The sequence below is a fragment of the Urocitellus parryii genome, chromosome 11 (genome assembly GCF_045843805.1).
Source record: "Urocitellus parryii isolate mUroPar1 chromosome 11, mUroPar1.hap1, whole genome shotgun sequence".
Taxonomy (NCBI): domain Eukaryota; kingdom Metazoa; phylum Chordata; class Mammalia; order Rodentia; family Sciuridae; genus Urocitellus; species Urocitellus parryii.
This window is the reverse complement of record NC_135541.1, coordinates 98,635,797-98,707,885: the sequence shown is the minus strand read 5'-3', so window position 1 is coordinate 98,707,885 and position 72,089 is coordinate 98,635,797. Positions and strand designations below refer to the sequence as shown.

General features: G+C 34.7%; 2 pseudogenes; both read right to left on the bottom strand.

The window, feature by feature from the left end:
• Window positions 1-17,060: 17,060 nt before the first annotated feature.
• Window positions 17,061-22,174, bottom strand: LOC144249345 (protein lin-7 homolog C-like; annotated as a pseudogene).
• Window positions 22,175-27,855: 5,681 nt separating this feature from the next.
• Window positions 27,856-63,978, bottom strand: LOC144249344 (leucine-rich repeat-containing G-protein coupled receptor 4-like; annotated as a pseudogene).
• Window positions 63,979-72,089: the final 8,111 nt, after the last annotated feature.

Below are 72,089 nucleotides of genomic sequence, written 5' to 3'. Positions count from 1 at the left end.
CAAACTACTTTATATACAAACAAAGATATGAAAAATTGTGGTATATATGTGTAATAAGAATTATGATGCCAAAAAGTATATGTATAAAGACATGAATTGCCGTGAACATACTTTATACAAAGATACGAAAAATTGTGCTCTATATGTGTAATAAGAATTGTAATATATTCTGCTGTCATGTATTTAAAAAAAATAAAAATCAATTTTAAAAAAGTAAAAAAAAGAAGACTACAAATAATGATAAATGATGAGGAGGATGTAAAGGAAAAGGTACCCTCACACATTATTGGTAGGACTGCAAATTAAGCCAACCACTCTGGAAAGCAGTGTGGAGATTCCTCCAGAGACTAGGAATGGAACAACCACAGGACCCAGCTACCCCCACTTCTTGATATTTATCATGAAGAACTAAAATCAGCACGCATTAGAGATACATGATACATGCAATGTTCATAGAAGCACAATTCATGATAGCCAAGTTATGAAACCCACCTAGATACCACTCAACCGATGACTGGATAAAAAAGAAAATGCAGTATGAATACACAATAGCATTCTACTCAGCCATAAAGAAGAATGAAAGCATGGCGTTTGCCAGCAAACACATGGATCTGGAGAATATTATGCTAAGTGACATAAGCCAGACTCAGGAAGTCAAGGGTAGAATGTTTTCTCCCATATTTGGAAGCTAAAGAGAAATAAAAAAATATTTGAAAAAGGTGATCTCATGAAAATAGAAAGGGGAACAGTGGATTAGATGAAGGAGACTTAGAGAGGAGGGGGACAAGAAAGGGGGAAGACCAGAGAATGAAATTGACCAAATTATGCCATGTGCATGTGTAAATATATCACAATAAATTCTACTTTTATGCATAACTATAATGTGCCAATTTAAAAATAAATTAATAGGAGGAAGACCAACATGGTAGAGGAAGGGGATCAGGGAGAGGGAGGAGGGCATGGAAGGTGGGTAGTACTGGGGATTAAAATATAGCAAGTTATGTCATATGCATTTCTAAATATGTCAAAATGAACCCCACAATTATGTAAAACTATAATGCACTAATAAAAACAAAAAATAAAAGGGATGAATGCATAATGTATATGCCAGAAAATGTATACTTGGTTTTATACATAGTAAATACCCCTTTCTACATGCTTAAAAAATTAGGAAGATATATATTGAGTTAAAAGGCATAATTCAATATTCTGGTTTAGTATATAATCCTTTTAATAGTTCAGTTGAAAATATTTTAAGGGGCATAAACATCTCTGTGATTCAGAAGCAAATAACACCTTGGTCTTTTTCATTCTCAAGTGATGAGATTAATACTGCACCTAAAACAAATAAGAAATTAAAACCACAGCCCAGCTGATATGTATTAGATCATTTTTCTTAGTAATTCACTTCTTAGAAATAATTTTAATTGCTGCCTTATTGAATAGATATACTGTTTAAACTGCAATCCAGTAGTCACAATGTTACAACTATTTTTTAATGTCCATTGTTTTTAGACTTTAATTACTCTCCATTTTATTACAACAAAGATACTTGTTTGGCTGGGGCTGTAGCTCAGTGGCAAAGCATTTGCCTAGCATGAGTGAGGCAGTGGGTTCGATCCTCAGCACCACATAAAAATTAACAAATAAAATAAAAGCAACTATTACAAAACAAATTGTTTAAAAAAATGCTCATGAACTCAAATACAAACAATATCATTTTTATCCCCACTTTGTGTAATGTTTCCATCTTTATCATGAGAGTAGTAGATTCACTATGAAATCTGAATCGGACTAGACATACACTTCATTCACTAGAAAATTGTACTTGTGAGACTCAAATTGGGAGTCAGTGGGAAATGGATTTCATGAGTTCCTTTTGAAAGTTACCATACTTAGTACCATACTTAGCAGCTATATGAAATTCTTGACAAAGGATATTTAAGACAGTCCTATACTTTATATGTCAAGTGGAAAAGTCCTATCTTTATGCAGAGAGAGCACATTTGGCATGAGTACAACCATATTATGATCCAGCTTCTCTAATACCAGGCAACAGGGATAAAAACAGGCCAAGCAGCAATCAGCCTTTCAGTGAAAAGTCATATCACAAGGGAGGGGGGCGGTTCCAGAAGACACTATCCAGGCAGTCCAAGGGATTCATTCAGACAGCCCAGTCCTAGAGAGTACTTTGAAGAAGTCTGATGTAGGAGTCACAGCCACCAAATGTTCCTGGAAAGAATGGGGGAACGATCCCAGTGCCAAGTGCATTTGTCATTCAGAAATGTGGGCTAATTTGATCCATGGGTAAATGTACCATTAATTATCACTAACTCTTTAATTTTTTTATCCTCTTGATATTCAGTCTACATGCTTTTAGGTAAAAGCATCAATTTAAGGTTACTTATTTGAGTCATTCTATTGTTCCATGATGACTTTAAATGCATCTTGGATGATTTTTTTTAAAATAAGTATTTAATTTTCAAACAATCTTGAATTTATGGAGAAGACAGAGCTATATGAATATATATCATCACCTCTGAATAACATGCATTTCCAAAACAAAGACAGTTCCCACTTAACCATAATTTGACTGTCATCTTGGATACAAGTCCAACTTTTAATCCTCCAATCTTGTTCAAGTTTCACCAGTTCCCAATAATGTCCTTTACAGAACAAGCATCCAGTGTGGTATCATGGGTAGCATTTAGTTGTTAAGCTTTCTTAGGCTCCTGTAATCAGAAAGCCTCCCTCCACACCCTTCTCAGCCTGTGACAATGTGCTGAAGGTCACATAGCACTGTCTCCCTGAAGGCCCACCCTTGCCACTCTGTGGTACCTTCTGCACCCTGCAGAAGGTGTCTGAACCCAGCACCAGGGTCCTCGGTCACTCCTTACCCAGTGTGAATGCCTCTCTGCTCAGCTTCATTGAATACGTTGGTGACAGAGTCGTTCAAAAAGAGGAGAGAAGAAGAGGAAAAATGAGTAATTTGGGTTTCTTCATGGTCAAATTCACTTTTCGGAAGTGATTATTATTTACATGGACTGCTTATGCTCCATAAAGTCTGTCTGTATGGAGTTTGGAGGAAAAGAAGAAAGACAATATGGACTTTATCTTTTACTGTGCCCCATTGGACACTAAATTGAACAGTCTGTTACTTATCTAGATTATTTTTCTTAACGGTATTACTGAAAGGTCCAAATTGAAGCATCTGCTGAAATAATTACCCACCTACAGTATGAGGTACTCTTCCTAACACATATCACTAAATCTGTTATCGTTTGGATGTGAGGTGTCCCCGAAAGCTCATGTGTGGACAATACAAGAAGGTTTAGAGGAGACATGATTGGGTTACGAGAACCTTGAACTAATCAGTGAATTGATCCCCTGATGGGATTGACTGGGTCATGACTGAAGGCAGGCAGGGTGTGGCTTTAGGGTACATATTTTACATCTGGTGAGTGGAGTCTCTCTCTGCTTCCTGACCATCATGTGAACTACTATCCTCTACCACACTCTTCTGCCATAATGCTCTGCCTCACCTCAAGCCCTGAGGAATGGAGCCAGCTGTCTATGGACCAAGACCTCTGAAACCTTGAGCCACCAAATAAACTTTTCCTCCTCTAATTGTTCTTGCCAGGTCTTTTAGTCACAGCAGCAAAAAAAGCTGACTAAGACAGTATCACTTTATGAATGAATCACCTTCCTAAACCACAAACTCTGTGCTAGGTTTGCCCTTCTTCTCCCAACCAAGCTGGTGAACCTGAAAAAACAACAACTACATAGGAAAAAAAGAAACAATTAAAAGTAAAAGTGTGTGTATCTAAGCAATGAATAAATGAGTCCACTGAAAAGCCACACAGGAGGCTGTTAACTCAGCGTTTTACCAGTTACAGGCACTTCCATAAAATCCATTCAACCATCTGATTACACACCCCTGAGATCAGTGCCCAGAGCTGCACTGTTCTCTGCATTCTTCCCACTGTTTTGGGTGCTGGGTGGGAGCCATCAGTGACCTTTGATCCATGCTTAGACAGGAGAGAAAATGACAAGACAAGAAAACAACTTTAATATGAATGCTGAGAAAAAATCAGACTCATTATTAGGCACCAATTTTGATTAACGTAAGGTCCAATAGAAGTCAGATCCTCCTGCACAGCCACCTCCACAGTGTCCTGGTGTTCAGAGGGAACTGGGAACAAAACTAGGGTGATTGTAACCTGCAGAGGTGTGTTCATGTCCTTGGTAGCAAGTGAGAAAACCAACAAGAGACGAAAGGACATGAAGACAAGGCAGAACTCTGGGGGTCTGTCCTCAAAATATCATAACCATGGTTGAGTTCAGGGGGGAAACAGGTGACTCATTCAGAGATTTTACAGTATCAGGAACTATCCTAAAATGAAAAGAATGCAATCCATTCTAGATATTTCATCTCCAGAAACATGGAGAGTATACAGGAAAAATACAGGAAAAGAAAGAGAAGAAGGAAGAAGAAAGCAAGCCCATCATCATTGAAGTTAAGAAAATAATCCCCTTCAGGCAGAATCCTTCCAACATGGTAATTCCCCTTTCACTTGCCAGGTAAACTAATATTCAAGTGAAAAATCCAGAAAGCCTAAAAGGCCAGATCTTGGCTGGCTGTTCTGGGGACCTCACTTCATGCCCTGGTTGCCCTGGTGGTGCTGATTCCAGCTGTAATAACCTGAGTGAGTCCAGGGCCTGCAGGAGGAGCCTCGCACGAGTCTTCACTGTTATCTTCTTGGTATTCAAGATGTTTTCATTTTTGTTAGTTACATAGTTTTATCTAGAACAATTATTCTTTGTAAAAGGCAATTTAAAAAGAATGAAAATGCTTTGAATATGAAAATCTTAAAACTCTCAACAAAAGGAGAATGAAAAAAACTCTAGTCCTGGGGTTTCCAGTGTCGGCCAGGGACCGGCCAGACCAAGATGAGTGAGGAGCTCGTTTTGAACATTCGCACGTGGGTTCCTCAAAGCTCATCTCGGTGCCCCCTCCTCTTCCAAGAAGGATGCTCACGGTGAAAGGGAACAGCCCGACTCCTGTTGACTCTGAATCAAAACATTGGATTCCAAGCAAAATACCATCAACAACTAATCCTGCAGGCTGAATGCCATCGGCCCGAGAACAAAACCACAGGCAAGCTGGTGCGAGGTTCTCCTCTGGACACCACTGCTGGACTTTCCTCCAGGGGAGACTTTTGAAGCCCGCTAGTGAGTGGCAAGAGCGGCCTCTAGTGGCTGATGTTATTGCTGCAGTCTACCGGCCCAGGGCTGGGTTGCTTTACTCCCCGTTCTGTAAAGAGTTCATTTCTCGTTTCTGGATTTGTTTAAGCAAAGCAGCGGTTTCCATTACAGGACCTAAAGAGTTTGATTTGACCTAAACATCCCTGCATCCCTTCTCTGTTGACAAAGACTTATCACGAAATCAAATTAAAGCTGAATCTGAAACACCGTACAACGTGTGACCAAAGGATCAGGAACTCCTTCCTAGAGGAGCAGGAGAGCGTGGCCATGCAGGGTGCTCAGGCCACCTATGCCAGTGTGTGCCCTGGTATGAGGTTTCAGAGCAGGAAAACACTGAGCTGCGACAAACTTCATGTGGGTGGCTCAGGCGAACCGCTGAAAGCTACCTCTGGCTTTCCTGCAGCAATCTAAATTTCTGAGCATAGCCACTAGCACTGATCCGCTCGTTTCAAAAGAGGTTTTGGTAGGAGAAGCTGGAGACTCAGACTGGGGAGATTCCAGCGAAAGAAAAATCAAAGAAAATTAAAGTGATTTTACTACAAGGAGGAAGATATTTTTAAAATGCTAATCTCATGGCTGCCTTAAATTAATCAAGAAAGGAAATATCCTTTAGGAAGAGATTTAATCCGAGCAAATACTTTTAACATATTTTAATGTATGATAAAATATAGGTGCATTGGGTTCTGCTGAAGTATTCGGAATATTAGCATCGTATTCAAATATAGCCCGCTCTTTAATAAAGGCTTCCAATGTCAAATTTAAAAATGTAAAATATTAGCATCCAGAGAAGTGCAATTTTCAAGATCACTTAAACGACTAAGTTTTGTCTGTAAGCAACAACTTTCTACTATGAGAAATGAAGTTCCCTAGCAAGGCACGGCCCTCGAGCTAGCAGCGGCAGATTATTAAATTTTTGTTCTAAAATTTAGCTTCACCTACAGGTGCTCCATCCCTGTAGCGCATGAGTTAATGAGCACCTTAACTCTGAAGCTGCCAACGTCTGCAAAACAGTACGCTGCTAACATCTAAATTGATGCAATATGATGTAATGTCTGCCAAATTATTTCCCTCTTAGACTTAATTCCTGAGGTGCTACAAGCCTAAATAAATAAATAAATAAATAAATAAATGACAGCATTTGTAGGCTAATCCCTTATTGCCACTTTCCTCTCAGTTTTATAAAAAAAGTTCTCAATGTACATTCAAATATATAGATAAAAAGTCAAATATTCGTCATATATTTTAAACTCCCTCCACAAGATGAAAGTCTATTGTAAATAAAAATTCTATTTTCAGGTTGCAATTGACCAGGTTTCCTTAAAAGTTCTTTATTTTCAGGAGCATGCCCTGCAAGTTCAAGTCCAAATATCACCAATAATGAAAATACAAAGTTTTCCAGGTAGCCTCGCCCAAGTAGCAAAGCATTCGCTGAACTTACGTGGATTCCCCGCTTCTGCCGAGCTCCAGGTCTGCGGAGGCAGCAGCAGCAGCACCTGGAAGAAGGTGCGGGCGGCGGAAGCCATGCTCGCTGCGCTCGGTGCCCTCGGCTGCGAGGGCGAAGGCGGCTCAGGTCGCCTGCGCTCACGCCCTGCGCTGCCCGGGCTCCAGAGCTCCGCGGCTCTGGGTTTCCCACTCGCCCCGCGCAGCCGACTGGTGCGGGAGGAGCCGCCTGTCCCGCTGCAGCGCTCGCAGGACGACGGCCTTCGGGCGCCTCCACCGCTCTGCGCTGGGCTGTGCCTCCTAGCCATAGTGGCAGGCGCGCCCCGGAGGTGGCAGGCGCTCCCGGGAGGTGGCAGGGGCACCGCGCGCCTGGGAGGAGTCGGCAGCCCGGCCCACGCCCCCGCGCCACCCTCCAAGGCCACACACCTGAGGCTCCTCCCCACTGGGGCGCAGAGCCCCCGCCTCGCCCGCACTCCTCTGGCTGCAGGTGCTCAGAGCCTATGCTATCACTGGGCGGTTCATCTAAAGAAGAGAGCAGGGAACACAGAGGAAATCAGTTCCTGTTCTGCTCAAAAGACGAAGCAGAGTGAACTCTCTCCGCAGCGTGACTCCTGTACACTTGGGCTTCGCTGGGATTCAGACTAGAATGGAAGCTCAGTGCGGGATGGATACTGAATTCATTTAACATTTGCTATTTTGTTCATCATATGTTTTCATTTGGGGGTTTTGTTGGGGGGGGTTCATTTTATTATTTTAATGTTGCATTAAAACATTATTTATCTTGATTACTGTTACTTAAAATTTGCACCAGAGACCAATGCTTACTCCCCTCACCCTAGCTCTGGCCTTTCTAGACGTCTAACTGTAAATGTAGTTCCAGCCTTCTCTGCAAAGGAGCAGCCCCCTCATGGGTGGTGAGGAGGGGTTCCCTGCAGGAGCAACTCATCCTGAGCGTCACGTGTGCCAGGGCAGGGACAGGAGGGACCAGGATCCTCCCCTTCCGGGGCTTCCTAAACTCACAGCCCAGGCAGAAGGTGGGCACACTCCCTGGAAGTACCACCGCGAGGTTCCAGAAATAAGTTATTAAATGTTTAGAAGGTGTCTCAAAGGAATGAAAGCTGTGTGTACTTTTTGGTCTTCTTTTCATAAAATTATCTTTCAAATCACTCCTGAAAGCCTTTTTCTTCATTAAAATGAACTCAAATGTCATAAACGTACAGAAGAATCTTAAGAAGTCATTCACAAATTATTAATTAGATTTGCTTAAATTACTTTTGCACAAGAACTATGAAAATTACACTTCTTTCATTACAGAAAAAAATATAAGTGTAAAATCTTTTTATTGGTCCACTAATGCATTATGCACAGTAGTGGGGTTATTTTGACGTCGTACGTGTATGGAGTATAATTTGCTTCATTACAATCCTCAGTACTTCTACTCTCACTGCCCTGCTCCTTCCCCCTGCTTCCTTTACTCTGCTGGTCTTCTCCCTATTTGTGTTTTTAATTCATGCTCCATAGATACACACAGAGGTGGAATGCACTGTGGCATATTCATGTATGTACACAGAATGATTCGTCAATTTCACTCTGCAGTTCCTCCCTGCTTCTGACTCTCCCCTCCCCCTGCTTCCCCCTTCCTCTCCTCCACTCATCCCCCTTCTATTATAAATGTGAAATCTTCATTGACAGATTAATTGCCTGGAGTGAGATAAAAACAGAAATTGGAAGTCATCTTGTAAATCGGACCCAGAATGAAACAACAAAATATCAACCTGCAATTTTTGCTTTTCTTCTTCACAAACACACATAACCCTGTGCGCGAGGTTGTGCGTCTTTTATTTCAATGTAATTTTGCCACGTGCTGTATTCTCATTCTGCAATTCATTCCAATTGGAGCTGGAATCCATCATATCCTTCAACTTTCAGTTCTAAAAATTAGAATGAGAATACTAAAAATGTCAGTTTTCTTGCCACTCTAACAGCACTTTCAGTCCTAAGTGGGCGCTGCAGGGCAGGAGAGCCCTAGCCTAACAGGCACATAGGCAAAGAGTTCCATCCCCAGCACAGGAAGGGGGAAAAGTCCGACTGTCTACTCTTACAAGGATGCCACATCTCTAAGAATACTTTTTTCTTATATTTTTCCTAAGCAACCTAATGTGATATTAATTCAGTTTTTAAAATTACACTACTGCATTTGTCAAGGTAGAAAGCAGACTCCACTCTGACGTTTTAAGTCAGTTTTCCCTTACTATTACAAAAATACCAGAGACAGTTAACTTCTAACGAGGAAAAGGTTGGTTTTGACTCATAGTTCTAGAGGGTCCAGTCCAAGATCAGGCAGTTTGGGTCTCTGGCAGCACTCAGGGATGGATGGGGAGGAAGAGCAAAGAGTTTCTACCCACTGAGACTCAAATATAAAGCTCATTTTATTGAAATGTATTGTTATGGTTTGGCTTTGGAATGTTCCCCCAAAGGCTCACGTATTGAAGGCTTGATTCCTAGTGCATCAATATTCAGAGATGGGACTTTTGGAAAATTTTCATGAGGGCTCTGACCTCATCAGTGTATTAATCCCTTGATGGGTTCATAGCTGAAGGACTATTAGGAGGTAGTGGAAACTGTACAAGGTGGAATCCATTTGAATGGAGTGAGTCCTTGGGGTGTGCCTTTGGGAATATCCTGTCCCTGGCTCTTTTCTCTAGCTTTCTTTGCTGCCCAGTGGCCATGTGGTGAACAGCTTTCCTCTGTCACATCCTTTCACAATGTTGTTCTGTACAAAGAAATTAAGCGAACCATGGACTGAAACCTCTATTATGGACTGAAATCTCTATCATGAGCCAAATAAATCTTTCATCCTTTTCCTCAGGTATTTTGTTACAGCAATGAAAAGCTGATGTGAATGAAATCATTGCTGGTAAATTTCTTCTTACAACTTTCTTTTTTGTTGTCTCTTCAGTTAGTTTCTTCTGACATCCTTAAATAATTATTAAACATTTTTAAAACCAGATATTAGTGAGTGCATAATTTTCAGCTATTGGGCTGGGGATGTACGTTTGGGGTACAGCACTTGCCTAGCATATGTGAGGCCGTGAGTTTGACTGCCAGCACCACAAAATTGTGTGTGTGTGTGTGTGTGTGTGTGTGTGTGTGTATATATATATATATATATATATATATATATATATATATATATATATATGATTTGGAGTTTTTTTATTATAAAAGACTAAAATAACCTTCATTGTTGTCCTCCATAAATTGTACATGACATTTTAATGGAATGAGGTGATAAGATTGACAAAGGTATTATCTTTTGTATTTAGGTTCTTGCTAGGACATTTATTTTAATATCAGAATCAGTTGACAAATCTGTATCATATGCATGAATGTTTTGGTTTCCAATGTAAGTTCTTGATATATCCATAAGCTTATAGAAAGTAGGCCAATTCAACAAGCTATAATGAATCTTCATACTATGTTTCAGGCACTATATATCCAAGTGATGGACATATAGCTATGATCCTTCTTGCTGTTGCAGAACTTAAATTCTAATGGAGAAAGTGAAATTAAAAATGTTAAAAATATCTTAACCATATTAACAAAATGATGAGGAACCCAAATTTAGAGGAAGTGAACAGAAGGTTTAATGGAAGTGGTGACTTCTGCTGACAACTGAGTGAGCGGTGAGAGTTGAAGAACCAGAGGGAAAGTTTTCCAGTAAGGGGAACTGGTGTGGAGGATAACAAATGGGGCAATAAAATGAGAATGTAGAGGAAGTAGGAAATGGATTATGCAGAACCTTTAAGTCATGGCAAGGTATTTTGATTTTATCCTAAGTACAAGGAAGTTTTAAGGAGCGAGCAATGTAATTAGTTCTGGTTGAATTAATGCTTTGCATAAAGTATATGGATCATAAGAAGCCTGCACAAAACTTTACTGGGTTTAATACTTCTGGCCAAAAACAGTCTCATCACAGTCCAACTGGGGCCACAGCTGCTGCAGAAATTCCTCTCCTCAGTGTTTAAGAAGACATTGCCAGAGCCTAGAGTTGAGATGAGAGCTATTAATAGCTGACATAAAGTGAGGAAAAAGCTACATTGTGTGAGGCTGAGCCTAGGTTAGACAAGCTCAGGAGTCCCAGACAAGTCCCAGGAGGAACAAGCTAACAGCTACACAGGTGTGTAGCATCCTCCTTACTCTCAAAGATCAGGAATCTCATCCTTCCTTAGTCAAGACTAATTCCATGGGAACCTTTTAATTGAACATGGAAGGAACCACATTTTATTCCAGTACCCATTTTTGATAGTGGTGCCACCAAAAGGTGGATTATCACATATTCATTTTTTAGAGATGCATTAACAAAGTACTACAAAGTAGGTATCTAAAAGAAAGCTATTGTCTCACAGTTCCAGAGGCTATAATTCCAAGATCTAGAAATCAGCAATCGTTCTGAGAGATGCGATGGGCATCTGCTCCACATCACTCCCCTTTTTCCTGGTGATTTGTTGGCAAGCTTTAGCATCCCTTGACATGTAGAGAAGCATCTTTAAGGATTCTTCATGGTCTCTCTATGTTATCTCTGTGTCCAAATTCTCTTTATTTAGTAAGGACACCAGCCATATTGGATTAGGGTTCGCTCTAAATAATTCTCCTCCCCACCTTAAACAAATGTAGCAATCTTTCCTTTTGCTCTTGATTTTTAAAAAAATTATTGGCTCTTTTTAGTTATACATGACAATAGAATCTATTTTGATATAATTATAGAAGCATGGAATATAACTCATTCTAGTTAGGACCCCATTCTTGTGAAGGTACATGATGGTGGGATTCACTGATATTTTCATATATATATATATATATATATATATATATATATATATATATATATATATATAATATCAGATTCATCTGTTTTTCCTTCCTATCCCTGTCTTCCTTCCCTTCATTCCTAATTTGCTGAACTTCTATACCCTTTTTCCCCTTATTGTAGTTTAGCTTCTACATATCAGAGAAAACATTTGCCTTTTGGGAACTGGCTTATTTAACTTAGCATGATAATCTCCAGATCTGTCCATTTACTGTCAAATGATTCAAGTAACAATGAATGTTGTCAAGAATGTCAGGAAAGAGATACATTAATATATTGCTGGTGGGACTGCAAATTGCTGCAACTGCTTTGAAAAAGCAGTATGAAGACTCATCAAAAAACAAAAACAAAAACCTAGGAATAGAACCACCATTTGACCCAGTCATCCCATTCCTTAGTATATATACAAAGGATTTAAAATCGGCATACCACACTGACAATCACATCAATTTTTATAGCAACTCAATTCAAAATAGCTAAGCTATGGAACCAATCTAGGTGCCTTTCAACAGACGAATGGATGTAATATATGTACACAATGGAGTACTAATCAGCCATAAAGAATTACTTCAATGAACTCATTTTAACTTGATTACCTTTGAAATACCCTATCCCCAAATAAGATCATAATATGAGGTACTGGGGATTAGGATTCTAATCTCTCTTTTTATGCTTTGGAGACCATTCATTTTTAACACCTGAAAACAGTTACAGGTTAGGTAGCATCTAAATTCAGGGCTCAAGACTGTCAAAGAAGAGATACCAGAAATAGATGAATGAATAAAGAAAATGTGGTGTGTTTACACAATAGAATATTACTAAGCAATGAAGAATAATGAAACTATGGCATCTGCCAGTAAGTGACTAGAAATGGAGACTATCATGCTAAATGAAATAAGCCAGTCCCCAAAAACCTAAGGCAGAATGTTCTGATATGCACATGATAACACACAATGTGGGGGGGGGGAGAGAACAGAAGTTCATTGAATTAGATAAAGGGGAATGAAGGGAAGGGAAGTGGGGTAAGGATGGGAAAGGCAGGATAATGAATCAGATGTAACTTTCCTATATTCATATATGAATACATGACCAGTGTAACTTCACATAATGTACAACCACAAGAATGGGAAGTTACAGATGTTTTATGTCAAAATACACTCATCATGTACAACTACAAAAGAATTTAAAAAATTCTTTAAAAAATTTAATTTTTTTTAAAAATTTAAAAAAATAAAATTTTTCACTTGGGTATAGAATTTTTTTTCTCTCTGATGAATTACTTAAAACAAAACAAACAAACAAAAACCCTAGCACATATTTAGAACTTATGTGCTTCCAATGCCATTTTTTAAAAAATCTAATTGGTTAGAACAGCTTTAGAGACTGTAACAAATTCAATTCAAAATTTTCTACTTCCTTTCCTTACAAAAATTTTTGAAGGACAATATCTTCCTTAATGGGTGTCCAAAATACACTTCTGTACTGGATAAAAATTAGGTCTTACACATACTTTGTTACTGATGTGGCACAGCTGTTTTTTATTGTTCTTATTTGTTTATTGAGATGCATGTATCCTGCTACCTTGTTCAGGAGAGTCTCAAAACTGGGATCAAGCAATCCTTCTGCCTCAGCCTCCAAGTAGCTGGGACTAGAGGCATATACCATTACTCTAGGTTTGTCCCTTTCTTAAAATGTAAAAATCCAAGGAAGAAAACTGAAAAATTGGTTCTGTATGAGTTTTACCTCTTGCTTTGTATATAAAGCTTAAAAATTTCATCAAGTGAAGATCATTTGCCACTGAAGAAATAAATGTATAAAAACCTGGGTCACTTCATTATATTAAAATCACAGCAATCAACAATACTGAACATGACAAAACAATTTAAAGATTTAGGGAATTGTCTGATTTACTGAAATTTTGAAGAAAGTAAAGCCTAACAAATGTTTTTTTTTTCTTTTATTAAACTATGGTTGCCTGGTACATTATCATGTATTTTTGTGTCTTTTTGTTTTTTGCAGTGCTGGGGATGGAACATACACCTAGCCTTATGCAATGCTAGGCAAATAATATGCCACTGAACTACACCTCCGGCATTAACCCTGTCCATCCATGCTTTTTAGAAGTTCAGGGGGCTGGGGGTGTAGCTCAGTGGTAGGGCACCTGCTTAGCATACATGAGGCCCTAAATCCAATCCCACCCACTGCCAAATTATATATATATATATATATATATATATATATATATATATATATATATCATGATGATGAATTAAGCCTTATAATACATGACACCAGCAGTTAACTATTTCCATCTAGATCATCTTCTTACAAACTGCTTTTCTATTTAACAAATCCCTTACCTGCACCTATCTTCCAATGATTTTCAGTCCGAGTGTGGTCCAAATCTTCCACTTCCCAAAAACTGCACTAACATTAGAATTCCATGAGCTTCTTTGGACAGAAATGTGTAATTTCTTTATGGTATTCTTCCTAAAAATTTTAAGCATAACTTAAAGATCCCATTTTCTGGACTTCAAAATACGAACTTGCTAATTTTAATTACTGGACTATGATTATTTCCATTTTGCTGATAAGGTCCTAAAGCTATTTTACATGGGGGAGAAGATAAAAGCAAACACATGCATCTCTCTAAGGGCTTTACAGATAATGGCAATAATGGCATAACACTTATAGGCACACTTATTATAGATGACAGATGAGGGAACTAAGGACTGAAGAACTTAGTAACTTATCTAACATTCACAATAATGTCAGAACTGGGATTAAAATCATCGAAGCTGGTGCCCACAATATGTGCTGTCAATCGCACACCACACTGCTTCTCTTGAAAAAGCAGAAATTTTCCTTTAGTTACATTTTATGAAAGACAAAGCAAAATATAGAAACTTGAAGTTTCATTTAGACAATCACCATGAATTGTATTTTTACCTTATGCAAAATTATTTGATAACAGAGTTCAGAAACACAACTATTTCTAATTGTATCATTTTTTTTCAATTCCAAAGAACAAGGTCATAACACATACAAATTTATTTTAAATAAGCTTTAGAATCAGAATTAAATTGATAAATGAAGTCATCTGCTGAAAAAGTATTATTTTACATCCATTTTGGAGAAATATTATCTTGAACTAAAAAAGTAGAAGCATATCATTTGCCAGTATTTTAAAAACCATGTCCAGATATAAATTAGTTCTAAAGTTCTTGTAAAGCAATGAGAAAGCAAGTGACTTGTTTTTCTCCATTATTTAACTATTACTATAATAACCTTTAAAGAAACAACAGTAATGAATTTTGGACAATAAAAACTGTAAAACCAGACTGCTGGCAGAGGAAACAACAAACTGTAAGTTAAAAAATTCATAAACATACATTTATTCAGGAAATACAATTACTAGAGTCCTTAATATTTCAATGATCGTTCCACATTATAAAATATTCACAACATGTATTCTTTTAAGTCTATACCAAGTCATGCTGACATTCTTTCCAGATAAGCCATGCTATTTCTTCTACTACATACATGCTATAATATCCATTTTAATTATAAACAAAGTATTTGAGCCAAACTATTTAAATACTTGTCAAGAAAAAATAAAACATAAACTAAAAATTTAGAAGAGGAGGAAAATGACAACAAAACAAAATAACTCCCTACATATCTGAATCATCAAACTTTTAAAGAACTAGGCCACTATAATCTAGCATTACAGTAAAAGATAGAGTGACCATATTAAGACAGTATGTAATCATGAATTACAACATTTCTCATCTGTAATTTTAAGCTGCTTTTTCAAAGAATAAACACTATCTTTGTAAGTTTTAAAGCAAAAGGGGCATAAAGATTAAACATTAAAAGTTTATATTTAAACTACTAGTTTTTTTTAATAAAAAAGGTAGACTATTATTACTTTCCAAATAAGAAATGCCAAGTATGTTTTATGCCTAAATAAATAATATAATCAATCAGCATGTAGCTACGAATTGAAGTATTCTATTCTGATACTTGCAAACAGAATTAGCGGTTCTCAACCCTGGATGTCCCTTAGAACCATCTGGTATGTTTTTTTTTTTTTAAATAAACAAGTGACCCTGAATTAGTTGTATGGGAGGGGACCCAAGTATTAATAATTTTTGAGCTCTGCAGGGCTTTCTAATATGCAACTAAGGTTCAGAAACACTGAGTCAACTCATTTTGAAGTAATAAGAAAATTTAAAAAATGGAGGGGGGGGTTAACATTTGTGATTTACAAATCAAGCACCAATTATATACTTACTTTATGTTTAGCTTTATTCACAAACCATCCATTTACAAGATGAAAATTCCTTCATTTCCTCATCATACTAGACCACTTTGTGTATCTTTGCTATTGACTGAACCGTTCTATGACAAGATTTAAAATTCTGAGACACACTATAAAAATTGCATTAATGAAAACAAGCTACTGCTACTCATGCTCAAAAGTACCAACAGTACCAAGCAAAACTACTGTATTTGGCTCGTTATGCTATCTTTATTTTAAGAATTATAAATAGTTGCCAACCCACACAAAGAACAGATTGTGAATTACTTCGAAAGAAAAAAAAAACCCAGATTACTTAATTTACTGAGATTCAACACCAAAAAAAGATTTAACTTGGCTGAAAGTTCAGATACAGCTGAGACATTGCACCAGGAAGCTATAATTTATAAGGAAATGTTGATATATCCTAAAAGCTACTATAGCTGTAGCTATATTAAAATAAGATTTCTTCAGGGTTTATTTACCCTGTAATGCAAGAATATAAGCATAACAATAACAATAATATTTTTATATACACCAATACTTTAATATATTAAGCTCTACAACAAATATCTCTAATAATTTTACAATTAAATTAAGTCCATAATTCTTCTATACTACTTTGGTCCCAACATTTAAAAACACACCCATTAATTTTGAAAATATACAATTTAACAACATGATCCTATCAATAACAAGCATGTTTTTTAGTGGACTACAGACACATTCAACCATGCAATCCAGTGTTAAATACCTAAATAATACCTAAATGATAAATAACAATGCTGATTGACTTATATTCTGAGAAATCACTGAAAAGTGGAATAATCTTTTAAGACCACAGTGCTCACAAACATGCAGAAAAATGTATAGAAATTTCTATTCTTCCTGAAGGAATATTACAATGCCCACTTTTTAAAACACAGGATTGATAATTATGCCAAACTCTTATTTTTTTTAAAATCCATCTTCGTTTAGCATGTCTTTCACAATTTTTTTTAAAAAAGTACAAATGTTCCTGTGTTAAAATAGGCATTTATAAAATGGCAAGGAGGATTTCAAGGGAAGTTTGTATTTTTTTTTGTTTTGTTTTTTACAATTATTGGCATTTTGGCCATTAGTAGGTCACAAGTAAAACTTCTCTAGCTAAAAAGCAAAATTAAATATAAAGTTTTAAATGTATTAGGTCTGTTGCGTGTGTTTTGCAGATCTCATTTTTTCAAAGCATGACTCCATTTCTTCTAAGTCTTTGGGTTTATACCGTACTACCAATTTAACCTTTCCTTGGGCTGCTTTCAGCAGTTCTACAGCTTTTTAGTAATGTTCTCCTTCAATGCTCCGGAAAAAGTGCACACACACAATTGATACTTAGGTTTTGAGAGTAACAACAACTACAAATATTTAAAATTAAGTAAAGAGAGTCTTTATTGCCTCAATTCACACAAGATTTGGCACATTCAGGGTGGTATAGCTATAGAGATACTGAATCCTTTCAATGCTAAATCTTGTTTTATCAGTATGAAATCCAGTGATACATCAATTGTGCTTACAGTCTCGAAATCATTTTTTAAGTTCCAAGTAATTAGCATATCAATATACATGTCTTATTATTGCACTATGTCAGAATTTATCAAGAAACTGCCATTCTATAAAAGTAAATATGATGGTACATTTCTAATTTAGTATACTGTTTTAACTACTGAAGAGTTTAATTATCTAATAAAAATCCCACTAAGCACTGGTAATTTACATTGAAGGGATGCAAACCACTTTTAGAGTGCCTTAAAAAGATCACTGGGCTGGGGACAGAGCTCAGTGATAAAGCACTTGACCAGTATGAGCAAAGCTCCCGATTCAATCCCCAGAGCTGCATTTAAAAAAAAGAAACAAACAAAAAACAACCACTGTCCTAAATAGTACTGCCTAGCATTCACTTAAAGCATTCCTAAACTACAAAGTTTATTAATCCCTTGCACTAGCATCTTCTGTTTCTACAATCCACAGGCACCCCCAAGTGGTCACAGAACATTACTGCAAATATAAATAAAATTCATCCTCACCACTCCATTAACAGAAAGAAGTTGATCTCCTCATTTAAGGCCCCCATGCCTATCAGCTCTTCCACCTGGAATTATTCTAGATATATAGATTGGAGAGTTTTGTTCTTTGATTCCCATAATATTGAACCCAAGACTCTCTTCTCTTTGGGTAGCTCAACAACTCGAGGATGAGAATGTCCTTCACTGGTAGCAAATGCAGTGACAGTAACCTGAAAGAAAATTTTACATATTTAAAATATATGAACTTTGTTTACTTCATCTCCTTTTAAAAAATACCTTTTTTGTTTTATTTTTTGGCAGTGCTGGGAATTAAACCCAGGGACTCATACATGTTAATAAACATGTACTTTAACACTGAGGTATATCCCTGACCTATCTCACTACTTTTGAGGCATGTATATACACACACACACACACACACACACACACACACACACACACACACACTTAATCAGAGCTTTACAGTTATAAATAGTAGCTGGATTCATCTTGACAAACTCACGCTGCATGAAATTCAATTTCAGTTCATAATCCCCCCTTTCCCCTCTTTTCCCCAATCTCCTTGACTTTCTTTGGCTAATCCATTCATTTATATTTGACTGATTCTTTTTATTTATACATAAAGATGAAATTTCCTGTGGTATATTTATGAATGCATGTAACATGATTTTTAAAGAATTCATTCTGCATTGTAAGGCATATTTTTGATGTGTGGGTATTCACAAATTCACTGGTCATTCTGAGAGGCTAAGCAGAGGTTTTTAAGAAATGTAAGCAGAGGCTGAGACATGAGGATTGCGAGTTCAAAGCCAGCCTCAGCAACAGCAAGGCTCTAAATAAAATACAAAAAAGGGCTGGGGATGTGGCTCAGTGGTTGAATGCCCCTGAGTTTAATCTCTGGTACCCCTAACCCCCCAAAAGAAATAATAACTTAAAGAATACACACTCCAGGACTATGTATAAAACAGAATTTTTTGGCACACTCTCATCCACTGTCTAGAACTTTTGTGTAGTTCCATGTGCAGAGCTTGACAAGCAGGCTTGCTGGGCACATAACATTTAAACAGGAATATTCAACCCTAATGCACTAACAGTCCGGAGCTTCAACTCCAGATAGCCTGGCATTTGTGTAAAATACACCATACCTATAACAACCCACACAGAGTTGTTCTTATATATAGTCATTTTGGCTGCTATATTCTTTGTATACTCTTTGTACCATACACAAAATAAATAATACATCAAGAATTGTCTCTATATTAAGAAAAGCAGGCACATGTATAGCCAACATGAATATTTTTTGTTGCTCTAGCAAACTATATAATTACAAGTAAAAAAAAAAACACAGAAGATTTAATAGAGCTATATGCTCTTTAAATTCTAACACAAAATTAAGATTTTCCTGTTTCATTATGTTTTTAAAGTTAATCAAGGAATCTGGTACCATTTTTTCATGCTGGATCAGGGTACATGAACAAAGGTGCAAGGGGTAAGAAGAAAATCAAGACTTATTTGAAGACCCAAAAAAGCACTCATTTCCTACCTAACAGAACTAAGGTTCAAAAACTAAATAAGCTGTGAAGGTTATACAACTCAGGTATAAAAAATAAATTTCTATTTTCTACTCTGATAAACCATATCCACAAGTTTAAGTATTTGTATTCAATAGAGAATCCAGTCTGTCCTTTTGGAAACCAGGAACTCAATAAAAAATAATCTGCAATGATTAAAAGTCTAGTATGTCATCTACTACTCAAATTAACATATCTATCCAAGTAATACACAATTAAATAATGTATTATGAGGGAAAATCTGATATGGAAAAGCACACAAACTCCATCTTCAGCCCTGAAGAGGTAGCCTACTATTGACATTATACCATATTTGCAGAGCTAGGGTAAAGGATAAATCAAATAACCCTATTCTTCCATTTACTATTTGTGTGGTGGTTTGAGACAAATAATCTAATCTTGATACTTCCTCATCAATGAGAAATTCATCTTCAACTATAAAATTGATGCTATTTTACATGTAAATATGTTGTATATAACACAATTATGTATTTCATATGTATATAATTAATGTATGTGAGAGCATTTTCAATGCCTTATCCAAACTACATACAGTAATAAAAATGTTCTACTTCTTAGTACTTGGGAAGCTTGGTATAATTTGAAAGATATTATGTTAGCTTCTAAAATAAGCTTACTATGAATCTAATAATTATATATTTTCAACCTCTAATTTATGAAGAATTCTCACTTTTGGCAAATAAACAAATTTACCTTTGCAGTTGTATTAGCTCTCACTTCAGGACTGCTACTGATATGTACAGTTTCATAGACATGTTCATATACCTGCAAAACATAAAAGATGTTATATTTTAAATCTTGGAATATATCATGTTTGATTTCCTCTGTGAAGTTAAATGTATTAACTTTTAATCATATTTACTCACCTCTCTTACAGCATTGCAGAACTCACTTTGAAGGACTCTTTGTAAAGCCTGAAGTTTCTGTGGTGGTACCTGTCCACTCCTTTGTAGTTTTTCCAACATTTCAATTGCTCTACAAATATCTAGAGTTAAACAAACACATACTGATAGATAACTTTCTCTAAGGATTCTTGAAATGCCTATGTAACACTGTAGGAATTAGGATTAATTCCCCAAAGGACTAACAGTATGCAGAAATTAGAGGGGGTAAAACAAAGCATCTGGGTTTTTGTATGAGAAAGAGGAGATCATTCATGTACACATTGAGAACAGGAATGTAAAATCTGAGCACATTAAATTTTACAGATTTTAAAATTTCGCATGTTACAGAAGCATAGTTTAAAAAATAATTGAGAGACAGACAAACTGAATATAAACTACTAAATGTCACAGGAAAGGACTGGGGCTCAGATGTGACAGATATGTTAACTGCACTACTTCAAAAAAAGTCAGTAGTAATATTGGGAACTATTTAAGCAATAAAAATTTACTTAATTATCATATTAGTAACCAAAGCACTGAATAGCAGACCATGTGCTAGTGAAATCACTGGTCATTTCCTAAAGATAAACATGATATATGCATAGATATGAACTATTTAATAACAGATCTAGTTAGTGGCTAGGACACATTTAAATTAAAAATAAACTGAATAAAATTAACTGATTTGTTTTCAAGTTAGGATTATTAACACAATGTTTTAATTCAGACAATTTCAATCAAATACGTAGTTTTAAAAATAAAACATAAAACATAAAAACCAGCTATGTAATTCTGTTCTTCATACTAGTTGTGAGACCTTGAACAAATTACTTAAACTCCTTGTGTCTCGGTGCCTTTCACTGTAAAATGCAAATAATACACCTGCTTCATAAAAGGCATTTGATGACCAAACCAAATAATATTTTTAAAGAGGCTTAGCAAACATAAATATAATGTTACACTGGCATCAGTCTTAAAAAATATTAAGGGGTTGCATACATTTATACAAATCTATTAAGCATGTTAGTCAATTGTCATTGAGAAGCGTGGGGATGTGTTTTATTAAGAAACTCTACAAGATTCAAAGTCATGTTCAACAATTAATGACAATATCTGTTTGATTTTTTCTTACCTGTTTTTGTACCTTTGTGAATTAAGTTTTGATGATTTAGAAGGCACTATCTCCCCCCCCCCTGCCTCCCACTGCTATTACCAGGGATTGAACACAGAGCCTTAAACATTTGAGGCAAGCACTCCACCAGTAAACTACATCCCCAACCCTTTTTGTTGTATTTTGAGAAAGGGTCTCACTAAGTTGCCAAAGCCGGCTTTGGATTTAGGATCCTCCTGCCTCAGTCTCTGCAGTAGCTGAGATTACAGACATACACTACTGTGCCCAAGTGGCACTCAGGATCTTGATTACATGCACTGATATTGTACTGTAGGATTATTGGGAGTTATTTGTTAACAGAGTTCTGAGATAATTTAACTTTCCTATGCTGCTGAATAGAACCACTTATAATTCATCCCTACCAAGGTGATGAAGATTCTACTGAAGAACTTAAAAAAAATTCAACAACAAAAAGCAAAGACAACTACCAAAACTAAATGCTAGGGGATGAAGTCCCACATTTTCTACTGCATTTAAAAATACAAGACTGCCACGTGTTAGAATTCTACAACTAACTACCTTTAAAAGAAAAACACCTACTTCTGTTAGCACCAACAGATTTGTTCCTTTCTGCAAAGCACATCGACATTGTGCTCAGGAGGAAGATGTCACCTTTGTCTTAAGCCTATCTTAGAAAGTCTATTCAGAGAAGCTACTCTTCTGTTATAAAATTATGCTTCAATAAATGGACTGGTGGGCTGTAGAGAAACAATCTTATTTATAAAAAAAGACTTCCAAATGAGGAACACCATAAGGAGCAAACTAACAATCATATGTGCACATTTGTTTGTGGGAAGGGATAAGGAAAGAGGCTTTTCTAAATACAATTCTAAAAATGTATCTTCTTCTTAAAGAAGAATATTGAGACTATAATTTCAAATGATAATATGTGCAAAATAACTTTAACCTACATTTTATGCTGTTTACCAACAGTGCTAAAATTTTTTGTGGTACTTCTTGACTGATAATTTTTAAGTCAGGCAAGTTATACAAACCTGTAGTCCTGACTACTTGGGAGGCTGAGGCAGGAGGATCTCAATTTCAAGGTCAGCCTGAGCTGAGACCTTATCTCAATAAAAAATAAGGAGGGCTCGTATATAGCTCAGTGGTAAAGTATCTCTGGGTTCAATCCCCAGAATGGTAACAAAACAGAACAAAAGCAAATAAAAAAAAAAGAAAGAAAGAAAGAAAAGAAAACCTTCAAATGCTTGTGTGTCAAAAGAGTGTTTGAATTGTCTGAAATAAAGGATTTGGGGAAGACAATGGAGCGTTCAAAATCTTAATATCTGTATTTTGACTCTCTGGTCTGTAAATACACAGCAAACTAGGTTTTATCTTTGTTAACAGTTTCCTTCAAGAAGCAATTAACTAATCACAGTTTGCAATTGTAGGGTCTGTAATATATATATATATATATATATATATATATATATATATATATATATTCGCACCTGCCAAGTGTTTTACAATCTACCACTACTTCACATAAGTGGATCTATTTCTTAAGTCGAATCCCCTGATTCCTGGATTTCTTGCTTTTCATTTTTTGGTTTATATTCTTGTTTGGGAAGAGTAAATCTTCTAGTAGCTCTCTGAAATAGGGTACATGGAAAATAATTTTTGAGACTTTAAATACCTGAAGATATATTTTATCCTCATACTTGATTGATAGTTTGGCTGGATATAGATTATTCTTTGGAAGTAATTTCTACTCAGAAGTCTGAAGAAATTTCTGGGTAATGTTTTAGCTCCCAGTGTTAATGTAGACAAGTCTGATGGCATTTTGATTCTTGTTTTTTTTTTAAAGGTTCTGATTCCTCTTCATTTATTTTGTAGTATTTCCTTAATGATCTGGCACACTTTTGCACAAGCCATCTGTATGTGCTCTACTCCAGGGACTAGAAAGACACACATTCCCTTTGATAAAAATAATTCACAATAGTATCTGCCAGTTTTTAGAACTCTGTGCCAAAAACATGAATGTGTATTTTAATTTGCATTCAGTCTGCAGAGCAACAAGGTAGAAAATATGACCCAAGCTTACAGTGAGAATCTGAAAGGGAAATTAATTTTCCTGAGGTCACCTAGCTAGCAAGTAGTAGAACCCAGATCTTCCCTCTCCAGAGCCCTTACTCCTGACCACTATGCTATATTTATGTCAGTCCTATTTTCACAACCTATGTCCTTTTTGCATAGCCAGAAAATGCCATGTTTTGCTCTCATAAAACCACAGTTACAGTTTTTGGTGGATGACATCATTTACCTTTGATCTGATTGAGTACTCAAAATCCTCTATAGCAATTAGCTTAACTCAAAATGGTTTTTCTCTGCTAATGAAATCTTTTTTAAAATTCTGATTTGTCATATGTGACAGTGGAATGTATTACAATTCATATTACACATGTAGAGCATAATTTTTCATATCTCTGGTTGTATACAAAATGCATTCACACCATACATGTATTTTGTATAATGATTTCCATTTCATTCCACCATCATTTCTAACCCCATGCCTCCTCCCTTCCCCTCTTAGAGTTTGTCTGTTCCTCCTATGCTCCCCTTTTCTACTCCACTGTGAATCAACCTGATGCTGGTTGTTTTAATGAATCATAATGATAGCCAATATTTATCAGGTAGTTAGTGTGTGCCAAATACCGTTAAATCACTTTATGAGCTAGATTTTCTTTTAGAGTCCTGTTTGTTGAGATATAATTTATATATGGTACAATTTGCCCTATTTAGTTTTATACTTACATGATTTTTGACAACATGAATATAAAAAATGGCAATATATATATATATATATATATATATATATATATATAAATATATAAATAAATATATATATATATAGTATTATATATAGTACTACAATCAAGATATAGAATATGTTACCTTGTTTTTTTAACTTCTTTTTTTAAACAACTAGAGAAATTAATTTTAATATATTTTCATTTAACCCATGGATTACCAACAAAATTTGCAAAGAAAATAATTGTTGTTAAGCTATTTCATGTTCCTTTTGTTTGTCCTAGTAATTCTTTGGAATCCAATATCTATTTAACATGTAGCGCACCTCAATTCAGACTAGACACATTTCAAGTACTCAGTAGCTTCATGTAACCAATGGCTGCCATATTAGCTCCTTTTTCCATCTTTCACCTTTTGGTGAGATATATGCTGTAGGCTGCATGATAAATCTCCTTATTATGTGGTTTCTTGTTGAGTTACATCAGAAAGGAACACCAAAAAGATGAATTTAGAATATAAGAGTAGAGCAAGATGCTTTATTCCTCCCCACAAGATTTATTAGACTGTGAATTGGTTTCTTCATGCTTTTGGTGGGAATAACTTCAATTAGGTTGCCTTCTCCTACAAGGTTTTCTTAATGGCTCTCTCTTCTTTCACCTCTTACCTCTCCAAGTCTATGGAAGGACAGGTACTTCACAAAATTTGTTGGCTTCCCTCAAACTTGTCCTTACCTTTACAAATACTTTATTAAATAATTTTTACCCTAATTGATATTTTTCATCCTTGAATCTTGAATAATGTTTTTTTTTAATTATAAGAAAGTAAAATATACCTCATCCCATATCACAGGCAATGTATATACATACCAGATTAATTATATATTAAAATATAATGTATAAAATGCTAAAAATTTTAAAGAAAATATTTGTATAACATTGTGAAGAGAAATGGAAAACAAAAAATATAAAAAACCTAAATAATTAGATGATATTGTAGTTAAAATTTTTATGTGTAAAAATTTATCAAAAAGGGTTGAAAGTTCTGGGGATATGACTTAGTTGGTAGAGTGCTTGCCTAGCATGCACAAGTCCTTGGGTTCAATCCCCTGCACAAAGGAAAAAAAAGTGTTAAAAGAGACATGAATTATATGTATTACTGGCCGTTTTTGTTTATTTTTGGTATTTAGCTTAACATGATTTCTCCTTTGGTTGGCTTTTCCTTTGTTGTAGTTCTTCCCTTTGCAGATTTTAATCGTTGTTTTTCATTTTGTTCTTGTGGAATATTTTGCCAAGAATGTTCTATAGTGCAGGCTTTCTTGCTGTAAATTCTTTTAGCTTTTGTTTATTATGGAAGGTTTTTATTTTATTGTCAAATTTGAAGCTTAATTTTGCTGGATATAAGATTCTTGGTTGGTATCCATTATCTTTTAGAGCTTGGTTTATGTTGTTCTAGGATCTCCTGGCTTTGATTTTTTGGGTTGAAAAACCTTCTGAGTTCTGAATTGGTATTCCCTTATATGTAATCTGATTTTCCTCTCTTGTGGCCTTTAAAATTATATCCTTATTTTGTATGCTAGGCATTTTAATTATAATGTGTCTTGGTATATATTTATTATAATTTTGTACATTTGGTGTCCTATAGGCCTCTTATATTTGACTTTCTAGTTCATTCTTCATGCTTGGGAAATTTTCTGATACTGTTTCATTGAAGAGATTGTGTATTCCTTTGGTTTGAGTCTCTGAACCTTCCTCTATACCAATAAATCTTAAATTTGGTCTTTTGATGGTATCCCATAATTCTTAGATATTCCATTTATAGTTTCTTACCATCTTCAAGTGAGGTCAACTTTATTTTCAAGATTGTATATTTTGTCTTCATTGTCTGAGGTCCTGTCTTCCAAGTGATCTAGTCTGTTGGTGATACTATCTATTGAGTTTTTAATTGGCTTATTGTTTCTTTCATTTCAAGGATTTCTAGTTTTTTTTTTTTCAGTATCTCTATCTCTTTCTTGAAGTTATCTCTTGCAACCTGTATTTGTTCTGTTCTCTCTTTGTCAGAGTGATCAATTTTTACCTATATATGCTCACTTAGGTTGTTCTTTAATTTCCAAATCATTTTAGTTAATTTCATGATGTCTATGTGTCTTCCTCTCTCACAGTGTGGATCCAAAGTATTGCAGCTTCTGCCCTATTGTCTTATAGTGTCGCTATAAGTTACCAATACCTCACTTTAAAGGAAGAGATCAATATTACAGCATTTAATGTATCCAATATGCAGCCATATATCAGTTAGTTTCTATTTTTACATTTACACATTTGTCACTATAATCAGAAATGATGAATTCAGTTATCTTCTACCATATAGTAAATAGGTTTGCATAGAGGTTTACAGTTTCTAGTGGTAAAAGGGGGGACTTAGAGGTTGGCTGAGATGTTTATGAGGTAGGATGTGAGAATATGGAGGTATTAGATTATATGATTAGTGAGGATAATAATAAGAAGTTGGATGTTAGTAGGAGAAATAAGAGATAGGCAACCCCATGCAAAATTCCCTGTTAACTCAGTAGCAGGATAACTGTTAGCACCCCAATAGAGAAATTTGTGGTGCAGCCAGGCCACAGGGACCTTGGTGACGCCAGGTCCTTATTGTTGTCCCTTGATAGTAGTGGTGATATCCAAGTTTTGTGGTGGTGGCAGCCTCAAGCCTATAAGTACCCTGATGTTGGGCTGTGGAACCACACTTTGGTGAATAGGAAACCCCAGCACAGGGTGGCTCTCAGTGCATATGTGGGGTAGGCCTTTCCCCTGGATCTCTAGGGTGTGGTGTTGGCATTTTGATTCTTGATCTGTAGTATGTAATATGAATTTTCCCATACCTTTAATTTTTCCCTACCCTACTCTTTTCCATAATAGAAATTTTATGATTTTGTGCCTGTTTTAGAATGTTCAGACTGCTATAATAAAATACCATAAGCGGAATGGCTTATAAAACAATAGGAATTTATTTCTTATAGTTCTGGAGGCTGGGAAGTCGAAGAGCAAGATGTCAGCAGACTCAGTTTCTGGAAAAGACTTTCTGGTTCTTAGACAGTATTTTGCACTTGTGTCCTTATGCGGCTGTCGTGGACTAATTTCTATGCTTCAGCTCTTTACACTATTACAACCTACTACATAAAACACATTTTGGAACTAAGATTATGGACAAGAGTTCTTCAGTTCACCATCTGGATTTCTGAGGATTCGTAAAACTCCTGAAATAGAAGCAGTTTTGTGTGTTCGAGACTATATACGGGTCCTTTTTAAGGAAACTGAGATAGCAGCAATTTAAGGGCTAAGAATCAGAAAACATATCATCTTTAAGAAATGGCCCAGGACTCTCTGCAGAAAGGGCTGCATTTAAGGATGCAGGCGCCTGCTCAGCCTCTAAGGTGGAAGACAGGAGATTGTTTTGGTTTGCTGAAGGTACTTGGAAGGGTCCAAGGAACCTTGGGACCGGTTTATCGGTCGGGCAGCCTCAGGTTTACCTGGCGCGCCCCAGTAACTCCGTTCCTCTCAGGCTCAACACCTCGGCCTCTAAGTCATGGGCATCTTCGTCCACATCTTCCTCATCCTCTCTGTCACCATGTTCATCGTCAAACGAGAAGCTCTGGTGGCCGAGTGGAGACAACAGTGACATGGTGGAATTGCTGCAGCCCTGAGGCAGCGGCGACCAACAGATAGACGTCGCCACCGCCCCCAGCCTCTGTCCCCGGAGACCCGTTATGAGGACGGAGAAGGAGGCCACGGAGGCCTCAGACTCAGAACTGCAGTCCGCAGAGAACAGGATGCCAGGAGGGGGAGAAGCAACACTCCACCGCCACACAGCCCACATCTGGCCCACATCTGGCCCGCCAAGTTCAAACCCGCCAAGCTGCAGCTGGGACATGATCTCCCAGCAGGCCCCGCGCGCGCTGGGCCCGGCCAATCCGGGCCACCTGGGTGCCGCGTTGCCATGGCGACGCAAGGAGGACGCGAGGGCTGTGTCTGGGCCTGTAGAACTTGGCTTTCTCTCTGTCTGCCCTTCTTCCTGTGTCTGGAAGGTGCCTGTTGCTTGTGAACTTATTCAATTCTGTGTCTCTTCCAGCTGACACCTTCCGGGGGCCTGGGCTTTTTTTGAGGTGTTGTTGCAGACCATTTGGTATTTGAAATAACGTTATTACTAAATAAAGCAACTCCTCTTAAAGGGAAAGAGGCAGAATTAAGGACTAACATCCACCCCTCCACCACACACCCCCCACCCCAACACACACATAAGGTCAGGATTATATGCACCAGTCTTGATTTCCTTGAACAGGTCATGCTTTTTTTGAGGCTGATTTAATTTAACTTTACAAGTGTATCCACGAAAGCAGGTTTAGGTGGCCTGGGGAAGTAGCTCAGTGGTAAAGTGCTTGCCTAGCATGCATGGGGTCCTGGGTTCCATCCCTGCTACCAAAAAATAATGCAGGTTTAGGACAATCTTTTAGTGTTTTGATACATCTTGTTTGCCTGGCGTCTTAAGGCATCTAGTCTGTCTACACCTGCGAATTGTTTTTACTTTTTTAAGCCTCTATTATGTGCTAAGCCTCTAACCTTTGCTAAGCACTGGGATAAAAACTGCTGTTACTCTAAATTCCTCATCTTTTTGTGGTGACAAATGTAATTAAAATATGCTGTTATGTGTATTTTATGGGGAAAGAATATTTTGTGGGAACTCGGAGATTGGAGATGGGGATAAAGGTAGCAAGAAAGATGACAGACATTATAAAGCTGGATGCTTTATTTATACTGGTGTAAATTTAGCTCTGTCTAAATTTGTATAACTGGTAGAAGTATCATGTGAAAACAGACAATGACTAAAAATAGCACATAAAGTTGTTACTGATCAAAGAGTAATACACCATCCTTGATGAAGTTTAGATCTACAAAATTTGACACAGGACATTGATATATGATAAAAATATTAACAATCAAAGACAATTCTGGAAGCAGAAGCTATAATAAAATATGATATGCCAGCTAGAGGCACAGAGCATGGGAGACCCTGAGTTTGATTCCCCTACCACAAAAAAATAAATATGTATGCTTAAAACTTCTTAAATGGAATATTTTTAAATTTTAGTAACAACAGTGAAATGAAGAAAATCAGAGCAATCCAAGTGAGTAATAAATTGATCAAAGAATAAAATTTATTTAGTAGAGTTTTTCATTCTCTACCCCAATAATTCAATATTGGCATGTCTGGCTAAAACCTTTCATTAGAACATTTTGAGAATCAGTAATATCAAAAGACCCTAAACTGTTTTAGGACTTCATAAGGAAGAAAGCTTTAGGAGAAATTTCCCAACAGACATAACCTAATGCAAGCATAGTGGAAAACTCACAGGTTTTATCTATGAAAGAAAAAGAATTTTAATCAATGGTTTTTCTCTTAATAAATTTCCATAAATAAGCTGTTGACCTTTCTGATCCTAATTTATTCCTCTATAATATTAAGGAAATAATCTACATCACAGTCATATTATCTAATTAATCCTCAAAATTTCTAGTTCAGGATCTGACAGATTTAAGAGTAAATTGTATCACTTGAATGCCAAAGCTTTTGCACTGTAACTTTTTGGTATGGGAATCTAAGATGTCATATACTTCCCTTCCTCCTTTAGATGTTTTATTTTTTAAAAAATGCTTTATAAAAGAAAGCCCTTTCCTTCATGCTTCAGGGTCATCATTATGACAATTACATTATATGTTAACAATACTGGAGACCCAAAGACTATGGGGCAATTCCATGCTGTGTGTACACATATTTGAATGTAGTCAAGTCTTGGGGTCTCTTATACTGCCTTTACATTATTGGGGCCAAGAAGTCATAAAGAAGGGTATAAAAAGCATTAAAAGATTTTTTCCCATATGTTTTACTTACTAATGTCTTTTCTTACTACTCATTTATTTTCACTTTCATGGTATATTTGAGATTTTTTTTACTGGTTCTGTAACCTGTAAGTGAAGAATGACTTTTCCTTACAAATTCCTGTATGACATTGTAACAAAAATCATGCCAATTTTAGTTAGTTTTAAAAATAATTATTCCTAGAAATTTACAGATGAAACAATATGTCTTGGATTGCTTCAAATAATCTAAGAGGCAGAAGGATTGAGGGGCTAGTGAATAAGGTAAAGATGAAACAAGGTTTATTGTGTGTTGTGGTTTTGGTGGTGGGCATGGGAAGGGGAGAGGGAGAGGGGTACCTAAACCATTCTTTTTATTGTGAAAATTTCAAACACATATAAATTTTAAAACAGGAAGAGGCATACACATTTACTAACACCTACAAAATATAGCCAAAATTAAGAGGAACTAAGTTTTGATTGGTATCTAATTTGCTGTGGTTCAGGCATTCACTTAAATTTTATTAAACCCTTTGTTTTCTCATTTGTCCAAAGAGAGCTTGGAGATTGTAATACTACATTTCTAGGCAACTGACTACAATTAATATCATGTAGATATTTTTAATCATTTGCTTTTAAATAAAGATTAAATTGGTGATATTCACTTATATTTCAAAATATGTTTTCCACAATATAGTTCAGATTTAAGACAGGATAAAAGTTTTAAGTTTAAGTGTTCTTAAATATTGACAGATAACTATCAAACAATATTTTCTAATGGTTACTTCCAACATTTTTTCTAATAATGTCTTTTCTATTTAAAACTTTTTAAATTTGTCTCCATAATAGATAGTAAATGCTTTAACATACTTAGTTACAAATTAAGGCAAAATATATTGCTTTCTAGAAACTTTAATAATTTGAAACATAGAGTACAATATTGTATTTCATACAATATATAGCACAGTTTACCACAGATTTTGTATATCTGCTATTCTATTTTTTAAATGAATGAAGTTTTCAATAACTTGAATTTTGAGAAAACAAGTTTAATTAAGATTATTACCAAGTTATGATTTAATATTTATCAGATGTGTAAATATACAAACCGTGATAGCAAATTTTAAAACTTATAAATAGTTGGCCTTACAAAATTACAACACACTGTAAATAAATCCCTCCCACATTTTATACAAACTACATGATTTTGATATACAAAGATTCTGTTTTTACACTGACAATGTACAACCGAGATTATTTACAATGAAAAAAGTATATAAACCACAATTTAACATTCTGCTACTGGCAGTCACTATAGGAGGTAGCTTTAATTAAACGAACTGAACAGAAGCCATGTTTCCCTACTTGTGTTGTAAAAATAATTTACATAAGATAAAAATTCTTTATATGCACAGTATGTACAGTTTAATTATTAAACTGTAATCTAGCTTAATTTTTTTAGTATATCCAGTATAATAATATGGCAGTAGGTTTGCTATTTAGTACATTGTTCAAAAAACTTATTGGGCAATCATAACTTTAAGACTCTACAAAAAAAACATGGCAGAAGACCCTAGATGAGAATCAGGTAAAATTTTTAATTTTCAAAGACATAGGATTAAACCTTATCCTTTCTCCCCCACCCCCTTAATGATATGTCTGTCTAGTTTAACCAGAACTCAGCATATGAACTATTGAATAGGTTTTTTTGTAAGTCATGGTATGGGAAATTTTTATAGAAGCATACAAGTAATAACATAAGTTTAGGAGAATCCAGTTCACTAAGAAATAAATTATGTGCTTTGTGTCATATTTATTTTCAGCTTCCTCCAATTAAAAAATGACCCCAGTTTACTTTTTGTGTAATCCATACTGTAAATAGATGACATACCAACAAAACTGGAAAATATCAGTAGAACCAATGATATTAAGAAGCATTTATTAATGGGAACATTACATGGAGCCATCAAATCCCTTAGGTACTATTAAAATCTCATTAGTATGTAGTGTAGCCAAAACTACTTCAACTCACACATCAATTAGCCATTTATTTTGTACTAGTAATATAATTGCAAAACACTGAAAATCATGGTGAGCATAACAAAGCAATGTAAAATGACCCCAAACAAATGTACTGATATTTTTATTCTATCAGCTGTTAATATGATTTTTAAAACATCTTCAGGTTTATATAGATTTATAAAGCAATTTAACAAAATCTATGATTCTCATGTAAAAGTGGAAATAGAAAACAATGATACCTATGTGTACTCTCACAGTTCTAGTTGGGAGACAATCAAGACAAGCCCTTTTTTGGCCCTGTAGTAAGTTGTCCTGAGAATAATGATCAAATATTAGGTAAAATTAGCAAGACTCTTTTGTCAGTTATATAAAGTCACATTTGAACTACCTTTTTAAAAATATTAACAGCTGTCCTTTATCTTGTGCTTAATTCAGAAATAGGTATAAATTTGCTCCTTATGAATCTGAAAAAACCTAAAAGTTATATTGCTATACCACACCTCAAATCCTTTTCAAGTTCTGTTTCAAATAGACCACACATTCCTTGGAAATTGCATTTTTCACCAATTAATAATTTAGGCACCTGTTCTTTGAAAAATATCAGGTTTGAAAAATAAACTTCCACCTTCCCCTTCTATGTGACACCAGGCAGTGATTACAGAAGTGCTTCCCAGATGAAAGAATAGAATATGGTTCACTCTATAAACACTGTGAATTTGGTTGATGGGGGAAATAGTTACAAACACAGTAATTCGGTCTTTAACTCTTGGTAGATTGTAAGCGTCGCACACCAAAGGGAATCCTTGACTCTGATAGAAGCAGGCTCTACCATGCCTGCACTTGGTCAGAACTGTCTGAGACAAAGGAGTCTTCTTCATCTGCCTAATCAGAGTGGGCTGACTGTGCCACAATCAGACCAATATCCCTCTGGTCTTTGGCAAGAAGCCACTGCCAATGCAGGACAGCTGTGTGATTTTATTAAGTGTTTGCATGATACTGGCTTTGTCAAAAGAAATGATTCGCAGCAGTCACATACAGTCAGGTTACCCTACAAGTGTGAGTACATGCCACAGTCATAGTAGAAATCCTGTTCCACACAACCACCTTGGCTACTGATGGAAACTGAAACTGATCCACTTTTCTTGGTAATGTGTCACTTCAGTAACTTCCAGTCTTCTTTAAATTTTTGATTGAAGAAAACATACAGGACCAGATTTAGGCAAGCAGGCAATGGGAAAAATATCAGAGTAACACACTTCATTATTTCAGGACTGATAGAGATTGCAGTGATCAATGGTGCAAATGAGAAAAATGCAACAGGGCAAAAAAAAGATGCAGTTGGTGAAAATTAGCCAAGTAACATGCTTAATCATGCTAGATTGTGAGTTTTCTGAGAGGTCTTCTTTTTCCAAGTTGCAGTAAAGTTTAGTGTAGATGATGGCCATTAATAAAAATGCTAGTGAGTTTAACAGCACTAAAGTCACGGTAAATCCTAATGATGGCTTCTCTCCTGTGGGAAATGGCAAGCACAAAGGTGATGCAGAATATTCCCCTCTATGGAAAAGGAGGAAACAGCCTGCTACTGCAGCACCCAGAAAAGCAAAAAGGGCTACAATCCAGAACTGCTTGAGATGATTGCTTTCCCATTTTTCATGATATTTTTTGCAGATAAGCTTCTTTCAACAGCTGCTAAACATTAATAAAATATTGCACTTTCTGAGGAAAAACCTGCAAGGAACTCAGCTGCTTTGCAGCCATTGCCAGTGTCCCACCAAATGCCAAATTCAGCAAATCTGCCCCAGGATACGGCATCAAGAAAAGTTAAGATGCCAGTATAGATTCTCATGAATAAGTTAGACACAGAAATCAAGCCTATGAACAACTTGGAGGAAGGCAGTGATGTACAAGATGTGAATGTTGTTAAAATGACTAGCAGGTTGAAAAACAATGCAACCAAGAAAATGAACCACATGGTGAGACATGTCATCCAGCTTCCCACAGGGCTTAATAGCACATAACATGAAAAAGAAACAGAAACATGAAAGACATTTTAGAAAATACCATATTTCATTTAATATGCTTGATAGAATGACTATTGATGGTTGATTCTAGAATAAATGAGTTACCTAATTGAATTGAACCAAACTGAAAAAAAATATTGCTTTTAAGATATTTCAGTCACAGACTAGGCTACTTTAAAAATTAAGCAGCTTAATATCTGGGTGTAGCTAGCACACACCTATAATCCCAGGGACTCAAGAGGTTGAAGCAGGAGGGGATGGCAATTTCAAGGCCAGCCTCATCAACTAAGCAAGATCCTGTCTCAAACTAAAAACATAAAAAGGCCTCAAGGGAGGGTACTCAGTAGTAAAGCTCCCCAGGGTTCACTCTCTAGTACTGAAACAAAACATAACCAGGATTAGTTTCTTTTATTATTTGGTAAGGGCATATAGAGATATTTCCAAGAAAATTTCTACTTTTTCTTTTTCTTTATTCTTTTTTTAAATATTTTTTTTTTAGTTGTAGATGGACACAATATCTTTATTTTTTATGTGGTACTGAGGATTGAACCCAGTGCCTCACGCATGCCAGGCAAACACTCAACCACTGAGCTATAACCCCAGCCCTCTACTTTTTCTTATACCAAATATACAAAGCACAGAATTTAGCATATAAAAGGTACTTAAAATATTGAGGGTCTGTAATCAGATGGTTTATAACTTGCTATTCTTACCTTAAAAAAGCCACTTAAGCCTAATAAGTTGCATTTTCTGATATGTAGATAATAATGCCTACTTAATTCAGTTGATGGCTTAAGTAAATTTGCATACATAAGTACTTATGCAGGCTGCTGGGCACATAGTGGAACTTTAGTAAATATTAGCTTTTTTTTTCTTCCTTCCTTTTCCCTATGTATTTTATTTTTTAAAAAATATTTGTATTAGTTGTTTATGAACATTTATTTGTTTGTTTGTTTGTTTATATGTGGTGCTGAGAATCTAACCCAGTGCCTCAAACATGGCAAAAGCTTTACCATTTACCACTGAGCCATAACCCCAGCTCTCTATATATTTTATAACTGATATGTATGTATATACACAAATTTGTAACATTTTAAACCCAATTTCTTATGGCATTTCACAGCAACCTGCTGAAGTTGGTTATGGTTGATAATCAATGTTAACTATTCATACAAAGCTTGGCACAAAACAAAACCCCTCTATAATAGTAAAACCCCTATATATATATATAGGATCGCAAGAATGCACTTAGTAGCTGAATTGCTGGTTCTAATAACTGACTTTGACATGCTAGTAATCTCACAAATGAAAAATATTTCATTTATAATTAAGGAGTGAAAATGTTTGACTATAAAGAACAAGAAAACTATGATTGCCTAAAGGATGTTTTAACTTTCTGAACTGTCATGAAATTTGACATATACAGTGGAACTCCAGTTATGCACCATTTATCTGATTTTCAATGAACACAATTTTTTTTAATCAAATTTATTTTCACTCTGAACCCTCAGGAAGTGCTAAAATGGAAGTTCTTTCTCACATTTTATTTTCGAGGAGGGTAGTACAGGGACAAAACCCAGGGGTGTTCTACCACTAAAGTATATATCCAGCCTTCTTTATTTTTTATTTGGAGACAGGATCTCTTTAAATTGGTGAGGGTCTCATTAAGTTGCTGACACTGACCCTGCACTTGCAGTACTCCTGCCTCAGCCTCCAGAATGGATCCGATTATAGGTGTGTCCAGTACTGCAAAAGAATGCTGTTTCCTGCCAGGCAACGTGGCACACACCTATAATCCCAGAGGCTCTGGAGGCTGAGGCAGGAGGATCATGGGTTTAAAGCGAGCCTCAGCAACTTAGCAAGGCCTTAAGCAACTCAGTGGGACCCTGCCTCTATAAATAATATATAAAAAGGGCTGAGACTGTGGCTCAATGGTTAAGCACCCGTGGGTTCAATCCCCAGTACCACCGTCTCCTCCAAAAAGTATGATGTTTACTTCTCACTGATCATCAGTTCTGTGTACAATCTCCAACACCTGAATCCTTCATGGGGAAGAGAGTCAACTGCACTCCTAACTGTCAAAAATTAATATCTGCACAATAAAATAAATTACATAAATGATTCTTGCTAGTTGCACTTACTCATCTGTTAAAATTAAGTTTGTTCTCATTCTCCACACAAGGAAATGGGTTAAATATTCAAAGCATACATACATAGGCCCTTAAGAAGCTCACAATTCAGCATCAGTTATTAGTAAATTCACAGCACTGATGATTCTAAGTTATAAAATTAATGGCCAACCCAGGCATGGTGGCACACACCTGCAATCCCAGTGGCTCAGGAAGCTGAGACCAGAGGATCGTGAATTCAAAGCCAGCCTCAGCAACACTGAGGAGATAAGCAACTCAGTGAGACCCTGTCTCTAAATAAAATAGGGCTGGGGATGTGGCTCAGTGGCCGAGTGCCCCTGAGTTGAATCCCTGTTACCCCGTCACCCTCCCTACCCCCAAAATTAATGGCCAGTTCATCCTGTGACATCATACTAATAGGAATCTCTTTTGTAGCACCTGATTTAACAAAAAATATTTAAAACCTTGCCTTTATAGTAAAAGTATAAATCCAAGTTCTCTGGTAGGCAGGCAGAATATGACATTACAATCAAGTAAATATTGGCATCATTTAATAACTTTCCTAAAACTACAACTTCAATGAAGTAAATCAGAAAGAGTAGACAAGATTGCATTTAAAAAACAATTATAGGTTCATGCTTATAATCCCAGGGGCACAAGAGGCTAAGGCAGGATGATCACAAGTTCAAAACTAGCTTCAGCAACTTAGTGAGGCCCAAAGCAACTTAATAAGACCCTGCCTCAAAATGAAAAAGTAAAACAGGTTGGTGATGTGGCTCAGTGGTTAAGCAATCCTGGATTCAATCAATACCAAAAAATAAAATGAAATAAAATAATAATAATAATAATAATAATGAAGAAGAAGAAGAAGAAGAAGAAGAAGAAGAAGAAGAAGAAGAAGAAGAAGAAGACGACGACGACTGGGGACAAAACTCATTAATAAAGCAGAAGCTTTGCATTCTGGAGGCCCTGGGTTCAATCCCTGGCACTACAATAAATAAAGAATAATATAAAAGAGCAAGAGCTGTTAATATGCAGATTCTGATTCAGTGGTATAAGCCTGAAATTCTGCAAGAAATGCTGGTACACTGACCACACTATGAATCAGAAGGCCTTACAGGATCATCTAGTCCCACCCTTATAAAATAGAAATAACATCCATCGCCAGGAAGATTAGATATATTTGCCCAATGTTTACTTAAAGTAAAATATTACAGCCAAATGGGTTGAGCATTACCTGTTGGGGGTGTACAATGGATAATTATTTGACTACGCTCTTCATTTTCAGCAGTGCTGGTGACATTTGCTGCATCAGTGGTACCCGAATATACAACAAAGTACGTTGAATTAAAAGTGGGCAGTTCAAAAGAACCAAATGTTCCCACAATTTTCTCTCCCCTGCATGATGTTAAAGTTCAGTGTATACAAATGTGGCTTGATAATACATTAAAAATGCCAGTAACAGAGGAAAGGCCATTTTTCTCACAGACTTCATATTGACCCTTCCCAAACTGATTACAACACATACATTTTGATTAATGTCTTAGGGAGTGTTCTGTTTCTAAAGGTTCATGTACTTGCCTTTCTCCTTTGTCACACTATGGTCTTGAAGCCTGTTATCTTCTATGTTTAAATTTGCATAAGATTCATAGCCCCAAAATGCACAGCACTGATAAGCATATGGTACTGATAAAGACCTGGAGAAAAAATTGTAAAATACACCCTGAGTAGCAACTTCATAGACATAATTTTGTTTTGTAAAAAGCATTTTAATCTTTGAAAACCCCAACCTGTGAGTCAGAAAAGTCTAAGTATCATATACTTTAGTCTTGACCATTTATCCTCTAGGAACCTTATCTATGTTAAACACTCTGGTAAAGCTCATAAAAATGATCATAAAGATACACCACAAAGTTTCTCCCTTTCTATGAGGTGTCTCTTAAGAAAGGTGGATGCAAATCAAGTATATATAAAGTTTCATAATAATACTGTAATTTAAAGTAAAACTGTTGCCAGGTGCAATGGCACAGGCCTATAATCCAAACTGTCATATATAAAACAGTTTTTTTGGTCAATGTTTTCTCCAGCCCTACCAATGGTTCTATGGGGTGCCTGACATCCTCTTGTGCAATACCCTTTCTACTTAAAGCAGCTAGTATTTCTACCCAAAAACACTGGCCTCTCATAAGCCAAAGCCCATTAGAGCCCAGGATATTTTGGGGAAACTTGCTAGAGACAGTGGTACAAGAAACTTTATCTGCTTTAAGAGAGAGCCCCGGGAAGATGAGGTGGCACATGCCTGAATTCCCAGCTACTTGGAAGACAAGGCTAGGATGATGGCAAGTTTAAAGTTAGCCTATACAACTTAGTGAGACCATATCTCAATATAAATGCTTTTCAAAAGGGCTGGAGATGTAGCTTAGTGGTAGAGTGCACATGCAAGACCCTTGTTCAATCCCCATACTGCAAAATGAATATATATATATATATATATATATATATATATATATATATATATATATAGAGAGAGAGAGAGAGAGAGAGAGAGAGAGAGAGAGAGAGAATCTGCAGGAAGCCTGTACATCCCCTTTCCTTAGCTAATTCATGTGGTTAAACCAACTCCAGTTGGCTTCTCTCATTCTTCAGCCCAAACATTCACACTGGATCAGGCAGGAAGGCAGCAATTTATGGGGGATAAACATGCGTCCTCCCTGCCATCTGGAGCCACCCCAATTCCTGTGAAACCTCCTAAAGTAGCCCTCTCCCCATCAGTCCTACTCAGGTAAATGCTGTCTGGTTCTAAGCACTCAATTTAACAAAGAACCTCCTTCCTTGGCTTCTCACATCCTTTGATTATCTCTTTGATGGGTATAAATTGTCTTTTACTTGCCCAGCTCACACATCTGGTAAATGGCAGAGCTTAAGGTTTGGACATTCAGGCTTTTAACCACCAAGTTTAATGCCATATACCATCTAGCCTCATTAAATTAAAAAAAGCAAAACAAAAACAACAACAAAAAAAAAAAATAGGGCCCTGAGCCAAACCAAAAAAAAAAAAAAATTCAAATACCACTCCATATTTTACACTTGGCCTTGAACACACCTTGTAAGTATTGCTGAGAAATAAAGTTGATGGTGCCAATTTTGTAGTCTGGTAGTGATTTGCACTGCTCACCAATGATTTCTGGCTTTTCATCTTCTGGGAACGTGCAGGATTGCACTTCCAGATCACATGACTAGTCCTGACCAAAGAGTGTGCATGGAAGGAGTTTGTGCCATTTCTGGGTGGAGCATTTAATGCTAGTGAGAGACAAGCCTGAAATATGTCTCTCTGATAGGACAAACAATAATGCCCTTTAAGGTGTTTTCTCCATTGAGCAGAGCCCTCAACCAAACTATCATGGTTGCAAAATGTGAGCAAAACACAGATCTTTTTGATTTTAAGCCATTGATATTTGGGGGTTAATAACTATCATAGCCTGCTCTAGTCTATCCTGACTGATTTAGCTAGCCTCCTATATCCATAGTTCAACCAGTTGAGGATCAAAAACTTTCTTTAAAAAAATGCTTTGATGGCTGGGGCTATAGCTCAGTGGCAGAGTGCTTGCCTAGCATGTGTGAGGCACAGGATTGGATCCTTTCATTGCATAAAAATAAACAAATAAAATAAAGGCATGCTCTTCATTGACAACTACAAAAATGAAAGTAAAAATATTTTTTAAAAACTGAATTTATGGCATAGGGTGGTGGCTCAGTGGTAGAGCACTTGCCTAGCATATGTGAGGCACTGGGTATGATCCTCAGTCCCACATTTAAAAAAACAGATAAAACAAACAAATAAAATAAAGGTATTGTGTCCATATGTAACTAAAAATATTTAAAAAACTGCATTTTTACTGAACATGTATAGACATTTCTTCTTGTCATTATTTCCTAAACAATACATTATAACAACTATTTTCATAGAATTTACATTGTACTATGTTTATAAGTAATTTAGAGGTGATTCAAAATGTACCAAAATATTTATAGGTTATACAAATATTACGCCACTTTGTATAAAGTGTTGAACATCCATGGATTTGGGAGTCCAGGAGAGGTTCTGAAACCAGACTCTCAAGGATACTGAGGGACAACTGTACATACAGTATGATTGTTTACTCATTGATTCAAACATTTTTCTGCCCAGCTGGTCAAGAGTAAAAGCTTAAGCCAAAGTCCTGAAGGTCCTAGTTTAATACATCTGGGATGGGGAACAGACCTGTGCAGCTTTCTGGTACTCCCAAGTGATTCTAATGGTCTAGCAAGGCTGAGATTCCTGCATGGCTACATCTTGTGATGGTAGATTAAAATATGGTGTCTACACTTGAGGGCTACCTAGACTGAGAGGACAAGCCCAGAGCCAGAAAAATCACACTACTAAGAGGGTAAATTACCGGAAATATGCAAAAGTAAGTAAGAATATAGAAGCAATTGATGAATAATAAAGCTTTACATGTAATAGAAAGTAGATATGCTTCTTGGAAAATCCATTCATCACATGTAGTAGAAATTAGATATTCTTCTTGACAAATCCATTCATCAACTCTGTGAATCCAGAGCAGGTACCCAAGCTGTCAGTTTAACATGTAGATTATTATCCGTCACTATGCTTCCAGTTATGTAAAACAAAGCTTAGAAAACCTCTAAAGATGTGGTGCAGGGTCAAAATAGTTAGTACATGGCTCAATTGGACTCCAGATCCAGGCTTTTATCTATCTAGGGCCCAAGGCCTTGGCTGATTCATTTAAGGCCCCTGCTTCTCTTCCAGTTTTCTCTCTGCCATGCTACTTACTGCACACTACAGTGCTTTGGCTCCTGCTGCCATGTCTGTCTGGCGTGCCCTACTTCAATTCTCACCACCTTGTTTCTGAACCTCAGCCAGGTCATTGAATACGGGGTTGGGTGGCCCAATCCCTGGTGCTATGACTGCCCCCATCGATAGCACATTCCTTTACTGGCTCACTGAGCACCTCTATAATTAGATTGCAGTTGGGTCTCAGTTTCTTTTCTCTGAGTCATGTAAGTAGCATTGGGGACACTGCTAAAGCACCAGCGATGGCCACATGAATGCTTACCTTGGCTAAATCAAATCACTGCAACCCACAAGACTGATCCTTCCAACAAGAACACACAGTAAGATATTTATGAAAGGCCTTTGTTTTCTTGTAGTTTTGCAACCACTGTACAATTCTCCACCTTTGTGAATCTCAGTTGTCAGATGTAAAATGGACTAATGGGAGTACCTGCCTCACAGTTGTAAGAATTTATTAAGATGAAAACTTAAGTGTCTTGCCTGTTCATAAGGGAGACATGAACTAAATTCCAACCACATTGGTTGTTATGAGCATCTTCTTATTAAACCACTGGTATTATCCCTACTCAGCATGCCCCTAAAGACATCGTCATTAATATTATCACTCATACATCCCACCAAGTCTAAGTGGCTGTGCTAAACATTCCTTCCTAGAATGTATAGTATTCTCAGAATCCTCAAAAATGAGTTCTTCACATTCTTGTGATGGTTCAGTGTCCCAATCATGAATTATCTCCCTGGTACCTCCAGAAAGCTGCCCAGTGCATTCTCAGGAAGTGTGTGGCTGCTAAACAGTTCCATTCAGGCTCTTTGGATATGGCTAAGAAAACATAGGTTCTCCTTAGGCTCCCACTTTCACTGACCTTCTCCCCACTATGGGTGTTTCCAATTCATTTATGGTCAGCCCAGGCCACTGTGGAGGTGACCCCTACCTCTCCCTGCAGGAGGGTCAGGGTGGCAGTCAAACAGTCCTGTGGACTTCTGGAATCATTGATAACTCTAAAAGGAATAATACTTGCACCAAGATTATTTTCATTCTTACTAGAAGGAACTCAAAGAATGGGGATTTCAGTTGGGAATAATAATACTCCATCGGCCCTCAGAGTGATCTAATCTTGTTTCCCTTCCTTCCTCATTTTTCAGATATCTGAAGCACAGTAGGCCAAATTGGGGTTTTGGTGAGGCATTCCAGTTGAGGTTGCCTGTTGAACAAGTCTGGGCTATTATAAAAGGACAGGAAAAGATTTAATTTTCCCACACCCCAAATGTCATCAGAACAGGCAACCTATGAGGGAAACCAAAGCTCAAGCCACAAAATAAAGAAAAATGTAAATTTGGCTTTCTGATTAAAAATATTCTGAAGACCCAATTTGATTGAGTGGTGTTTGCTGAGATCCGATCCTCAGCACCACATACCAACAAAGATGTTGTGTCCGCCGAGAACTAAAAATAAATATTAAAAATTCTCTCTCTCTCTCTCTCTCTCTCTCAAAAAAAAAAAAAAAAAAGAAGAGACCAGAAATCAATGAAGAGATAAAGAGGTGGCCCAAGAGGCAGGTTGCCTCCAGGCAGGCCAGTGGCCAAAGTGAGAGGACCTCAGAGTGGAAATTTTCCCCAGAGGGCTGGAGCAAGAAATAACTTTTTTTTCAGAACTATGTTCACAAACAACTGCTTAAATAAATTTTCAATCCCATATCATCTGTCTCATTTGGCTGGAACAACAATCTTACATTCCACATCCTGGGCTTACCCTTCTGCACTCCACTGCCAATAAAGCATAAAGAGTGTGATTAGTTCTTTTTGCATGAAGAAGGACCATTAAATCAGTTGGCTTCTCTTTTATGTAGCTTCTTACAACAATATCTACCAACCTATCTTGTGTTCTTGTGTCATGCACAATCGAGGAACATTTTTTCACAATTTAGGAATACGTAAGCACCAGCCTTTTAATTAAAAAAAAGAAAAGGAAAAACAAATTCCACAGTTCCAAGTAAGGAAAGAGGACATTTGGTGGGTGCAGTAGTGCAGGCCTGTGATTCCAATTACTCAGGAAGCTGAGGCAGCAGGATGGAAAGTCTGTGACCAGTTTCAGCAACTTACTGAGACCCTGTTGCAAAATGAAATAAAAAGGGTTGGGGTTGTAGCCCAGTGGTAGAGTACCCCTGAGTTCAATCCCCAGTACAAAAAAAGAAAAAGGAAAAGAAAAAGATGGCGTTAGGATGAACACTGTGGTGATGAATTGAAATTAGTAGTAAAAATATGAACTAAAGATTTTTGAAGAAAGGAAAAAGAAAACAAAGAAAAAGAGATGTATGTGTATGGATGCATTTATAGGTTTAACATAGTTCCAAATTCTGAACACTAAGAGGACTTAGAACTTTTTTTTCCATAGCAATGAGCAGGACAGATCTCCACCCAGATCTGGCTTCTAAATACTATTCTCCAATAATAGAGACCAGGGCTCTTTAAGAAATGCTTGATCCCAGAACTGGAGCAGGGAAAATGTAAAATAATCCTGGAAATCCTTGTGGTGGCAGAAAATAGAGAGATGCTTAATAAGGAATAGGGGATTGATTTTTTTTAAATGGTACATTATAATTACATATACCAGGAGGATTTATTGTGACATATTTGGAATGCATGCAGCATAACTTGGTCAATTTGACAGGGACTTATTGAAATGATTCAGGAAACAATCTGAAAGAGTTCCCAACAGCCAAGTTAGAACAGTTTGAGCAAATACATAATGGTAGTATTTGATTATAAATTATAGAATTAAACATATAACCATAGCCCATATGAATAGTAAAAAATAGGAAATGAAAGAATAGAGAATGAGCAAGTTGTTTCTTTAAAGAAAATTACAGTTCATAAATAAAGAAATGATGAGAAAAATAAAAACAAAATAACTTTTAGGAGACCATAATAATAATTGTTATTGGTAAGATCTGTGAATAAATGCCAAAATTTAAGTGAGCAAAAGCAAAGTTATTTTTTTCCCTCTAGTACTGGGAATTTAACCCAGGGCCTCACCCATGACAGGCCAGTTTTCTAGCACTGAGCCACATCCTCTAAGTGAGTAAAAATTGAGGGAGAAATAATATATTCTCAAGGTATCTCCCAAAATATATTTATTAATTACAAAGAAAGAAATAGTAAGCTCATAGTAAGAAATCCAAAAAGCATCACATTAATCAAATAATTGAAATTAATATCACTCCTAACCAGTCATGCTGATGTGTCCCTCTTCCCACCAAATAATTCCATAAGGACCTTTCACCTCTGTGACATCTCCCTATAAAACCCATAACTCTGCCCAGTCATAAGTAAACACCAAACCCCAAAGGAGAGACTTTGTGCAAAACATATGACCAGCAACTTTCTAAAGGGTCATGGTCATAAAAGACTAGGAGAGACCGAGGCATTGCCACAAATTTGAATAGAGTAAGGAGTCATCATGAATAAATGCAACCCAAGCTCCCAGACAGAAACAGGACCTTAAAGGAAAATTGGTGAAATGCTGTTAAGAACTTCACCTTCTTATTTCTACACCTTTTTCCTTGCTGTTACAAATGTGTACAATTATCTGTGAATATATATATATATATATATATATATATATATATATATATACACACACACACACACACACACACACACACACACACTTATTCATGCCTAAAAGAAAGTTATCTAACAAATGCATTTTTTTTCTCTAAGGGATATCACAGGAACGTAGGAATCAATCAGCATTTCCTTATGCATGGGGCCATTTTAAATAGCAAAATCATAAAAGGAAGCCCAAAAGGGTTAAATGATTCGACACTAAGTAGAGTAAGAAAAGTACACATGTTTACACTATGATAGCTGAACTGAGAAGAAAGAGAGTGGATTTATTTCAGCTATCATACTGTAAACATGGAAATATGAGCTTCAGATGACAAATTTGTTGCTGCCCTATGCATATCTGTAAATGATTGCAAAAATGAAAAATTGTTGGTTCTGGATTTACAAATAAATTGTAGTGACTAATAAAGTACACAAATGTGCAACCTACTAATAACAAGAATCGAACATAGTGCCTCACATGTGCCAGAAAAGTGCACCTCTGCTGACCACGCCCCAGCTCCTTTTTCCCTCTTTCGAGATGTTGGGGATTGAACCTCCCAAGTTAGGCAAGTGCTCTAGCACTGACTACATAATATAATGCAATATAAAGCCCTTTTTCCATTTTATTACCTCTAAATGTATCAAACTTGAAATAAAATAACTTTCTATCCTAGCTATGATAATAGTATGGTTGGTGGGATGAATATATTTAAAAATACTAATTTTTTTCACCTTATTTTTTTTTCTAGGAAACAATTTTTCCATCCCAAATTACTAATGAACATGAGACACTGATAACGGTGAAGAAACATTTTGCTACTTCTAGCTCATGCATAAGATACCTAAGGGGCCTGTTCCCAGAGAGTTCTTATGGAGAAAGCCATTTGGATGGTAAAATTTAATTAAAATAGTTGCTTTGGTTGTTATAGCCATTTTCTCAATTTAGCAGGAGTAAATTCATTTCTCACAATGTACTAATTGCAACTCATGAGTCTACAAGACTAAGTTGCTAATCCATTTTCCATTTTAATTTCACTATTTTAGTGGTTTTTCTTAAAAGAAACATTAATTTCTGACAAGTCACAAATGAAAAAAATAAATCTGTATGGACAAGTGTAGTAGTATTTCTAAGCTATGCCTGTAAAATAATAGCCAGAACAAAATCTGAATGCTAAAGATTCACTTTAGTCTTCACTTTATTTGAATTTGTTCTTTGAGAAAGTTCAAAGGAATCAGGTGAAAAACTCTCTTCCCTATTAACATATATAACTATGCTGGGGGAAAAGGGCAAATCTATTTGTTGATTATTAAGGATATTTAGACAAATTACTATTCTTACTAGTTCTGTCTTTTTCTCAATTGCCAATTTCACTCCTTTTGTTTCTTGTGCCCTTAAACATATCACCTTATTGCCTTGTATCATAAGCTATTTCTGGCTCCTTTCTTTCCTTCATATTAAAAAAAATGTACCTGGGATTCTTCAGTTTTTCAAAATATTAGTGTCTTTTTTTTAAAAGCTGGAATTTGAATCTTTTTTGGTTTGTTATTAAAATGGGAACTGTCATTTGGAAAATTAATAGAGCCACAAGTTTCCTTGTTAAGAGGTTATTTTTTAAATCTAAATTTAACTCTCTCACATTCATATTTTATGGCATAACTTAGCCTCATCCAAATTGAATTTTTAAGTAGTATTCAATTCTCTATGGAAGCATCAGTGAAATGCAGATGTACTGTAAAAATATCAGCATGATATTGTGATCATGATAACTTGTATTATATGATATTTTTTTTAAAAATATGGTATATAAATCTGTAGTAGTGAATGTTTATATATAGCATCTCATTACTGTTTCTTCTCGTATTTATAATATGGAATTGTGAAGGACATATTTTAGGTAATTAAGCACTTACTATATGTCAGTCACTATCCTAGACATGGGGGTAAAACCATTCCTTTGACAGTTATAGTAGAAATTTTGTCTCCTTCTCACCATTTGTACTTAAAGTAACCCACATTATTAAAATGCTCAATTCTCCTATGTCATTTTCTTTCTAATAATTTTTAAATGTTATGCCAACCTGGAATGATTTTCATATCCTTCAATTGAAGAAGAGATGATGTCTATTTTAGGGTAGGAAAACAATATGAAAAGGTAATTGACTCATACAAAATTATAACAAATCAGTGATTGACTTTTGACTGATCTTAATCAAGACACTTTTACTATGATATTTATTTTCTTCCCTAAACACTTGCTTTATTACCAAACATTATTTCCATCTGAAACCCAAGTATTTAGGGAAGAAAAGAATCTTGAGAATAATCCATGCAAATATTTTTCATTTTTTATTAAGTGAGATGGAGAGAAATGAGATTGAGGTGTATGTTTTAAATTAGTAAATAGAGTTAATCTCAATACTATGATTACTTAAAATTGAAAAGAAGTAAAGAAGTAACAAATTAATTTTGCAATCTAGTTTTTCTGTGTTGAAAACATGAAAGACTGCTAAACTGTCATCAAATTGGGACTAATATAATTATCAAAATAGGATTTATTTTTAAAATGATATTTGGAGATTCAAAATGTTTTATAGGCCATAAAATTAAATAAGTTATTTAACTAAAATAATGGAAAAATCCTAGCATGGACATTCTCAGTACTGTACTCAGAAGATGAAAATAGACTGTTCCATTTTTATAGATCTCAGTTTAAAAATTTTTTGAGAAGACAAAAATGTCCTGGGTCACTGCACATTATCAAATGGTAACTGAAATTTCAAAAATTGAACAAATTTTTATAATAGCTGAAATTGCCCATTAGATTTGATTTAGTATTATCATTTCCTTAAAACCATTTCTTTCTTTAAAATTTTTTTTCTAGAAATTTGTTGTATTCTTCAATAATACTTTAAGATTATTTTAAAATACTGATTTGTTTTCAAAAGAAAATAAACTTGTATTAAGAAAAACATCAAGATTTGTTTGTTATCATTTGTACCTCAGTGTAATAAACATTATGAGAGAAAAAAAAAGTTGTTCCACTGCCTTAGAATTGCTTAAAGTTCTAAAAGCATTTAAAAGATGTTGGGAGATTTAAAAATAATTAAATAGGAAAGGTATAATGGTTATCAATTCAAAATATTTAAAAGCAGGGAAAGGGTAAACTACTTCTGTACTTGGCAATATTTTTGACTCTTTTTTTTTTCATGTGGTCCAAATTGCCACAGTAGAAGATGAACACTACTTATATGTAGGGCTAATGATCAATGGTTACATACTGGCCCAGCTCTACCTGCTGAGAAAATGTTGGTTGTACTTCTGTATTTTATGATAAATCTCTGCTTTTCCTAGGCCCCATGTGAACCTTCACCAACTTCCTTCCTGCTGCCCCACCATTTTTTTTTTTCTGTCTAGACTTTTCTCAAATCCAGCAACTAAGGATTAACATCTGTAGTCCAAAAGTTGTGTCTACAAGTCCAGCTCTAGACTAAGTCAGCATCCCTTCTGATTGGTCAATTCTTGTGTCATATTGGACTTCAAATATTGATTTTTTTTCATATCAGTTTTATATTTTTATTTAAAAATATGGATATATATATATATATATATATATATATATATCGATTTTTTGACTATCACCCCTATAACAAGTATAAGTAATTATAAGACTCAGAAAATTATGCATGGTGGGACTGGGGTTGTGGCTTGGTGGTAGAGTGCTTGCCTAACATGTGAGGCACTGGGCTCAATCCTCAGCACCACATAAAAATAAATAAATAAAAATATTGTGTCAATCTACAATTAAAAATTCAAAAAAAAAGAAAAGAAAAAAGAAAATGATGAGTGCCAAGTTGGGTGTGATGGTACATGCCTGTAATCCCAGCTACTTGGGAGACTGAGATAGGAAGATCACAAGTTGGAAGGCCAGCCTGAACAACTTATTAAGATCCTGTCCCAAAATTAAAAAAGGGCTTGTAATGTAGCTCAGTTGCAGAGCATCCCTAAGTTCAGTCCAATATTGAAAAGAAAAAAAAGTGATAGATGTCAAAGGAGAGCTACTAATCAGCTGCAGTATGAGGAATTGAAAAGGAAATGTTGTACTCCATAAGGACATAAGGGGAAATTTTGAAAGACTTTTGAACTTTTGAGACCCTGAGTTTTTGGACAGGTTTAAAAAAGGAGGTCATCACTGGCATACTAAAGAGCATTCTCCTTCATCTATTCATTTAGCAACATCTTCTGGGTGTTCGTCATTAAAGGGCCATACAATATATTTAAGAACTAGAATTTCAGAATCAAACAGTCTTAAGTGAATCCCAGTTTTATCACTTAATACCTGTGTGACTTTGGTCTAGTAACCTGCCTCTTAGTACTACATATATAATGGGAATAATAATAGAACCTACTTTTTAGGGTTATCTAAGAACTAAGAATTCAGTGAGTTAATAATTGAAAACAATAGTTCTCAAACTTTAGTTCATATCTGAATCATCTGGAGGGCTTGTTAAAACACAGATTGCCAAGCCCCATCCCCAAATTTCTGATGTGAGAATTTGTATTTTAGACAAATTTGAGGTGATGCTCTCACTGCTGCTCTAGGAACATACTTTGAGGAACACTGATCTGAAATATTTAGAACAATGCCTGGCACATAATATACTCTATGTAGATGTTGACCATTTATGCCTTCACTCTTTATCCTTGACTGTTTAATCTGTACCAGACATTGTGCCTAGACACTGGATACAAATGAGATGATATACAAATGAGATGAAGATGTGATTCCTCCTCTCCAGGGGGGGTCACAGTGTACTAGTGAGTTACTCCTTAAGTAAAATAAATCTAACATTCTATGCTTAGGAAGCAAATTCAATATCTTCCAACTTAAGGCTATGATTTGAGGGATCGAAATAGGAAAGAATCCTATAGAAGCCAATACAATCTTCTTAGCACAGATAAATGCCAAGTAGTTCCTAAAGCTGAAAATACAAAATAGATGAAAACAATATATAGCTGTATATAAAAACTAAAAGTTGATACCAGAAATCAAACAAATAATTGTGTCTAATAAGTGTGGGCCAAATGATTTTTTTTTAAATTTTAGATGTTGTAAGACTCATTAAAAGTGGCACTTAACCCTTTGCATTGGAATGATATTGCTAAATATTAATTGATATGCTACCCCCACACACACAAATCCTATGTTCCTATCTCACTTTGTTATAAATCTTCTTCCACTGAAAAAGAGAAACTTGTTGCCTGAGAAAGATACTTATCATGGAATCAAAGAAGACTGGTGACATATTCTTGGTTTTTACATTTGAAAGCCATTGTCTACATGTAAGATTCACAAAGAAGATAATTTTTATGAGTCTTTGTCAAGGGATCCTGTGTTCTTGATTCATGGGCAGAGCCCATTAAAGGGAAATTAGTCTTGTGCTCTGAAGGACTTCCATGGACTCTGCTCCTACATCTCCTTCAAAACCTCCAGGAGGTTCTTCTACCCGTTTTTGGCTTCCTAAGTAATACTAGCGTAAAGGAATTGTCTAAATAAAGGATATCAAATTCTATTTTCTTGAACTTGAACCTATATTCAAGAAGAGAGGATTGCCTAGAGGTGGGGAAGAAGCTAGGCAGGGATCATGTGTAAGGAAGTAAACAGTCTATTACCATACTTCCCTGAATGCACCTCATCTCAGAAGCTAAGCATGGTCAGGCTAGTCACAACTTGGATGAGAGCAGGTAAAACAAACTTCAAACCTCAGTAGATTGGAGGACAGAAATTCATGGCCAGACTATAGCATAGTAATTCAGACAATTAAGAAAACCAGAAATTAGTTCTCATTGCCTAAGAAAAAAGAAGAGTTATTTAGATTCTGAGGAAAATGAACCACTATTTTGTTGGTTAATTTTAAATAAATTATATAATTTTTACATGAATAGTGAACATACATTAAATAAACATTAAGTAATTTAGGATTTAACTGATAATTTGTTTGATTTGCACATTCACTCAACAAAATTATACTCTTCCCAACTTGTGCCAGGTAATGTGTTAGGCACTGAACATTAAAGATTAATGATACATTTTACATATCAGTAAAACAACAACCAAACCTTAAAATTGTACATTATATTATAAAGTTAAAACAAAACAACCTAATACATACAACAACAATACAAAAGTAGAAACATAAATGTGCATCTGTAATGTTTTAATTGTAACCATCATATATGGTATACAAACAGGATCAAAGAAAAAAATTCAGTCATATTACTTACTGAACTCACACATTTCAACACCATGGATGTGGCTTAAAGTTTTTCAGTGTACCTTCATCACTGAATTAATTAATAATTTAATCAATAGTGAGTTGCTCATAGAAAGTTTTCATTCCATTTAGAGAAATAACTTTTTTCCAAGAGAAAAAAACACTGAGATAAATAATACTATATTTTGGAAGAGTATTTCAAAATAATTAAAATTACTTTTTGACACACTTTCAAAAAGTAATTTTAATTATTTTGAAATGCTCTTGTTTCTCATTATTTATCTCAGAGCACATGAAATATATATATATATATATATATATATATATATATATATTCATATACATTGGCAAATGGCAATTTTTACTACTATTAGAATCAATTTGTTTCACTAAATATTTTTGATTGCAAATACAATTCACTCCTACCTGCCCAATGAGGAGAGTTGTCTATGGGGGAATATGATGCTTAACACTTGAGGACTTCCTGTCATTAACATTTCATATGTATCAACTCATTGGATCTTTGCAATACACAAAGAAGATGAGTTCAATCATTATGAAACATTAATGATAACCACTTTACAGAAGAGAAAATGTGGCCACTATAAAGTAAACTAATTGTGATCAGGATAAAGAGGCTACTTGCTGATTCAGGTTTGGACTCACATTCTGACTCTAGTGCTTGCTGTGTTCCGTTTTGTTAACATAGAATGAAACACATTTTCTGTAATATATTTATAATCGCTTATTTATGAATCTCTTTAAACTTTCTTAAATTATTCCAACAAGTCATATGGTGACTAATCTTTGCAAAATTTGACAATTAATATAAAAATTAAAATCATATATGTGTGCCATTCAAAGAGATCCTTAAGTAACTGTGTGTGTTTTGATAGCATGAATCTTTAATTAGAAAATATTGGGGATTGTCTGCAACATTTTAGTTTGCTACCTATAACATACTTTATATTGAATAATATATAATCAACTAACTTATACAAGTGTAGTTGATTTTAGTTTTTTTCCTATTATTATTCAGTCAGAGTCTGTAGTCAGCAGCCTCATGTTGTATGTGTATGTGTTAGAGAGGACAGGTTTGCAATCAAAGCTGATTGTTTGCCCAAACACCATCTGGACTACCCATTTATAATATGTCAAATGAGACTGCCCAAGGTGTGAGGAAAATCTTAATTTCACATTTATTCAGGTCATACTGGTTGCGGAATCTTTGGCCACAGTTCAAACTGCACCATTATCATGTTTGTATTTTTATATAGTTTGCATGCTCTTTATTTTTCTAAATTCTCATGAATGTTTTTCTGATCTTGACTCCCTTCCCTTTAATAATTTTCAATATTTTATTATTAAAGATTTCTACCTACTTTTGTTCATAACATTAATCATCCTTTTACAATATAGAGCTTTTTATAATAAACAATTTAAATACTTTAAAAACCAAATGCCCTTGGAACGACTTGGTTTATATTAAATTTTTATCCATTCTTTTTTTTTTTAAAGAGAGAGTGAGAGAGGAGAGAGAGAGAGAGAGAGAGAGAGAGAGAGAGAGAGAATTTTTAATATTTATTTTTTTTTTTTTAGTTCTCGGCGGACACAACATCTTTGTTGGTATGTGGTGCTGAGGATCGAACCCGGGCTGCATGCATGCCAGGCGAGCGCGCTACCACTTGAGCCACATCCCCAGCCCAATTTTTATCCATTCTAATTAGCAAAGTTTCAGTATGCATAGATAAATATAAACATATTAACAACGATTTATTATGTATCACTAATTCTTATAAAGAAAAATATCCAGAATTAATATTGACATTTTGAAAAATTAAGCTTTTAATAGATATTAATTTATGCATGAAATTGAAGATTTCAACTGAGAGTTATAACTTAAGGTTTTTTTAAAAAACTTATGAAGTACTTAAAGAAAATCAATAAAATAAGAATTTTGCTTTATATTAGATACTTCTGCAATATATTTTATTAGAATCAAAACCAGAATTTTTCTAAAACTTCATTAAATATTTTAAGTTATATTAATCTTTATATGATGATTTACACTTGCTAAATTGAAAGAATGATTAAAAGTAGTTTACAGAAATAATGGTATTTATTAAAATACAGTACTTTAACATTTTAAAAAGAATGGAATTTTCAGTGTATGCTCTGATGAATCCAATGCCAAAATATATTGGTAAGAGAAAGCTTTATCTGTACAAATAGATTACAGTTTAGGAAATGAAATTAAATATTAGTAATTTAGTCTAATATAAAGCATTCTTTTTTTTCAAAATGCTGTATTTCTTTGAGTAGCCCCTGGATTATTGGCCAAATTAAAACTCCAATGGAAATATCATTATTCTAGAAAATATCATGGTTTTTAAGAATGTTAATGTCACAATTTAATTAATAATATACATTTTAAAATCAGTCTTTAAAGTTAATTCCTTAATCATTATTTCTGATTTAAAAAACTATTACCATTTATCAGGAAACATGATATATTTAATATATCATTTGTATATGAAAGAAAAATAAGATTTAATTTGACAATATATAAAATATATGAGATATTCTTAGATTATACCTGATTATATGCATATTTCAGAATTAAGACAAAATTCAGCAGAAGAATGTTATGTTAATTATATTATTATATGGGGAACTGTAGTAGTTCAAGATATTATTTTTGTGTGGATAGCAAGGTAAGCAATGGAATGAAGGCAAGTTACTTTCTATTAATGAGAGGGAAATATATTAGAATAGACCATACCCCGGATTCATGTGATATATGAAATGTTAAAACTCTATAATTGATGAAATAGTTTGAATCATATATTTCAGTGATGAGTTTGAATATTTTAGACTACTTCAACAAAAATAAGTTTGAAATACATTTTTTTTCAATTAGCCAAATGAAAATGTGACAGTTATGGATTACATTACTACTACATATACAAAAATATGCATGCTTTGTAGTCCTAAAATGAAGAAGTCAGCCAAATGAAGTTGGAAATAGTAAATGAGCTTTATAATTTATTTTAATTCTTTAAAAAAATTGAATTTCATATTTTGTCTTTGAATACTTTTTTTCCCAAATCTACAATGATTCTTCAAACATTGGTAGATTAAGTAAACTTAATGGCTTGGGAGTCTGAGGCTTGAGAATCACAAGTTCAAAGCCAACCCTAGCAATTTAGCAAGGCCCTAAGCAACTTTGTGAGACTATATTTTAAATTTTATAAAAGGACTGGGGATGTGGTTAAGCACCCTTGGATTCGAGGTTCAATCCTTTTTACCAAAAAAAAAAAAAAAAAAAAGCAAACAGACAAATAAAAAATCACTGGTAGATTAGTATTTATGTACTATTTTGAGGAAACTAATTACATGGTAAAGATAAATTATAATGATAATAAGTTGATATCTCTTCTTATCATGTCAATAATAGATATTATCTGATATTGATCCTTTTACATTTGCATAATGAAATAGTAATGAAAGATTTTATAGAGCTATTACATATCACATTTCTTAATTTTATAGATATCCTATATTTGTTCTAAAATAAATTTTGCTGGTATTTTTATAATATTAAATGCTGTAATTGATAAAATAGTTTATGTATTTCAATGACATTTCAGAAATGACAATTTATATATAGGTATTTTATGAAAGAAAAATCTATCAACTTACATATCAAAAAAGGAAAAGAAGGAAAAAATCTAATCTTTACTTCTTAAGTACATAAATGAACTTATAATAGCAAAGATACAATTAATCATCTATGTGATTATTATCATTTTGATATTTTTAACTTTCAGATATATTTGACATGTTCAAGTACCTATTTGATTTTAAAATCATACACTTTTTGTAGTTATTTCATATTCTTCTTTACCTGTGTAACTAACTTTTCTTTTGAAAAGCAATAAAAGGCAATAAAAATATAAACTGCTCATGATGTGATGAACTTGATGTGCCTAAGAATGACACATTCTGGTGAATGCTAATCAGAAACTTTAAAAAGAACTGATGCATAATGAAAATCTAATTCTCTTTTGTTGATTTTGAAGATGTGTTTTGAACAAATTGCTTTTTCAATAGAAGCCCAAGTTTTTTTTCTCCAACCTATGGTTAGGACAATTGGGTCTGTTATTACAGACATGATTGTGAGGTTTGAAATAGGGTTAAAATTTCACTGTGGGATCAATTTATATAAGGGATTGCATCCTATGAAGTGGACATTTTCTTAAAATATCCTTCACATTGGTGTTCTCTGTACAGTCAAATAAAAATGACAAAAAACCTAAAGAATAATTTGGATGTTATTGTATTTGTAGCTTTTCTTTGTGTATTTAAAAACCCTTTCTTAAAAATCTGCTATATTTTCTTTTGACTTGACTATTTTAAAATGAAAATTTGCCTTTTTCCCTCTATGCAATTACAATGAAGTTTACTGATGACTTTATAATAAAGAAATAACATAAAATTAATGTGTAATTAGTTTTGCCACTAATCACTCTCTGTCCTATGAAAAGATAAAATACCCACACTTCTGTATACTCATCTTTAGCATGTTGTTAAATGGATGGTTACCCTATAATGTGGTTGGGATAATATATTTAGATTCTGAATATTAAGCAATTAATATACATCATGTCTTCCCATCCTCTTGGTTGTAAATAAATGTGATTAATAAACAAAGTTGGATGGTGTTTAAAATATAGGTTTATATTTGTTGTCCCCTCAATATAGGTCATTTTTTATGTTATGAATATCAATTTAGTCACATTTCTCTTCCCTGCCCTGATCCTAGATCTGATTTTAAGGTATGGGTATCAGATTGACCAAATAAAAATACTGGACATATATTTGAATTGCAAATAAATAATACATAACTTTACTGTATAAATATATTATGTTTGAGACAAATTAACATTTTTATTGCCAGATATTCAAATTTATGGGCTGGGGATATATGTCAGTTGGTAGAGTGCTTCTTTCACACGCACAAGGCCCTGGGTTCAATCCCCAGAATCACACCACAAAAAAAGAATAAAGAAAAAAAAAGGAAAAGTAATTCAAATTTATCTGGGTGTTTTCTATTTGATTTGGCAACACTAGACTGGACAGAAAGCTGCTGCCACCATAAAGCCACCTACCCAAAAATCCTTATGAAACGGGAGCCTGTTTCACTCTTCGGATATTGACTGCAGAGAAACAAAGAGATGGGCTGTTTAGCCCTTAGGGCCTTGCAGACCAGCATTTAAACTAGAATTTCTGAGAAAAAGACCTCTTTGCTGGGAAGTATTCTGGTTTGAAGATTTCAGTGGGGTGAAGGGAGAGATATCAATCCTTCCTGCAGAAACCAGGCTCTATATTAGAAAAGATCTTTCTCATAATCTTACTGGAAATGAATGAATAAGATGTTGGCAAAAGTGAGTGTTGAGGCTCTCTTTGCCTACTTCCCTGAGAAGGATCAACTCTCAGCAGATGGTCTGTCTTCGGAACCATAGGAGGAATAACCAGAAAACTTTGTTGCAGGTGTTTTGAAAATAGAAGCCGCTTTCTATTTGTTTCATGCTGTCATTGTAATGAATATTGCATCATTATGTGATATATATTATGCCATTATAAGACTACCTTTTGGTACTTCTAATGTTTACTATTTCACTGGATGTATTTTTCAGTAACTTTTTGTAACTTAACAATTATATTAAAGTAATTTTATATAAACTTTGATGATATGTGCTTTACGATGGACTACCTTTAATGATTAGAAAATACCTTAAAACATGCAATTGGCTTGTCCTTAAATTTTGGTTTCTTAACATAGCTAATAATAATAATAATAATAATAATAATAATAATAATAATACCTAAATCCTACTTTCTTCAGGCATACAAAGTAAAAAAATAAATTAAACCATATCTTTGGTAGTCAGCTCTGCCATGCTGTGACACACATACCTGACAAAAACAACTTAGAGGAAGGAAAGTATATTTGGCTCACAGTTTCAAAGCTTTAGTTCATGGTTGGTCAAATTCTTTGCTCTGGGTCCAAGGTGAGGCAGAACATTATGGCAGAAGGGCAGTGAGGGGAGGATCACTGTTCCTCTTACCTGCAGGTAGGAACAGGCACAGTGGCAGGGAAGATCAACCCTTCCAGGGCATGCCCCCAGTGACCCACCGCCTCCAGCCATGGTCCAGCTGACTAGAATTACCACCCAATTAGTCCATCCAACTAGTATGGACTGGTTAGGTTACAGCTCTCACAAGCAGATCATTTTACCTTTGAATATTTCTGCCTTAGCACAGGAGCTCTGGGGTGGGGGGCACTCATATCTAGACCATAACAGAGGTTTTGTTCTTAACCTCTGGAAATTTTGATTACTTAACATGGCCAATAAGAAAAATGATATCTAAATTCTGTCTTCTTCCATCATGCAAAGTGAAAGTAAATAAATATTCACATGTGTCTGTGAGGTGGGCCCAACATGGAAGATTTAGGCAAATATTAAAATTCTTTTTTGCCTGCTGAAGGTAAATGTAGAGAACAATAACTGTAAGCAGAGATAAATGATGTTGTAAATAAAACACTTATAGTAAAGTTTTCAGGCTCCCCTAAAGAACCCACACTCTACACTATTTTAAATAGAAATCTGTGTTATAATAAATATATATTATTTTCTAAACAAATATGTTTTCATATCCGTTATCTTCTTTGTCTTCCAAAATTTAACATTAAAATTATTAGAAATTTATTTTTTATAGCTTTTCAAGGAGGTTTCCTTGCAGCTCTCAATTTGTTTCTCCACATGTTTCTTTGTTCTCTGAGCCTGCCCTGTCAGCTAAAATGCATTGGGAAAAAAATCCCCCATTCTCCTTCTCTTTGATTGAGTTATCCTTTGCTAGGCAAAGTGTTGTTAGCTTTATGCTCCTCGCTTGGCTTCCAGCAGCTCTCCCCATAGATTGCTGCAAGAGCACTGCCAGGAGCCTGGGATCCCTGCAAGGAAGAGATCAAACCTCCTCAACAGGAATTCTTCAAGGCAGGTCAAGTTCGGGTCTGCTCAGAAAACCCTGTCTACATCACACAAAAACGCTATTACTCATTTAGAATTCTTTTTCTATGGATTGTCTCCACTTCTAACTTGACTTCCAAGTCAAGTTCAAATCCAGCTACAACTTCTGGGCACTTGCTTCCCTCCCACTCTCTTCCAGATAAGCCCTTTTATGCTACATAGACATACTTCAGATTAAGATATAAATTCAACTTTCATTTTTTTCTTTTGTTATAAGAATTTAGATCCATACAAATCTGGATCATTTGTTTTATTCTCGAGATTAGTGTATATTATAAATATAAGATCCTTGCATTCTAGTAAATTTCAATTTGATAGGAAGGGGCAGAGAAAGCAAAAAAAAAAAAATATCACCTCATCTGTCCAAGATAAGCAATTTTTATCATTTATTCACATTAAAAGAGCTCTGGTTTTTTATTTAATGCTTTATGAAGATTATTTTTTATAATGACCAAATAATAGTTCATCATGCCATTTTCTGTGTTTAATTTACCTGCTTTTGAACAATTTGTCACAGACATGTATAGAAACTCCCATTCTCCAGATATAAAGAGTAATTGATATAAAACTTCTCTGGCAATAAAACCTTCTCAGATTTTATATATTCTTAGCATGTATTACTTCATCATTGTATGCACTGTATATTTGAAGGTATTTGGTCTGTACTGAGAAACTACATCAGAGAAAAAATTTTGAGTGTCATTTCATCCAATCTTTGCATTGTTTGTGTCTTTCTAAAGATCTTTTTTAAAAATATGGACAGTGAAAATCTGATGGCTGAAAAATAGAATTTATTTGGATTTTATTTTTAATTTCTTTTAAGTTAGGTTGAAAACTTCCTTTCTTTATTCACAACTTTTATGTTAATTTTTGTATATTTGTTTAAGTGATATAAATTATATCCCCACTCTCAAAATTTTGCATTAAAGCCAACTATGTGTTCATCTTTTGAAATAATTCTGTTAATATTATCAGTTTGTGTCCATGAGATAAGTTCAAATTCTAGGTTATATTTATTGAAAACTGAACCATCTGCCATTTTTAAGACTCATAATTTTTCCCTGGGAAATGTCTTCCAAAAAGTATAATTGTTGTACCATAATTACTCTGAGTACAAAGCACATGAGACTACTTGAGTATCAAAACTCTGTTGGCTGAAAATTAATCTTATGTTCTTACACTATTTTCTTAAAAATCTTGAAGCATACACACAAAAACTTGCTTCTAAAACCCAGAACAATTATGGCACCCAATATATAAAGGAATAATTTTCATGTTTTTTGATAAGAATCTGATCAAAAATTTATTTACAGTAAACATACTCATATACTCTAAAATTTATGCTGTTGCGTTTATTTCAGTTTCAGAAAAAAATGCTTCAATAGGAATTTCAGACTGAATTTTCATCATATATAATTGGAAATTAGATTGCCAAACCATTATTGTATCACATTGTGTATCAGGTCATTTTCTCTTTTCATATAAAAACAGAGAGATTGAATAAAGTGGATATATTTTCAAAAGATAATAAAAATGGTCTATGTCTAAGGAGAAAGATAAGGCAAGAGACTGAAATGTAGAGGGAGAGAGAAACTGGCCCAGCAGAAGAGAAAGAGATAATTTTTTTTTCAAGTAACAGGAAATAGAAATCTTTCCATCCCAGAAAAACCAAGACTCCAAAGAACCAATCCTAAACTGGGATTCTGCACAATCTAACCCCTTTGATTAGAAGGAATACTGGAGGATTGGCCTAACTTTTTGATCTTTACTCCCAACCACCTAAATAAGGCTTACTGATAACTCTTTGTATAAGCTCTGCATTTGCCAATAACAGCTCTGAATTAGTTTCTGATCTTTTCTCTTAGGTATTAAATAAAATTTTGCTTCCAGCAAGAGAAATAAACAACACATAACTGAGTACAGGGTCAGGGACGTTCTACAATCAGAATCACTACTTTGGCTTCAACAAAACACATTTTGAATATTTCTACACTACAAAGAGAATGTAAAAGAAAGTAATGGCTAATATACCCATAATAAATGAGGTGCATGTGTGCATGGAAAAGAAGATGGAGTGATGGATAATCAAAGGTATGACTTAAGCTAAGGGAAAATTATACTTATTTTGCACAAAATGATGCTTTATAACATACAGTTTAATGTGTATCCTTAAACCTTAAAAATTCCTTTGGGTTTATATTTATTGTTAAATGTCTGAAAGATAAGGAAAACATAAACAAAATGACCAAGTTTTTTCAAAACATAAACAAAACAAAAAATCTGAGGATTTTTTGTGAGTTCCCAGAGAAAACTTATATTCACAAAAGAAACCTATACAAAAATGTTTATAGTAGGTTTATTCATAATATTCATAAATTGGAAACAACTCAGACATTATTGAACAAATGGTTAAACAAGTTGGTCCATCCACATCATGGAATAGTAGTTACTGATAAAAAGAAGAATGATTTGTTGATGCATATAATAAAGCTCTATGGATCTCCAAACAATTATGCTCAGTAAAAATCCTCAAACCTAAGAATTTACATAATGTTTGATTCCATTTATATAACATACTTGAAAGGACAAAGTTACAAAATGGAAAATAGGTTATTGGTCTCCAGGTCTTGGGAAGGGGTGGGGAGATGAAGGAAATGAGTGTGGGTATAAAGGCAGCATGGATGAGTTGAACAGCCATCCCATCTCCTACAACCTAAGAAGATAATGTAACTCCTATACAGTGAAGCCTATGAATGTGGCCTTATTTGAAAAAAAAAAAAGAAACTTTGCAAATATTTATTCATCTCAAAATAAATCATCTTAGGTTATATGAGTGGACTCTAAATCCAATGATAAGTGTCCACAGAAGAGGCCATGAAGAAGACACAGCCATGTAGGGAAAGCCAAGTGAAGATAGCCAAGGGTTGAAATTATGCTGACACACGTTTAAGAACACTTAGGACACCAGAAGCTGAAAAGAGCAAAGGAAAAGTCTCTCCTACAGTCTTTGGAAGGAGTGCTGCACTGTTGATATTTTCATTTCAGATTTCTGGCCTCCAGAATTATGAGACAATAAATTTTCATTTATCCAGTTGCCGTTATTTGATAAGGAAACTAAAAAAAAATACAATAAATCGTCAAGGCAACAGAAATATTCTGTAACTCCAGTTTATTAGTATCAAAATCTTATCTATGATATTGTACTACAGTTCTCCAAGTTGTTTCCATTGAGAAAAAAAACAGATAAAACAGTAGATAGAATGTTTTTGTATTAATTTGCACAACTGAATGTGAATCCATAGTTATCCAAAATAAAATTTTTATGAAAATTTAGTAAATAGAAGTGCATTTTAACTGGATTTCTTGGTTTCACATTATGAATGATTTGATGGCACCTGAAGAACAAGAATTTCACAGTCCACCTTCATACAAATATTTACTCCCAATGATCACCAAATTGCCTCAGATGTTTGCAAAATTCTTTTAAGTTATTGCCAGGAATGATTCATCTTTTAGCAAAATATTGTCATTCAAGCTATGCAGAAAATATTAATAACTAATTATAAGCCATCATTGTGAGTTGTCTGGAAGAAACTTGGAATATTTAAGTATGCAATTTTGATAAAGAAAAGAAAATTTGTAGCAGCTTTTATTATATATATATATATATATATATATGTTAAATAAGATGAAAAATAAAAACAAGTGGAGAAATAAAGATAGGAAATACAAGAGAGAGCAAAAGTTCGAATTGGCACACAAAACCTGTCAGCTATATACATCTCATGAAGTCGGGCTGCTAATTTTTCCAGAGAACAATTATATAAATATATAAAGATACTTAAGCTGCTATAAATTAGTCAATATTCTTATGTCAAAAATCTAAGACTTTAAAATAAGTAGCTCAATTAAATGTGTCAGGTTTAGTCACAGTTTAAAACATTTCCTTTAAAATATATGCACTACAATTTCTCTAGTAATTATTTTGATTCAAGAAGGGAAAATTTGCTAAATATTTAAATGCCAAATACATCAGTGATAGTTTCTGTTCATATTTTCAGGCTTTGGCCTGGAATAAAGGAAAAATCTGCACAACTTTAATATGAAATATTTGATATCATCCTTAATAATGTGGGCAGCTGAAAGGCATAATCAAATATAAAAAAAATCTATTTTGAAATTACCCAAAGCCATGGCAATTTTAACTTAAAATGCTTAATTTAAACACCAAGAAATTAGAAATAATGATGATCTAGTTTTAGTATGATATTTTAAATAAAACTATAGAAACTATTTCATGCAATTTACAAAAGTTGGCATCACTACAGAAATAGAGCTCAGGAGTTTTATCTTTCAAAATGTAAAATGATTTTCTGTAGAAGTATAATTGTCTAATGGTTTTCAGCACATAATTTTGGAGCTTCTTGTCAAGGTCATCCATAGACTTGAAAATAAAGCATAAAGCTTTTCATATTTACTAAGATTCCAATTAATGAAAAGATAAGGCAAAACATTCACATTCTATTAGGACAAAAATTGAAAGGAAATAGAGATTGCTAAGTTTATGTATTTGAACCTTCAGAGATGTTAAATAAGGATTACATTTGTATAAAAATTATTACTGGGAAAAAATGATCAACTATCACATGATTTTAAAAAATAAATTAGCATCTAGGGTTGAGTTTCTAGTTCAATGACAGAGCACTTGTCGAGCATGTGTGAGGCACTGGGTTTGATCCTCAGTACCATATAAATATAAACAAATAAAGGCAAATAAAGTCATTCTGTCCATCTACAATTACAAAATAATCTAATACAAAGACTACTTAGAGAATAGATTTTCAGTCTTTATAAAAATTTCTTACATTATTTTGGAATCCTTTCCTTCCCTTCCTTCCTTCCTTCCTTCCTTCCTTCCTTCCTTCCTTCCTTCCTTCCTTCCTTCTTTCTTTTTTCTTTTGTTTGTATTTGTTTTTTTGTTTTCAGTGCTGGGGATTGAATCCAGGGTATTTACCACTAAGCTACATGCCCAGACAGTAGCACTCTCATTTTTGTCTTTACTTTTAAAATAGAGACACTCCTTTCATCAAGTGAATGTTTTCAGGCTTAAATAAAAATCACAGATATAAAAATGGTGTAAGAAACGATTATAATGCTACTGATTATTATCTGAAATGAACAAACAGTAATAGACTAAGAAAGGGTTCATTGACAAAACACTAAGGTATAAGTTGAAGGGATTTAGAAATCAAACACACACTAATAAATTTGAAGTAATAATCGAAAAGTTTTCCTACTTTTTCACCAACTGATGTGGGTTTTATTTTTTTATTACATAAGGTACATCTCTATCTATACTTTTGTGCTATCCTAAGAGAATACCACAGACTAGGTAATTTATTTTTAAAAATAGTTTTATTTGACTCAAACTTCTAGAGGATGAAAGTACAAGATTGAGGGGCTTTATGTTCCCAGGGCTTTCTTTTGGTATCATAACATGGCAGAAGAGATCACATGGTGAAAGGGTGCAGGGGGAGTGCACAAGAGAGAGCTGAGCTTACTTTTATAAAAAAACAAAAATAAAACAAAAAAAAGAACAAAAACAAAAACTTGCTCTTGCGATAATGACATGAGGACAGAGGGCAGAGCTCTTCTTACCTCTTGAAGGTCAATACTGTTAGTATCAGAATGTTTGCTTGGAGATGAAGTTTCCAACACATGGATTTCGTGGGACATAGTCAACACAGAGCAATATCTAGTGCACTTCAAGTTCAATCGGGCCAGGTAGTTGCAGGTAGCCAATACAATGTCAATGCAAATGATACACAAACCCCTGCCCTCGTGGTATTGAGGATTGAACCCAAGGACTTTCTACCACTGAATGCATCCAAAACCATTTTATTATTTATTTTTTTTTTTTTTTGTGGGTGAGGAGACAATGTCTTGCTGGCCTCTATCTTGTGATCCTTTTGTCCTGCCTCCTGAATATCTGTGAATACAGGCATTTGCCACTGCCCTGGCTAAGATTTCTTTTGAAAGCCTTGAGAGCTGCTATCTTTTATAAAGCTCTTTCTCCATCCACTCACTGACTGCACAAGCCCTCAAGGAATGTGGAGCTGTTGGGTGGCAGGAACCTGCTTCCCTGAATGGTATGCAAATGAACATCAGAATTACCTGTGATTAACTATTGCAGTAAGAAGGAAATCAACTTTGATTGTGTTAAACCACTGAGATTTTAGGGTTTTGATGTATTGCAGCTCTACTACTCCAAATAATTTGCCTAGAGAGTACAAAGGATTATGGTATACAATAAGTAGTGCCAATTTTAAATTATGGTAATGTTTTTAATATAAAAACACAAACCACAAAGGAAAACAAACAATCACCATCAACAAAATGCATTATAAGATATGTCTAATATTTCAAGCACTGATGTTCAACTGTAATCAAGGGTAAATTGGAAAATTAAGTTGTATTACTCTTAGACAAGCATATGAAATGATTTTATGGATTTCTGTCAATGCAGTCCTTTCCTTAAGTCTGGGTCTCAGTCTTAGTCCAGGAGATGGATTCTGAAAATTAGCATTTTTCAGTAAAACAAATTTGAATTCTTTATATTTGAGCACACATTAATATTTATGAGGAATAGTATTAACTGAGAGTAGTTCAGCATTATTGCTATCAATGATTATTTATATTTATATTTCCATACAACATTTCAATCTTTTTGGTATAAGGTTTTATGGCAATCTCTGAGTAAGATCACCACCACCTAATCTTTCTACCTGAAAGCCCTGTTTTTCTAGCTTCTTCACCAGTGTCTCAGTGACCACATATTTCTTACCATTTGCCATTTCTCAGATCAAAACTGTAGCATAAAAACATATTAAAATATTCTACAGATTGATGAGGCAATTCTCCAAGAATATTCTTTACTGACATAATGTTTTCCTAAATCAGATAATATTTTGTCATTTTTTTCATACTTAACTAATAGGAAAAGATTATTATTTAGAAAAGGATCATTATAAAACATCTAAAATAGTAGTAACAGAAACTGATTATTTCTCTGGTGACTATTTTATGTCAAGCTTCATGCTACAGACTTTATATGCCTAACTTCCATGTTTTTATAAAGGACATATGGTTTTCTGAATTTACAGGCAAGTCAGCTATACCTCACTGAGATTAAAGGATTTGCTGAAGGCTAGAGAGGGTCATGATTTGAACTCTTTTCTCATTCTCTGAAGCCAATGTTCTTTTCTTGTCAGTTCTTCTGTGGATTTGATGGTTCTGCTTCTTTTCAATCCCTAACAATGGATAATCAGGTCATTCTAATTTAAGATCATTTAATAATGAATTTGCGATACACATGGTAGACACCAGGCTAAGTGCTGAAGATAAAAAGGAAAATAGGGGGGCTGGGGATGTGGCTCAAGCGGTAGCACGCTCGCCTGGCATGCGTGCGGCCCGGGTTCGATCCTCAGCACCACATACAAACAAAGATGTTGTGTCCGCCGAGAACTAAAAAATAAATATTAAAAATTCTCTCTCTCTCTCTCTCTCTCTCTCTCTCTCTCTCTCTCTCTCTCCTTTCACTCTCTCTTAAAAAAAAAAAAGGAAAATAGGAAACCCTCTGTTTAGCTGAAAGAAAATTCATGTAAACAAATGGTAAGGTGTGATGGGCTGGTGAGCAGAGATTAAAGAGAAGGCACAGAAGCCCTGCAGAGAAGGCAGTGATTAATTCAGTACCTGGGATTTCAAGGAGCATTTCATGTTGAAAGCCACACCTGAGCAAAAATTAGAGGATAATTGGTAACTCAGTGAGACAACAGAGGAAATGGGGGTGTGGGGTGGGAAAAAGACGAAGACTGCAACCAGAAACAGTGAGGTCTAATTATGACAACCCTGTCTGCTATGCTAAGAAATGTGAACTGCTATCCTGGGCATAAAAGGAAACAATGAAAATTCTGGCTGAAACAATAGTTTGGAAAGATTTTTGATATAAGCACTCACTGTCTGCAACAGCAAATATGGAGCAGTGATGGAGAAACCAACTGTGTCATTATAGTGGATGAGTGATCATAGAGTCTGGATCCATTCTGTTAATTCATTTATTCTTTCACTTTTTTAAAAAAAAAATCTAGTCTAACAGATAATTGTTGAGACATTAAAAGGAAGATACATGCTTTGGATATTTGGGGTGGGAAAAGTTAAGGCTTTTTAGAGATTTATGGACTATACAGATATAATTCTGTGACAGGCAACTGGATATTTAGATTTCACAGAATAGCTGACTAAGAAATAAATGTGGAACTTACAGGTGCATGTGATTGTTAAAACCAAGGACAAGGGCAAAAGTTCTCTTTCTCTGGGATAGAGTTAGAGAGAGGACTGAGTAGAATCTGGAAAGGGACCTCTGGACCTAGAAGGAAGGAGACTGAGAAAGAACATTTAGAAAATAGGAGACTTAGCCAATCCCAAAAAACCAAATGCCATATGTTTTCTTTGATATAAGGAGGCTGATCCATAGTTGGATCGGGTGACGGAGCATGGGAGGAATAGACCAGCTCTAGATAGGGTAGAGGGAAGGGAGGGAAAAGGAGAGGGCATGGGATAATTAATGATGGTGGAATGTGATGACCATTATTATCCAAAGTACATGTATGAAGACACAAATTGGTGTGAATACACTTTGTATACAACCAGAGACATGAAAAATTGTGCTCTATATGTGTAATAAGAATTGTAATGCATTCTGCTGTCATATATAAATAAAAACGAGAAAAAGGAAATGATTCTTTAAAAAAAAAGAAAGGAAAATAGGAGAGAAATGTGGAGGAGAATCCTGTAGAGAAATTAGAAGACAGTTCCTCAGGACTATGAATGGTTAATATCAAAACCCACAGGAATTGAAGTACAGCAGTGTGCATTAGTCTCAGAAAATAGTAGATGATTTGATGAAGTGTTGTCCAGGGCAGCATTAATGGCGGAAGCTAGATTAAAGCAGATTGAGTAGTTAGTAGAAATTTAGGAACTGAAAATTAATCATGCAAATTCCTGTTTTCAGAAGTGTGTATGGGAATAGAACTTTCTACTGGGGAGTGGGAAAAATATGTAAGAAGAACAGAGTGAAGGGTGAGTTTTTGTTTTGATTTCAATTGTTTGTATGGTAATCATTTATTGATTTGTTTATTCACTCATTTGATGGAAAGAGAGCAGAGAAACAAAAACAAAGTAGAATAAGGTCAATCTAATTTTGATAGTTTGAGGATATTGGTAAAGTTTGAGTTACGTTCAGTAAAATAATGATTGTACTATTTCTTTTCTTTAGAAAGTAACATTATATTACATTGAGTAAAACTGATGCTAGTAACCTTAATGAATTTATAAAAATCATGATTATATCACATTGTTTTCTAAAAATCTAGATGTCTTTCAACTTATATAATTAAAAAATGTCACCAAGTATTCTATAGAGAGATATCATTTGTATTATTCATATCCATGCTAATTATTATAAATACATTCATTACTGTTTTGATAATTTTGGAAGATAAATATGTTTATTTTTCACTTATATTTTATAATTTCATACTACATACAACACATTCTTCTAGCCCACATAGCCTTCTTTAATTGTTAATAAAGACTATGTAGGGGGTATTTAGGGAAAAAATAGCTTTTAAGTGTGAGAGAAAGTCACATTTACTATGAGTGTAAGAAGTGCTCTGTTGGCAGGTTACAGAGGGATGGATGTTCCTTCCACAATCAATTATCAGTAAAATAATTATAAAAAAGTTTCTTTTGATGTTTATAATGTTTTAATTGAAGTAAAAGTGTAAGACTAGGCTTCAAAGGAATGTGATGTTTTAATCATTTATCAGCAAAGATATTTATGTACTTTGGAGCTTATTTCTCTATTCTGTGACTTTTTGATATCACATTTTTAGACGAAATGATAGATTTTTTCCCCCATGCAGTATTTTACATTAATCATACACTTCTATATAAACTTTGGGGTTCTTTTAATTTGGCACGAAGCAAACACCTTCAAGAAATAGAACATAGACTTCTTGACAAATGAAGTTTGAAAGATTCACACATTAAACCCACTTTTTTATATAATAGATTTTAAAATTATGCATAGAACTTCATAGGAGAGAGTATGTGTGTAAGTATAGTATTGATAATTATATGTGTGCAGGTCTGTCAATTTTGTTGAAAAGTTAATCTAAAACATTTCTTAATTAATTTTAATTTCTCAATACTGTTAGATAACTTCTTGAAAATCACTCTTTCACCTGATATTGTACTCTTTTCAGTAAAAGGGAGAGTTTGTGGTTCTTAAATATTCATGAGGCACAATAGTTTCACAACAAATCAAATTTAATTAAATGATGCATTTCCTCCACTTACAAAAGGTTTATTAAAGGTTTATTTGCTCATGCAAATTAAAGTGTGAGAGTAAAAATCCACATGAAACTTGGCACTAACAATTAAAAAAATATATTGAAAGATTTCTCGCCTCACTGCAATACCTTGCTATGTTTAAACTGCTCAGCTTGTCATTTAGAATCTTTAATGAAACCAGGGAGGAGGCTATTTATTTGCATAATAGGACATAATTTGCTGTGGTGAGGTTTTAATTATTTATAGGCTGTCTGAAATATTTAAAATGGCATCACTAAGGAGCATGAAGTGTTGGATAATGCCTTCATTTCAGGTTTCCTGCCGTTTCTTTTATGGGTCAAGCGATTTATTTCTAATTAGCATACCAGGCTAGTGGCTTTAAAAACATAAGGAAAACAAATTGGTTTCAGTCTGTTTGCAGCTTGAGTAGTCGGAGATGGCCAAGGGTCACTGACAGAGACTGAGTGGAGTTAAGAGTTGGAGCCAGAAGTCAACCCAGCACATGGAAATCACTGACTCAACAAAGCCATACCTTCATTTTTGCACACTGTTTACAGCACATATTAGTTTCTCTTTGGGAGATAGTGGGTTAGAGCTAATGGGTTTTATGTTAATTGTCCCTTAAAATATTTTCTGACATTAACATATTTCTTACTGGAAATGATGTTTGAGCAACAGAAACATTCCATTTCCTTGGATAAAAAATGCAGTAATTATTCTGTGCAGAGGGGAAAATGCAGTGGTTCAGGGTAAGATTGAACATTTAAGTATGCAATGCAATCTTATTTATATACAAGAACAAGAGCCTGTGATTAAAACACAATAGTATCCACTTTTTAATAAACTACAGAGAAACTCAGATTCTATTTGAAGTTCTGAATTAGTGGAGTGCCTAAAAGTATGTTAGAATTTCTAAACAATCTTTATGTGCATTGCTTATGTTATAGATAAAATGAGAAAAACCCAGTTAGGTTATATGTATAAGATCTTTTAGTATATAATAAATAGACTTTCATGTTTCTTACTATTTCAAAAACAATTATTTTCTTCAAAGCAGTTTTAAGAATTGTCATGTTTCAAACACCATTGTGAAATGTGTTTGGTGCAAAGGTTTATTATATTTCTATGATGTTCTTGATGTCCTCATCATCATGCACATAGATTTGAAGTGGTGGTAGTGTACTGTTGTCAAACATTCTCTCATCTGTCACCTTCTGGCCTCCAAACATGGATAGAGAGATCACTGCCAGATGTCAAGAAATAGCCTTTGGGCATTGCAAAGAATGTTCTCTGCACACTTTTAAGTAGTAAACAGATGCTCTATTCAGACATAGGAGTTTTACGGTTTTCATTCACACAGCCCAGGTGACTGGTCAAGGCCATAAAGGAGTCCACAATCATATGGAGCACATTTTGAGTCACTGTATCCTGAATACAAAAAAGAGAAACTATGAATTATATAATGATTCCTGAAGATGCAGCCCTCAGTTGTTATTTAAAATATTTAAGTACCTGCTCAATGCAGAGAGTCCAGGAGTTAGATAAAAGTAAATGATGAACTATAAAGAAATCATAGTTATAATGTCAATTAAACTCATAATTAATGAGCATGAACACTAATATGAAAGAGATTGAAATATTTGTATTCTCCAGCACATATTAGAATTGAATAGATTTTTTTGTTATCTACCAATAAAATTCCAGGAAAGTGCTGATCTGAATCAAAAGTGTGGTAAGTTGTTGTGGAGAACTAATAAGTGGTCTGAGGAAAAAAGGGTGGAGAAAATGGTAGAAAACATGTATTTGAAAGAATTGACAGACACATTTATCAGAATAACTCTAATTTGTTAATTTATTTATGTTCTTTTTATTAAAATGTGATATATTAAATTATACTTTTTGGGTCTCAGAAAAATTATCAGTGTTTCCAGGTGATTCAAACTAGCTGGTTATTCTTTTCATGACATAACACTTGCTATGTGCAACTATGTGCCCAAATCACAATAGTCCTGATTATTTTGTGAATTATCATATTTTGAAATGTATATTTTGAAAAAAAAAATCAGTTGAAAGGTTTCTTCAAGTGTTTTTGTTTGTTTGGTTTGGTTTGGTTTACTGTAATGTCAAGGATTGAACCCATGGCTTCATGCATGCTAGCTAGATAAATTCTCTACCCCTGAGCTATATCCCCAGTTTTCTATTATTTGTTAATAGATATTTTTTTTAGTTACACATGACAGTACAATGATCTTGACAATTCATACATTTGAATCAAATGGGCTATAATTTCTCATTTTTCTGATTGTACAGGTTTCAGAATCACATAATAGACTTTTTTTTAAAAGTACTTTTCTGGTCATAGAAAAATTCAACAGCCTCCCTCTCCCCAGTTTTCACATCCTTCTAGACAGTGGTGTTTTTATTTTACCGGAGAAGGCTGTTTTCACCCAAATTCCACAATCAGTGTGAAGATTAGTGTTGTATATTCTGTGGGTTGTAACAAACTTAAGACGACTTATCTCCACCATTTGAGTATCATCCAGAATAATTTTATTACAAAAATTGCTTTACCTTTTAATCCCTCCCTCCCATTTTTCAGGAAGTCACTGATTGTCCCAAAGAAAGACTAATCTTCCAGAATGTTTGCATTGCTGCTAAGGAACCCGTATCAAGGTGACTATACCCCTTTTTAATGGGTTGTACCTGTCACCACACCTTGAGACTGAGTCCAGCAAGAGTGGGAAGAGAAATAATCTCCAAAATACTGATGAGCCACAAATTTCCTTTCCTTTACACTTGGACAGAAAAAGAGATTTAATCTGAGGCTTATTGGCAAAAGATAATTCTTAGAGTGAAACATTAAGAAATAAAATTGCATAACTGGATTTGATCTGAAGACCTCTGCTGTCCAGGGTTCAGTAAAAAGAAGCATTTATCTGACAAAATGTTGGGCTTGGCAGGATGCCTGATACATTCACCTAAGAGACCTGAAATCCAAAGGACTTAGTCAAACTTGCTGTCATCAAATACAAAGCCACTGGAACAAACTTTCAGTTTTTCCTTAAAATAAAAACATAGCTCCTTGTTTCTGGAAAACACATAAACTCTCTTCCATAATTCAATGCTGTGTATCCACTATACAAAAATGTGAATGTGATGCATCCATGTTGATGTGAGAATAAATATTGAGAGATGGAACATACATAAACTGTGGTACAGTGGGCATGTGTGTTGCATGTGTTTTACATGTGTGTTTAATCCAGGATGTGGAAAAGTGTTCATTAATTTATAAAACATCAAGCACACCTTGGAAGAGTCACCTACATTAGTGTAAGTGTAAATGATTAATATTCTCAGAATGAAAACAAACTTACCAAATGTTTTTATTGCTCATGTTTAAGTACAGGGAAAATATATTTCAAAATCACAAGTAT